The 72,089-nt window shown below is 39.0% G+C and overlaps 1 protein-coding gene across 2 annotated transcripts; it reads right to left on the bottom strand.

The window, feature by feature from the left end:
* Positions 1 to 30,979: 30,979 nt before the first annotated feature.
* Positions 30,980 to 54,969, bottom strand: ICOS (inducible T cell costimulator). 2 transcript variants are annotated; one of them, XM_008999272.5, is made up of 5 exons: positions 54,841 to 54,969; positions 36,528 to 36,863; positions 35,728 to 35,834; positions 34,619 to 34,703; positions 30,980 to 32,982 (listed from the first exon to the last, which is right to left on the bottom strand). In XM_008999272.5, exons 1-5 carry the CDS (start codon positions 54,896 to 54,898, stop codon positions 32,969 to 32,971), a joined length of 600 nt encoding a protein of 199 aa, XP_008997520.3. In that variant the 5' UTR covers positions 54,899 to 54,969; the 3' UTR covers positions 30,980 to 32,968. The 2 variants fall into 2 exon arrangements, with proteins under 2 accessions (XP_008997520.3, XP_078185264.1); XM_078329138.1 differs by lacking the exon at positions 30,980 to 32,982 and having other exon boundaries at positions 34,423 to 34,703.
* Between the last annotated feature and the right edge of the window lie 17,120 nt (positions 54,970 to 72,089).

Below are 72,089 nucleotides of genomic sequence, written 5' to 3'. Positions count from 1 at the left end.
TTCCTCGAGGCTGTTCCATACCTGATCTCAAAACTATCCACCTTCTCAACACCTTTGCTTCAGTCACTTGGAGAGGAAAAACACCAAGACACATCTCTTGACAATTAATTATTCCATTTTGGGGGTGCCTAGTACATGTAAAAACTAAACTAGACTTAATCTACAGGTGACCTAATGCAAATTACTAAACACTCTAAGCTTTCGTTTCCCTATCTGAAGAATGGAGACAGTCATCATACCCGTGATATAGGGCGGTTTTAGATACTAAGAGAGATAATGAATATCAAGGGCTTGGTAATGTCTAACACAAAAGTGATCAGCCAATGTTAGCAGTTGTTCTGGTCATGGTGGCCATTAGACAGCGAGCAATACAAAGATACCTCAGACATATTCCTCCCACCCCAGGGAGCTTGCAAGATACTTGGGGTGATGAGACATAAGCATGTAATAAGATGATAACATGAGAAGTATCCTAATAAATATGAGATGATATTATTTGTTGGATGAGTGAAAGACAGATTACTGTGGGCAAAATATAACCTGGGAAGACTTCAGGGGAGGTTGATGGAGAAATAACTAGCTGGACCTTGACTGATCAGTTGCACTTAGGTAGTGAGGAGAGCTTTCCAGAGAGTGGAGATGGCAAATAGAAACACACAGAGATGGCAATGTGCAAGTGTCTAGAAGATCACCAGTGACAGGTTAAGTGGCTAATTCATGTCAGTGCAGGTTGGAGCCAGACTGTGACTGGCACTGAGTGTAAATGTACACTGTAGACATTTGAGGGTTTAAGCCACAAAGCAGTGGAAGCTCCACATGGTAGTAGTATAGGAAGTGGGCTGAAGAGGGAGAGACTACAACAGAAAGCAAATACATTGTTGCAATAGACTCAATTAAGGGGAGTGCAGAAACCTGGGTGACTGTCTAGAGGTGGAAAAGGAAGCCATATCTAATAGAGGAAGGGGGGTGAGGGTGTTATGCAAGAAGAAGCAGGGTACAGAATTCTCCAAGGTTTTAATAACAGGAAGCAGAGAGAAGGGGCTATATAGTATCATTAATAAAATAGGAAAATTGTTTATTCAGTTATTTGCTCAATAACATTAACTCTGCACTTTTTACCCCCATGTCCTGCGCCGGGTTTTGGGATCCAGAGATGAACACAATAGTCTGTGTCTTCCAAAAAATAACAATCTAGTCAGCAGGAGTAACTATCTTGGGGAACAAAGATGAGTATTTACTCATAAGTTAATATATCTGAAAAAAAAGTAAATGTCACCTAGAGGACTCCTTACCCTACCCCACCTGAAACGAACTTTAAAGATGAGAAAATGAAGTCCCAACGCAGTAAGTGGTTACCAAAATTCACACCTCCTGCTACTGTCAGCCCAGAAGATGGGCCCATAATTCCTGATGTCATAGCATGCCACCATCTTTCTCTGTTTTGACACTCGATCATGCATTGCCTGTGACATCGTTCACAGAGTATCAAATAAAGGAATGGCAGTCTATGGCAAACTGCAAACCGTAAGAGAAGATAAACTGTGGCTGACTCACTTCTCGTGTGCTGGTGTTACCTGGCCCCCACCCAAGATTCTAAGTTTCATCCAAGGCCCATGCATCCAATATCTAAAGTGGGAATGAGGATGTCATCCACCATCCAGATGAAAGCCTGCCTCTCCTCTCTCCCTATTGCCTGTACCCAAAGATTCTTCTTTTTTTTTTTTTTTTTTTTTTTTTGTTATTCTTTTTTTTTTGGTTTTTTGGTTTTTTTTACCCAAAGATTCTTAAAGTCTTGTCACTCTGTCTCCTTGATATTGTTCGCAGTGGTCACTTCATCTGTCCCACTGCCACTATTATCTTAGTCCAGGCCCTCACCCCAGTGGTTGCCTAATTTTTAGCCTCCTCCATTCAATTCAATCTATCATTTTCACTCTGCCATAAAAGAACCAGATGTCCTTCCTCTACTTCTTCATTTAATACAAAGTTTGTTCATTGACTGCAGGATAGGGTTCAATTTCCTTAGTACAATCAGAAGTTCTTTTTCTTCCAGAAGTTTCTTGCCATTCTTTTCCAAGTACCCTATGGCCTCCACAAAAAAATTCCCACCATTATCGGAACACCTCAAATTCTTTAATCCCTGTATGCCTTGCATATGCTGTATATTTTTGCCTTTTGGTTTTTTTTTTTTGTCTCTTTTCTTACTACTTGAACTCCTACTCATCCTTCAATGCCCATCTCAAAATCATCTTTCTTAAATATAGATTTCTATTCATTGTATTTACTCATAACATACACCATGACAAAAAATAAACACAGTAATGTCATATACAGAGACATGCACCATTTAGCAAAGTTAAATATATTCGAGTTGGCAAGTTATGGGAAAATAAGATGAAGACAGGATTGATGTTAGGCCACAAAGTGTTTCTCATACAATCTTACACATTTGTTGGCCTTTCACAGTTCTTCACTTAAGACTCTGGGAACTTTATGTGTTTATGTGTCTTACTCCTCATGGACTGTGAGTCCGTGAGGAAAAGAAACTCATCTTCACGATCTCTGTATCACCAGTTTCTCCAATAACATGTGGCACTTATTAAGCACTCAATACACAGTTACTGGATAAATGAATGGATAGGTGTAGATCATACTCATCTTTATGTCCCACATACTGAATTGCTTATATATAATGTGAGAAGTGATTAAAGGAAATTATGAAATCAGATGCAATCTCAGTACCTAGAGATTCCCCTTTTGGAATAATAGATTTTTATTTGGGAGTGCATTAAGTATCAAGAAAGAAAATTTAAAAAGAAAAGAAATGAGAAAAACCAATGAAAAAGAAAAAGGGAGTGGTCAAATTGGAAGAAGTAGTAGGGATACAGAAAAGACAGGAAGTGTGATGTTTCCACAGCTGAGAATGCTCAGGAGAGGAAAGCCCGTCTTGAGTCTAATGTGCTTGTATTCTCCATGCCAGGAATGGAGTAGGTGCTAAATAAACACTGTCATGTCAGAAGTTAGACGGAGAAACGTGAAGGTCCAAAGTCAAGAGAAGTTTGAGTGACTTCCTTGACCTCAGATTCAGTCTGGGCCTCCATATGAGCACACTTTCACATAAATTGCTATATTTACATTTCCATCAGCTTTAACTCATTTTGGCTGTCTGTTTCTCTAGACTCTAGAGCTCTCAGAAGCAACTCTTGTATCTACATTTACCCACCTTGGTTGTTCACTTTTGGGGGAATAGGCATTCTTTTCAGATTCTATTTGATTTCTGCATTTGCCTAGGCATTCCTGACTTACTCTTGCCTTAGATGTAACCCGTGGATCACCCATCCTGGGGTAGTCCCACCTTACTCTTCAAACGTGTAAACACCATCTCAGGCAGTTACACAGCTCAGAAACTCCCATCTCCTTCCCTATTCCAAACCCTGATGTGTTCTGGCCCTAACAGACTTTGAGATTAAAATGCATTTTGTCTCTTTTTGTATTTACTCAAAAAGAAGACTAGATTGGAATGAGGTGGTTTTCTCTCTCTCTCTCTCTCTCTCTCTCTCTCTCTCTCTCTCGCTTGCTCACTCTCTCTCTTTTTTTTTTTTTTTTTTTTTTGAGACAGGGTCTTGCTCTGTCACCTAGGCTGGAGTGCAGTGGTGGGATCTCAGCTCACTGCAGCCACTGCCACCCAGGTTCAAGCATTCTCTAGCCTCATCCTCCCGAGTGGCTGGGATTACAGGCATGAACCACTATCCCTGGCTACTTTTTTATACTTCTAGTAGAGATGGGGTTTCACCATGTTGGCCTCGCTGGTCTCAAACTCCTGACCTCAGGTGATCTCCTCGCCTCAGCCTCCCAAAGTGCTGGGATTACAGGTGTGAGCCACCACGCCTGGCCACATTGTTTTGTTTTGTTTTGTTTTGTTTTTTTCAATATAGCTCAACTTAAAATCATAAATTCTTACAAGACTGATAGCTGATGACAAAAGACAGTAATTACATTACAATACTCTTTATAAACTCTCTACTATGTTTTGTGAGAAATTTCATCCAAATATTTCCGATTTTGAAATTGCCACTTAAGTCCAGGAAGAATTTTGACTCCCATCTATGACTTTTTTTAAAGTATTTTTCTTTGAAACAACATGAGAGGCTTGTGTCACATATATTCTTGTTCCAGAAACCTAAGAATTGTGTGGTTAAAATTCAACATGTTCCCCACGTAGCATCGTCACAAATAAAAACTGCTTGTTTTCGTTTATAAAGTCGTTCCTTCCTATCCATTCTCACAGGGGCAATCCCCTTTACCCCATCTAAATTTCAAAGAAAAAAACATGAAAGTCACAATAAAAAATATGAATAATGGAAAAACAGGAACTCCCAAAATGAAGTAAAATCTAAACAGACTATTTCCTCCTCAGCACATTGTCACAGGGTAGAAGATGAAGATAGAAAATATCTTGTGATACGGGTGGTTTCCACAGTGACTTTTGAAAAATCTAGGAGTTTCCCAGAAATCAGAGAAGGAAATTGTGAAATGGTTAACTGTGGGGCACTCAGAAGTACAACATCATACCCCAAAAAATTTCTAAAGGTACAAGTTCATCTTGCAAACATAATCTATGGTACTTTTGTAAACACAGGGTTGTCCTCACACCCACCTGTGTGGAATAAGGAGCTAAAGGGCATGCCTTCGTCAGTGAACTAAAACAACACACACTCATATAACCCTCAAAGTTATCACCCAATAAAGATTTTAAGGAAATGCTGAAATTTAAATCCTGCAGATTGAGCTAAAGATTTTAAAATGATAGAACAGTAAAACTTTAGAGATAGACGAGACTTCAGCAACTATTTTTTTAATGAGGTGATGGGGTTCTGGCCACACTTTCCCAAAATTTGGCACTTTGGCACTTGAGAAAACAGCAGAAGTGGAAAGGCCACTCTCTGAATTTTCAGACCTTTCTCCCATGAAGCAGGTCATAAGATCCTCATTCAAGTAGTACCTCCCTATACCTAGAGAGGAAAAAAACATCCGTACCTCTGAAGACACAGGACACAGAGAAGAATCTGAACAGTCCTTGGTAAGTTCCCCAGCTTGTTACCACTAGATCAGACTCCCTTTGGCCAATCACACTTCCCCAACCACTGTCCACTGTTCACCAGACCTAAGCATAAAAATGCTCAACTTTCTTCCTTTCTTCGGGTCTTCGTTTCTGGAGATTCCCATGTCATGTAAAATTTATAATAAATACATCTACACGCTTTGTTCTTGTTAATCTTTCTTTTGTTGTGGAGGCCTCAGCCATGAGCCCACAGATGGGTGAGAAAAGAAACCCTTCTGCAGAAGAAACTGAGACCTCCAGTATGTTTGACTGGCAGTGAAATGACTGAGCGTGAGAATACATACACAGACAAAATGTGACACGTTTTACAGGTAAGAAAAGTTATGTGCAAGCCTTCAAACAAATGGGATTGGTCATAAGTGGGGTGAGATGTAGTGGCCTGACCTGTAACACCCCCAGGTTTCAGTCCAGGATCACTTACAGGGCACGCCCCACTCTCCCTCCTCGAATACAGAGAGGTTGCAGGATTTGAAGCGGGTAATACATAGAAACAGGAAAGTTCACACCTAGTAATAACTGTGGGAAAATGAAGAGATGTGAAGTGCAAAAGCCAAAAAGCTCATAATTATGAGAACAGAAATTGTACTAACTTTAGGCAAATTTTTAGTGAAAATTGTGTAACCACTTTGTAAACTTTTTTTCAAGCATGTAATTTAAAAACATGTCCTAGCCTTTTTTCTAAAGGTGTCATTTTACAATTCAGATTTGTCCTCTTTTTAACAGATGTATATGTATTTGATCGACTGTAACACTAAGTGCCACTTCTTTACAAGAACAAGTTATACTATGGAAAAAGTGCTTAGCAAGAGCTTCTGCTTTGTTCTTTGTGGGGGTGGCAGAGTTTCTGGATTACAGCATCAGAGCTTAGTCTTTTTAGCTCTTCTGAGCATTGTGCTCTACCTCCACTATACCTCTAAGCAAAAGTGGTTTCTAAATGGCCCCTATAGCCAGCTGTGCCTCAAGGCAGTTTTTTCTTTTTTAATTTTATTTTTCCATAAGTTACTGGGGTACAGGTGGTATTTGGTTACTTGAATAAGTTCTTTAGTGGAGATTTCTGAGATCCTGGTGCACCCATCACCCAAGCAGTATACACTGTACCGTATTTGTTGTCTTTAATCCCTCGCCCACCTCCCACTCCTCCCCCATGCCCCCAAAGTCTATTGTATCATTCTCATTCCTTTGAATCCTCATAGCTTAGATTCCACACTTCTCAAAATCATGCACAAATGGCCAACAAACATATGAAAAAATGCTCAACATCACTAATGATTAGGGAAATGCAAATCAAACCCAGTGCAATACCACCTTACTCCTGCAAGAATAGCCATAATCAAAGAATCAAAACACAGTAGATAATGGTGTGGATGCAGCGATCAGGAAATATGTCTGCACTGCTGGTGGGAAGGTAAACTAGTACAGCCGCTATAAAAACAAAGTGTGGAGATTCTTTAAAAAGCTAAAAGTAAAACTACCATTTGACCCAGCAATCCCACTACTGAGTATCTACCCAGAGGAAAAGAAGTTATTATTCAAAGCACTTTTTAAGGGTGCAGCAGGGAGAGCTTGGGTTGAATAGGGTGCTTGAAATTGTAATATTTAGTGCCTCGAGGCACCAGTGTATGCACTTGATGATGAAGATAATTGCAAAAGGGGAAAACCCAAGTGACTTCAAGTAAGCCTATATTCAAAAGTTTCAAAAGTCAGGCTGGTAGGTTCTTTTGCGTGTTGAGCTTGACTTACTGCCCCACCCCTTCCTTTACCAACAGTGCATTCAAAAGAGAGAAATTAAAATTGTCTTTTGGAAATCATATAAAGGAAAGAAATTGGGTCCATTTGGTCCAAAGAAGAGAAGATGGAGAAGAGGTTTGCTAACCATCTTCCAGGATGAAACATGACGTCATGCAAGGGTTAGTGGATCTGTCCTAGCAGGCCCTCAGTAATAGTTGCATGAATTATTTTCATTAACAGCAAAAAGAAATTCATTTAAATTTCGACAAATAAGAAATATATTCTAGTGAGAACTACTGAAAACCCACAGAAAATACCCATCTCTGAGAATGAAGTAGAAGGCAGGAGACTGGATGATATTTCTTCTTGAGGTCATAATATATTTGAGTACATCAAAGTTCATCTCACATATAATTGTTTTTGTGGTATCTCTAGGACTATTTCAAAGGAAAGTTATTGTATTTGTCTATGTGTTCCCAAGTTCTTATCAATATATTTCACACAAGGAAGAGAAAAAAGCTTTCTGTGGTTACAAGCATCTCTTACTGACCCTATGGGCACCTGAGGATCGTGGAGGTGGAACCAGAAGCCTAAGAGAGGGAGAAAAGGAAAGATGAGAGTGCTCAGGATCAAAAAGGGCCTTGGCACCAAGGAAACAAATGACACCTAAATCAAAGCAGAAATCAGGGACTCCATTTTCACCATAAGAGGAATAAGGTCTGCAGAGAATATTAATTACAAAGTGTGCAGTGAAGACAGAAGCTGCAACCCTGATCGGGCTATAACAGGCCAACCAAGCCCAAGTTAGTAGAACTCCTGCCTGCTCTCCATCCCAAGTCAAGACAGAAAACGTTAACTTTTAGGGTTTTCTTACGACATTGGCAAACAATATATATTTTCCAAACTTTTCCTCTTTCCCTGAAGCTACCAGACTGTCTAAAACTTAGAAACAGCAGGCCAGGTGCAGTGGCTCGCGCCTGTAATCCCAGCACTTTGAGAGGCTGAGGCAGGTGGATCACCTAAAGTCTGGAGTTTGAGACCAGCCTGACCAACTTGGAGAAACCCCATCTATTAAAAATACCAAAAAATTAGCCAGGTCTGGTGGCGAATACCTGTAATCCCAGCTACTGGGGAGACCGAGGCAGAATTGCTTGAACCCAGGAGGCAGAGTTTGCAATGAGCCGAGATGGCACCATTACACTCCAGCCTGGGCAACAAGAGCAAAACTCCATCTGAAAAAGAGAGAGAGAGAGATAGATGACATCTGATGAAAATGTTCCACTATCAACTCTCTAGAAGACCACCAGAAAAACCTGTTAACCAAGAAAAGCTAAGTTTATTAAACTTGTTGAAGTAAGGGAGAACAGTCTCAAAATAAACAATCAAGGCAGGTTATCTACAGAGTTCTGGAGTCTGGTTGGGTGACTTTAAGGTAGGTAGCACAAGGCAGAAAGCTAGTTGGGACTGGGGAGAGTGTGTGACCAAATAAATTGATACGGTGGACACAGGGAGGCAGGGCATCATGCTGTTCTTGCTGGGCAAGCTGTCAGAAGTATGCCACTGAGCTGGCGTTACAGGTTGGATTATCCATGAAGCCTGCTTGGGGAAACTTAGTATTCAGGATGGTTGTTAGGAAGCACCTTTGAGATCACACCTGTGGAACAGACAGGGAGGAAGCCACATTGATCAGAGGGAGAATTCAAGCTGTGACGCAGCCTTCACAATGCAGCTTCACTCCACATTGCCCAGAGAGAGAAGTCAAGCTATGGTGCAGTCTTAATCAGTGCCTACCCCACCCCAGGGAGCTCCGGATTTAAAACAACCCATTGGAAATGCCCTACACTGGGCCATGCTATAGGACATAGGCTGCGCCTGAAAGGAAGTGCCCTGAGTAAAGCAGCTTTCTGCAGCTAAGCAACCCCTGAGCGAAATGACGAATAAAGGCTTTCTCCCAGCAGCATTCCCAGCAGAGAGGGCAGAAGTCTCTCCCTGAAGAGGGATCTGGGCAGGGTGGTCCACAATCTCATCAACCATGAGCATGCATTTCCTAAAAAAGCAGCTATTAGTGTTGCTTGGTCTCAGCATTGTTTAGCAGAGGAATTGGAAACTGTATCTGGTCCTATTATTGTTTAACACAGGGACAAGGAATTAGGACAGTTTCAGTTTGCAAAACAAGTTGAGCTTTTCTCCTCCACACATCTCAATTTATCTGGAACTCAGAGAAAGAGGTACCCTACCTTTCTATCAATTGCAGTTTGCATCCCACTCATCCTCACTCACATTTCTCCATTTACATACTCCTTTATCCTATGCATATTCCATTACCCCTCACCACTGATAACCTCTTCTCTACCTAGAAATTTCCTCAAGTGCAATGAAATTTTTTGATATGATTTATTTTGATTCATAAATCTCTACATAGTCACTCACCTTCTTTTTACCATCAAATGTCTTTACTTAAAAAGCCCCCCTGTCCCCCCAAAAAATAGATAGTTCTTACTCGTCCCACTTCTCTCATCAACTAACTCTTCCAGTTCTAACTTTGCTCTTTCATTGAAACTAGCATCTGGTAAGTCACCAATAATCTACCTTAAAACATATAGGATTTGCTTATCCTGACCATCTTCTCCTTAAAACGCACTCTTTGCTTCTTGTCTTCTGCAGGCTTCCTTCTGCCTTTAAGACAATTATTTTAAGTCATGTTCATTGTCTCTTCTTCATTATCTCTCAGATATGAAGATGATTCCCGTTTCTGTCTTCTCCACTCCAGCTATACTTACCTAGTTAATGTTTTCTACTCATGCACACAACCCTGCCATCTGAATAACATATCCCTGCCATTCAATATCCAGTGGCCAGGAAGAACTCTGTAAGTGGTCCATTTGTCAGGATCTCAAATTTGTCATTTCTAAAAATAGACACGTCAAGAATTCAAGACTACACTTATTGTACTTTCTATCTATATCCCTAGGTATACCCCTATTTTAACAGAATATACTTCTACATTGATCAGGGTTCAGTCAGAAAAATGAAAACCATACCACTTACTTCAATAGGAAGAATTTAATATGAGGAATAAGTTAAACAGGCATTAGGGGATTGAAAGGGCAAAACAAAAGAAACAGCGAGGTAAATAGTGACTGCAGCAAGCAGCTACCACTCCCGGGGCTGGTAGTGCAGCGGGTAGAGGTCAGGGATATCAGGACCTAGAATCGTGGATCTGGGGAGAGGGCACTGCCCAGTTGGTGCTGGTGCCTCAGAAGCTCAGAGGAGGAAACTTGTGATGCTGAGACACAAACCTCTGAGGAAAGAGTGCCAACCAGCTGGTGTTTCTGAGGCAGCTTGATCACAGCTGCATTTCAGGAATGTGAGAACCAACTGGAAATCAAAATGCATTGTGGCGTCCAAGTGCAAAAATCATTGTTGTGATCCTGACAAAAACAGCAAGCAAAACAGGAAGAACTGTGCCCGTTCTCCCTGCTCCAGACCTCACAGGAAGCAGCTGGCCAAACAGAAACATGGTCTGCAGAGTTTCAGCCACAGCATCCCAGGGCAGGGACAAGAGAGTGAATTTAGAACTCACAGGCAATAATTTAATAACCAGCACTGGTACCGTAACCCCCTAAACCAGGGGTCAGTAAATCATAGCCAGTAGGCCAGATGCTCAAGTTTTATTGACACACAGCCTTGTCATTTGTTTCTGCATTGTCTACTGGGGCTTTCAAGCTACAATGGTAGCATTGAATAATTGCCATAGTGATTGTATGGCTCCCAAAACCTAAAATACATATATCTGCCCTTTACAGAAAAAGTTTGCTTACTCTTGTTTTAAACTGCCAAGGCTGAGTGACTTTATTATTTTTGACAACTATACTTCCTTCATCCTCAACAGAGAATCATCTGACAACTTCTATTGGTTACTCCTCTACAATATTATCATCCTTTCTTGCCGTTATTTCCTCAGTGTCTTCTCTCCTAATGACGATCTCCTTTCACCTGTCCTTAGTCAATTTACATCCTGCTGTCAGATTATTCTTTGGAAAACTCATGTCTGGAAATGTTTCTGCCCTGTTGCAACACCTCCAATGCTCCCTCCATTTGATTACAAAAAATTAAATCTAAAGCCTTGACCATTGTTTGTTTGCAAACTACATGTCCTGGCTCTTGGCCCACCCCTGTCATGCATTCAAGTCCCTGGTCTCCAACAAACCCTACTCCCGATTTTTGTGATTTTACACTGATTCCTCTGGTTCAAAATAATCCAAAAAATAACTCTTCTACTCCCTACATGAGTTAAAACCAATTGAGAAATAGACTATCAATGGGAGACATAAAAATGAAATCAAAATTTTAGATATAACACTATAAAGGCTAGTAATATTTTTATTAGTTATTAAAAACAAGAGCAATATTATTATTGTTACAGATAAGTTTTACTAGTTATAACATGAATACATCTGTATTGAAAAGCAATTTGACACTTTCATTAGCTTTGTCCTAAGAATGCAACAACTATATGAAAATCACCATCAGTTTAATCTTGACAAATGTATACCTATACATTTCAATAGGTAGATAGAAGTTGGCCCTGGGGCCCCTGTGAATATACCTCAAGCCTCTCTAGTTATGTGTGCAGCAAGCAGAATATAGACAGGGATCACAACATGGGGCAATCAGTGTGTTCCAGACACCTGAAGTATTAATACATATATATGCATTAATACTAAAAAATTACTATAGTAATTTGTCTAGAGGAAATAATGGATGGTGAGTATGGGTCCTTAAGACAATCTGAATCTCTTTATAATGCCACATTCCCATTTGAAGTTCATGGAAAAGTTCTAAGCAAAGAAAGTTTGGCTTCATCATTTAGGTGGTTGAGGGGCTGTTTTCCCAGGTGAAAATATATACATATATCTGTCCTTCACATTTTGAGAGCTCCAACACATTCCCCTTTCTAGGATTTTAAATATAATACTATAAAGGCTGATATGTGGTTCTGTGTCCCCAACCAAATCTAATTTTGAATAATTGTACTCCCATAATTCCCACACATTGTGGGAGGGACCTGGTGGGAGATAATTGAATCATGGGGGTAGGTCTTTCCTGTGCTGTTCTCATGACAGTGAATAAGTCTCACAGATCTGATGGCTTTATAAGGCAAAGTTTTCCTGCACAAGCTTTCTTTGCCTGCTGCTATCTATGTAAGATGTGACTTGCTCCTCCTTGCCTTCTGCCATGATTGTGAAGCTTCCCCAGCCACATGGAACTGTACGTCCAATTAAACCTCTTTCTTCTGTAAATTGCCCAGTCTCAGGAATGTCTTTATCATCAGTGTGAAAACAGATTAATACAGTGGCTAATTTGTACAGTAAAAAGTGTATACTGATACTCTCTACTATACTACCTCCCATTCATACTCTAGTGAGATCTATGGAAAGCTCATGGAAGAGAAAAACTTGGATCTAAAAAATCCAACACTATCCAGGATCTCTGCCTCACAATGATAGAAAAAATAATGGACATTTACATCCCAGTGCTTGGAATTTGTAATAGACCAGTTCCATCAAACAGATAAATGTGAACTGATGGATGTCCCCTCCTGGTCAAAGACAAGGGCAGGCTGGGCGCAGTGGCTCATGCCTGTAATTCCAGCATTTTGGGAGGCTGAGATGGGCAGATCAAGAGGTCAGGAGATCAAGACCATCCTGGCCAACATGGTGAAACCCTGTCTCTACTAAAAACACTAAAAATTAGCCAGGCGTGGTAGTGCATGCCTGTAATCCCAGCTACCCAGGAGGCTGAGGCAGAAGAATTGCTTGAAGCTTGGAGGTAGAGGTTGCAGTGAGCCAAGATAGCACCATTGCATTACAGCCTGGGCGAAAGAGTGAGACTCCATCTCAAGAAAAAAAACGTGTGTTAGCTAAGGATTCTCCAATTAAAAAAAAAAAAAACAGCCTCTTTTTCAAGCTGGAACCATGGAGAACATAAAAGAGAAGAAGAAGAAGGTTTCTGCTGTGCCAGAAACCCTTAAGAAAAAGCAAAGGAATTTTGCAGAGCTGAAGATCAAGAGCCTGAGAAAGATGTTTGCCCAAAAGATGCTTCAAAAGGCAAGGAGGAGGAAGCTTATCTGTGAAAAAATGAACTGCTATTATAAGTAATACAGGCAGATGTACAGAACTGTAATTCAAATGGCAAGGATGGCAAGGAAAGCTGGCAACTTCTGTGTACCTGCAGAACCCAAATTGGCAATTGTCATTAGGATCAGAGGTATCAGTGGTGTGAGCCCAAAGATCTCACTCACAAGTAGGTGTTAAACAATGAGAACACATGGACACAGGGAGGGGAACATCACATACTGGGGTCTGTTGCAGGGTAGGGGATGTTGCAGCTTCTTCGCCTTCATCAAATCTTCAATGGAACTTTTGTGAAGCTCAACAAGGCTTCAATTAACATGCTGAGGATTGTAGAGCCATATATTGCATTTGGGTACCTAAATCTGAAGTCAGTAAATGAACTAATCTACAAACGTGGTTATGGCAAAATCAAAAAGAAGCGAATTGCTTTGACAGATAACGCTTTGATTGCTCGATCTCTTGGCTGGTCAGTTAATAAACAGTACCTGCTCTCAAATTGAAAAAATAAAAGATTGATGGGGAGGGGGAAGTTCCCAAATCATTTCCCCTTTTTTTCCTCTTACCCTTTGGAATTAACCTTGAAGTGTATCAGTGGAGAATGTGACTCTCCTCTGCAAGGGAGGAGACCAGCTATTCATCAAAACAGTCCTATTCTCACCTTGATGGGCTGCTTCTTCAAAACTACCTACTGCTTATTTGGTCTCCTCCTGTGACTACTGATGAGAAACATAAAATTGCTCCCAGGCAGTACATTAATTAGATTAACTCCACAGCTGCACTGTATCTAGAGCTGAGGGATTTCTCCCTCTTCTATTTCCCATCCCAACTCTGCTCCCCAATATAGCTCACCAGAGGTTATGCAAGATGATTAAATGGCAACACTAATACATTCCACTAATAAATTTCTAACAACGTAAAGATTCCCAAAATTTGCACATAAACTCCCTCACATTGTAAAATTCCCAGAAGAAATGGAAGTCCGAAGATTAAATTCTCTTGCAAGTTAAAGTCCAAATAATCTAATGTGCAAAAGCATTAATGTTCTTAATTCTTTCTCCCCAAGTTATCGTTCTACTTAGGCTCAGCTAAAGGGCTCAGGCTTAGATAGCTGGTAGAATCTAGATTCCTTCAAACACTACTGCCTTGGATTTTAGCACTATACCCATAAAATTTAGAAATCAAACAAATCCCAGCCCTTAAAGAGATCTCAGGCAAAACTGTTTTCTGAACACAATGCTTAGTCTAGACCCACATTAATGTGGCCAAGGACCATGGCAGTGAATCAGTAGTACTATAGGAAAAAGGGTAGTCAGAGAGAAGGAAACATCTACTTCATGTTTGTTGGCTGTATATCTTTTGTGAAGTGTATATATACCAATTGGCATCTTCAAATCTTGTGCCTATTTTTAATTGGGATGTTTTTCTTCTAATTATTTAATCTTCTGGGTACAAGTCCCTTGTAAGATATAGGTATTAACAATATTGTCTACCAGTCTATGACGTGTCCTTTCATTTTCTTAATAGTATGTTTGAAGAAGAAAAAGTCCAGTTTATAAAGTCTAAAGTATAATTTTTACCATAATTTATATTTTGGTCTCCTTCCTAAGATATCTTTAAGTTGTGAAATTTTGTCTTATGCTTCCTTGTAGGAGATTTATAGTTTTGATTATTTTATTTAAGTTTATAATCCATTTTGAGTTTTGTTGTTGTTGTTGTTGTTGTTGTTTGAGATGGAGTCTTACTTTGTCGCCCAGGATGGAGTACACCAGCTGGATCTCAGCTCACTGCAACCTCCACCTGGGTTCAAGCAGTTCTCCTGTCTCAGCCCCCCAAGTAGCTGGGAATACAGGCGTGTGCCACCATGCCCAGCTAATATTTTGTATTTTTAGTAGTGATGGGGTTTCACCATGTTGACCAGGATGGTCTTGAACTCCTGACCTCAGGTAATCCGCCCACCTTGGCCTCCCAAAGTGCTAAGATTACAGGTGTGAGCCACTGCTCCTGGCCTTGAGTTAATTTTTGAGTATGGTGTGAGATATGGGGCAAAGTTCAATTTTTCCAAACAGCCAATTATTAAAGAGCTATTTGCATATAAACTCCCTCACATTTTACTATTCCCAGAAAAAATTAAACTCCACCTCTCAGCCCCCTGCTGAATTTTGCTTGCCCCAATCTTAAAAATCAATTGACTGTGTATGTGTGATATGTCAATCCCCACGTGTATCTTTATGCCAATGTCATACTTTCTTGAATTACTATAGCTTTCAGGAAGCCTTAAAGCAAATAACATAAATCTACCAACTTTCCTTTTTACTTTTTTATTTCCATTTATTCTATTTCCTTTGCATTTTCATATAAATCTTAGAAACATCTGGTGAATTTATACTAAAAATCCTGCTGGGATTTTGATTGGCATTTTGTTGACTCAATTGGCATCTTCCAATTAATTAGCATGGCTTAGATCTCCCAATTTATTCAAGTTTTCTTTAATTTATCTTTTTGTAGTTTTCAGTGTTTTTTTTTTCATTTTTTAAATTTTTTCATTATACTTTAAGTTCTGGGGTACATGTGCAGATAGTGCAGGATTGTTACGTAGGTATACACATGCCATAGTGGTTTGCTGCCTCCAAAACCCCATCACCTACATTAGGTATTTCTCCTAATATTATCCCTCCCCAATCTTCCCACACCCTGCTATCCCTCCCCTGGCCTCCCACCCCCAATGGACCCCAGTATGTAATGTTCCTCTCCATGTGTCCATGTGTTTTCATTGTTCAACACCCACCTGTGAGTGAGAACATGTGGTGTTTGGTTTTCTGTTCTTGTGTCAGTTTGCTGAGTATGATGGTTTCCAGATTCATCCATGTCCCTACAAAGGACAACCATCTGATCTTTGACAAACCTGACAAAAACAAGCAATGGGGAAAGAATACCCTGTTTAATAAATGGTATTGGGAAAACTGGCTAGCAATGTGCAGAAAGCTGAAACTGGACCCCTTCCTTATACCTTATGCAAAGATTAACTCCAGATGGATTAAAGATTTAAACATAAGACCTAACACCATAAAAAACCTAGAAGAAAACCTAGGCAACACCATTCAGGATATAGGCATAGGCAAGTACTTCACAACTAAAACACCAAAAGCAATGGCACCAAAAGCCAAAATAGACAAATGGGAGCTAATTAAACTTAAGAGCTTCAGTGTGTTTTTTTTAGTTTTCAGTGCACAGGCCTTTCACATCTTTTGCTAATTTTATTCTATGCATTTTTATTCCACTTTAAATTGAATCGTTTTTTAATTTATTTTCCAACTGTTTGTTTTGTGGTGCTATATAATGTGGTGCTATATTGATGTTTGTATATTAACATTTTATTCTGCAACCTTGCTAAACTACTAGTTCTTAAAGCTTTTTATAGATTCCTTATGAATTTCTACATACATGATAATTTAGTCTGGGTATAAAGACAGATTTTATTCTTCATTTCTAATCTGCATGTATTTTACTTCTTTCTCTTGTGTTTTGCACTAATAAGGACTTTCAGTACAATGTTAAAAAGAAGTGGTGATAGCAGACATCCTTACCTTCTTCCTAAGAAAGAAAGTATGATGCTATCCACGAGATTTTCTCAAATGACCTTTATCAAGTTGAGGAAGTATTTTTCTATTTCTAGTTTGCTGAGAGTTTGTCAAATGCTTTTGCTGTATATATGATTATCACATATTTTTCTCCTTTATTTTATTAATATGGTGAGGCACGTTAATTGATTTTTGAATGTTAAACCAACTTTGCATTCCTGGGATAAAATCAACTTGGTTACAATGCATTATTCTTTTTATGTATTGCTGGATTAATTTGCTAGGTTTTGTTAAGGATTTTCGCCACCATATTCAAGAGAGATATTGGTCTACAGTTTTGTTCTTGTAATGTCTCTGTCCAGAGTAATACTATCCTCATAAAATGAGAAGTGTTCTATTCTCCTCTAATTTTCTGAAAGAGTTTTTGTAGGATTAATGTTATATCTTCCTTAAATGGTAGATTGCACCAGCCAAGCCATCTGGATACAGAGTTTTCATTGTGAAAAGTTTTTAATTACAATTTCAACATTTTAATTAATATGAGGATTTTTAGGTTTTCTTGAGTCACTTTTGGTAATTTGTGTCTTTCAAGGGATTTATCTATTTCATCTGTGTTATCAAATTTATTGCCATAATGTTTTTCGTAACATACCTGTGATGGTTAATACTGAGTGTCAACTTGATTAGATTGAAGAGTGCAAAGTATTGACCTTGGATGTGTCTGTGAGGGTGTTGCCAAAGGAGATTAACATTTGAGTCAGTGGGCTGGGAAATGCAGATGCACACTTAATCTTGGTGGGCACCATCTAATCAGCTGTCAGCAAAGCTAGAATATAAAACAGGCAGAAAAACATAAAAAGCCTAGACTGGCTTAGCCTCTCAGCCTACCTCTTTCTCCTGTGCTGAATGCTTCCTGTCCTTGAATATCAGTCTCCAAGTTCTTCAGCTTTGAATCTCAGACTAACTTCTTTGCTCCTCAGCTTGCAAATGACCTATTGTGGGATTTTGTGATCGTGTGAGTTAATACTACTTAATAAATGCCTATATATATGTATATATATATATATATATATATATATATATATCCTATTAGTTCTGTCCCTCTAGAGAACCCTGACTAATACAATACCCTTATTTTATTTTATTTTATTTTACTTTATTTATTTATTTATTTATTTTGGTGTCTGAAGGATCTATGCAATGTCCCTCTTTTCATACCCTGTTTTGGTTAAGTTTGTCTTCTTGCCTTTTTCTTGACAAGTGAGCATAAATAAATAGCTTTTTCTTTTCTTTCTATTTTTGACTCTTTGCAATTTCATTAATTTTATTTTTATTTCCTTTTTTCTGGATTACTTTGGATTCAGTTTGTTCCTCTTTCTAGCTTCTTAAGATAGAAGTTTGTATTACTGATTTTCAGACATTTATTCTTTTCTAAATGAATCATTTAGAACTGTAAAATTCCCATTATGCACCACAGTGTATGCCACAGATTGTGATATGTTGTATTTTCATTTTCACTTAGTTCAAAATACTTTATAACTTCCCTGTAGTTTCTTCTTTGACTTATGAGTTATTTATAAATGAACTGTTTAATTTCCAAATATTTGCAATTTTCCACAGCCTATGCTGGGAGGGATAGGGGACTGGGAAGTGCCCCTGACAAGCAAACCACGAGCTCACAGTTATTATCAGATGCAGATTCTTCCCATGTTTGTTTCTTCCTTTGCTTATTTTCTGCAAGAAGAATTGCCCAACCTCTTCATGCATCAGTACTGAAAGCTGCTATTCACTTCCATTCCTTTCATTTGTTTATTATTTATTTATTTATTATTTTTATTTATTTATTTTTTGAGAGGGAGTCTCACTCTGTCACTCAGACTGGAGTGCAGTGGCACGATCACGAATCACTGTAATCTCCACCTCCTGAGTTCAAACTATTCTCTTGCCTCAGCTTCCTGTGTAGCTGGGATTATAGGCATATGCCACCATACCCAGCTAATTTTTTGTATTTTTAGTAGTAATGAGGTTTCATCATGTTGGCCAGGCTGGTCTCAAACCCCTGATCTCAGGTGATATGCCCAACTCAGCCTCCCAAAGTGCTGGGATTACAGCGTGAACTGTGCCTGGCCATCCTTTTCATTTGTTTATTAATAAAATGTATCAGCCTTTGATGGGCAAAACTTAGTTAGGGTCTCTGAAACTTAATGTCACAGTCACTGCTTATGAAGTTATTCTATTTGTTAAGAATTGAGGGCAAGTCATCTGGCACTGCCTCTTCAGACCTAGCACTAAGATTTTGAAGCAAGACTGTCACACACTAATGTATTCTGGCACTAGAGAGCTGGATTATTCAAGGTTCTTTAGAGGGACGGGATTACTAGGATAGATGTATATATGAAGAGTAGTTTATCAAGGAGTATTGACTCACACCATCACAAGGTGAAGTCCCACAATAGGCCACCTGCAAGCTGAGGAGAAAGGAAGCCAGTCCAAGTCCGAAAACCTCAAAAGGAGGGAAGCAGACAGTTTGCAACCTTCAGTCTGCGGCCAAAGGCCTGAAAGCCCCTGGCAAACCACTGATGTAGGTCCAAGGGTCAAAAAGCTGAAGAACTTGGAGTTCGATGGTAGAGGCCAGGAAGCATTCAGCACAGAGAAAGATGGAACCCAGAAGACTTAGCCAGTCTAGTCCTCCCACATTTCTCTGTCTGCTTTTATCCTAGTCCTGCTGGCAGCTGATTAGATGGTTCCCAGACCGAGGGTGGGTCTGTGTCTCCCAGTCCACTAATTCAAATGTTAATCTCCTTTGGCAGCACCCTCACAGACACACCCAGGAACAATAGTTTGCATCCTTCAATCCGATCAAGTTGACACTCTCCTGATAGTATTAACTATCACAGGAGCTTCATTGCTGTATTAGTTTCCTGTTGCTGCTTAACAAATTACCATAAATTTGGCTAAAAACAACATGGATTTATTCACTTCTAGTTCTAGAGGCAGAAGGCAGAAGTCAGAAATAGGTCTCACTGGGCTAAAATTAAGGTGTCAGCAGAGCTGCATTTCTTCTGGAGGCTCCAGGGGTCAATCCATTTCCTTGCTTTCTCTGACATTGTCTGCATTCATTCCTTGCCTCATAGCCCCCTTCCAATAATCACATCCCTCCAACCCCTGCTTCCAACATGACATCTACTACGTTGACTCTCCTCCTTCCCTTTTTCCCTTATAAGGACCCCTGTGATTACACTGGGCCCACTCAGATAATCCAGGTCAACTTCAAGATCCTTAACTTAATCACATCTGTAAGGTCCTTTTGCTATGTAAGGTAACATACTCACAGGTTCCAGAGATTAGAAAGTGGACCTCTCTAGGGCAGCATTATTTTACCTAAAGCAGCTGTCTTTGTTGTTTAAAGTCCTGATCTGCAGCTGGTAAGACCTAAGAAACATGGTAAAAGCAATAAATATTGATTCACCTACTTGTTCCTATAATGATGGAATTCTTAATTCCATCTTATATGAAATATACCAACTTGCATCTGAAAAATTAAAAATCAGGTGAAGCTTCTAGAATTTGCTAAGGTCCCCAACAAAAGCTGCAAATATGCAAACTTACAAACTCTAAGAGTGTACATATACTTGCTCCAGTTAACTGTTCTGACAGACTGGAAGAGCTCTCCTGACCCAAGTTCCCAAAACTTCCCAATCAAAGATCTCAACTTTCATGGATTGTCTTGCTCTAAAAATGGCCCAATGGCTACCTGCCATTTGGTTAAGGAAGAGTAAGTAATAATGGGTCAAAGGCTGGGAACCTTACTCTAACAGAGTTCCCTACTCATTAAAATATGAGGAAAGTGAAATAATTATGCCTTTTTTTTTGAAGAGTCTCACTCTGTTGCCCAGTGGCCAATCTCAGCCCACTGTAACCTCCACCACCGAGGTTCAAACAATTCTCCTGCCTCAGGTTCCAGAGTAGCTGGGATTACAGGCACCCACCACCATGCCCAGCTAGTTTTTATATTTTTAGTAGAGACAGGGTTTCACCATGTTGGCCAGGCTGTTCTCAAACTCCTGACCTCAAGTGATCCACCTTCCTCAGCCTCCCAAAGTGCTAGGATTAGAGGTGTGAGCCACTGTGCCCAGCCAATTATCCCTTCTTACTCTCCTCCACCTGGAATGCCCCTCCAACAGATGTACATCCTGATACAGCCCTATTTCCATCTGTCAAAGTCTTAAGCTTTAAGTTTCAATTCACATATAGCTTATTAATTAAAGATTTCTACCTCTCTTGTATCTCCCAGCCTGTCAATACTATATAACAATTTTCACTTGGCTTAGGGTCTTACTATGTTCATTATTGTCTCTTTTATCTCTATAAAATTATAGTTCCCTGAAGGCATTAATCAGGACTTGCACTGACTTTGCCAGACAAAGCAAAAAAAAAAAAATCTTTATTTCACAGTGATGGGGACCCATTGACACCAACGGTAGGGCAGGCTTCTGGCTAAGTGAGGTAACTGGGTCTTTTCTTAACATGGGTTTAAACTGTGCTGATGCTTTTATTCCCCATGGAATCTAGTAGAGTGCCTTGCACACAGTAGACTTATTTTTTTCCCTTGAACAAATAAGAAAATGCCAGGTAAAAGTAAGGAAGAAAAGTTTGTCATGTGGAGGAAAGTTTATTTTGTGTTGCTCTACAATAAGAATTAGAATCAAAGAGCAATATCACAAGGAAACTGGCTCCTGCTCAACATACTGAGGAGCTTTTCAATATCTGGAGTTGTTGTAAAGCAGAATGAGTCCCCACATGAGAGGAAGTTCTCTGACACTAACTGCACTCAAGCAAGAGCTGAGGGACCCTCCTTCAGAATTTCTACAAACACAATTCTGACATTGACTAGGAGGTCGGACTAGACTCAACGACATATAGCTTTCCTTGCTCTCTGAATATTTATTGACAGTCACCTGTCCTAGATTCATGTTGTCCATTTGTGTTTCATACATTTATTGCCTCAAGCCTGGTCTGCCCCAAACTGCATTGACTGGTCCCTGACTTCTCTGCATTTATTCACACACATCTAACTTTCTTCTTCCACATTTTTTAGTTACCCAGACTGACTCAGAATATTTCAACAACGGGTGAACTATAAGCAATAGACATGAAGCAACAGCCATCAAGAAATAGTAAAGCAGAAGTAATTATGCCATGAGAAAACCTGTTATGCATTTTCACCTGAACAAGGAGCCCATCCTAACCAGGAACCATACCTGGTTAGGTATGATGGGCCATACCGCAATTTGTGGTTAGGTAGGCAGATTTTACCTGCTGGAGTCGCAGTGTCTGAGTAAAATACGGATTCTGATAAGGTTGAAGTAGGGCTTTGGAACTTTATTGACTGACAAAAACTACTTCTCCTACTTAGAATGCTTATCAGAAGAAACCTTAGGTGAGTTCAAGAGCTGGCACAGTTTTCCTTCTTGAGTGATGATGATAATAGCACAACTCTCGGGTTTTAGCCAAAACTGAGTAGTAGAGCTACAAACAAACTAAAACGATTAAGCAGGAGAAAAGGATAGGGTCTGGGTCCCAGAACTCAGGGATCTAGTCCTCGTTCCCATGAACCCTTTCACCGAAGCAACAGTTGTTGGTCAGAGCTTCTCATGTGTGACAAGAATCTGGAGCCTGAAGGGGGTTACAGCAGTGTCTCTTGTGTCAGGGCAGAGTGAGGAGTTGAGAGAACATAGGTGTTGGAGAGAAGACAGGCCTGGAGGTGAAGCAAGTCTTTGAGAAGAGGGAGAAGATTCTCCCACTGTTGGCTCTCGTTCACTTGCTGACCACCCAGAATCTTTCCCCAGCCTTCCGCTGTGGGTAGAGGAAGATGGGAAATAAGAGAGGAGAGTGAATATTTTGGGAGTGAACAAAAGGCACGTGAAGTCAGATTGCATAGAATAAAGCAAGTGAAGAAAGAGATATGCAAGAGTTTCTGCTCTGCTTCTGACACTGACTAGGGATATACCCACAGGTAAATCATTGTCCTTCTAGAAACTATCTGTGATGTTGGACTGAGGAGCCTTGGAAAGTCTGTGGTTGGGGTCCTCTGTTCTGCTGAGCTTTATAAATACTTTTCCTTGTGATCAGATTTAATGTCTCAAATCTTGGCTTCTTCACATATAACTGATTATTCTAGACAGTTGAAAATCTGGACAGTCAAATTTTGTAACATTTTGCTTGAAATCCAGAATTCAACATAACCATTTCTTTAGGGTGAAAGAGTAGAGTTGGAGAAGAGTGGAAAGGCATTTTGATTATTTTACATTACTCATTCTAAACTCACCTACCAATAGGATTGACTCTCAAAATCGTGTTTGGGAAATGTTAGGTGAACTCAAGCTTCAACTGGAAGGTGGGCAGTGGTTCTCATGTTTCTCATGCTCATTCACTTGGGTTTCTTTACTTGAAAAGAGGAGTGCTTCCCAGAAATAGCCATTTTTGTTGACTGTTGCTAGGAAATAAATTAAGACACCATAACATTTAATGTGTACCATGGGATGGAAGAAATTAGAAGGTAGCCATCCTGATTTCCGTTAGAGGGGAAACTCTGACCCTAAAGGATTTAATTTAGTCTAGCCTACTTCCCATTTTAATAAAGTGAAAAAGCATTAGATGCTAATGCCAACTTCTTTTAGGATTTTGGAAATCTTGCCAGACAAAGCAAAAAAAAAATAAACCCTTTATTTCACAGTGATGGGGACCCAATGATACCAGGGGCAGGACAGGCTCGTGGCTGAGTGAGGCAATTGGGTCTTTCCTCAATATGAGTTTAGACAGTATTGATGCTCAAGTACAGTTTGTTCTTCAGGCCAGAGTGCCTACTTTGATTGACTCACTAGCAAAGAAACAAATAGGGCTGCAGCTCCTTTTGGTGGAAGTAATGAAAAGGAATCTAGAATAGAAGGAGTTGAGTTCACCATTACCCCCAGGACTAATGCCCACACCCCCTGTCCTCCTCAGCACCTGCATTACTAAGAGTAATGAGCTTCAGCTGCCCAGTGAGCTGGAGTCTAAAGCTCTGCTCATGACTGTCAGACTCAGGTTTGGCATATGGCCCACCGGACAAATAAAGAACCTAAAAACTCTAGAAATGGGAACTTTCTCAAGGAGGTGCATGGAGATTCAGAACGAGAGGCTCAGAGAAAAAGGTGGAGAATCCTAAACATAGAAACCCAGATTGGGAGTAGAAGGAAGGTTGCATAGGGAATTCTCCATCCCCACCCCACTCAAAGCTTCTGTTTCTCGGTGACTTTCTCATGAAATTCAGGGTGTAATGTAGTAGATAATTTTATTTGCTAGAAATCAAATACAGGGTGAGAAGTGCAATACTTCCCAAGATGGTCTGGTAAAATGATTGTGTACATTACGAGCATGAACATGTGGGGAAGGTGGCAAGAAGACATTTAGAGGATGCCTTGTGGTCAGGAGATTGTGGTAGGCTGAATGAGGGCCCCCAAAATATATGAAGATCCTGCAAATAATCGTATATGGTCTAAGGGACTTTGCAGATGTAATTAGTTAAGGATTGTGAAATGGAATTATCTTGGATTAGTTGATAAATGTAATCACATATGCTCTTATAAAAAGGATAGCAGAGGGGGAGAGAGCAACGTGACTATAGCAGCAGGGATCAGAGTAATGTGACCAAAACCAAGGAATGTTGGCAGTTACAACAATGTGGGAAACACAAGAAAATGTATTCTTCCCTGGAGCCTCCAGAAGGACCGGCCCTGCCAATACTCTGATTCTAGCCCAGTGGAATTAATTTGAGACTTCTGGCCTTCAGAACTGTAAGAAAATAAATTTGCACTGTCTTAAGCCACCAACTTAAGGTAATTTGTTACAACAACCCTAGACAAACAATACAGGATGATGTAAATGAGGAAGGGAGAAAGCATACTATTTATTCTGTTAGCTGCTTCAATTAGGAAAATGTGGGAAAGACATAGAAGAGATGTGCAGACTGCTGAGATAAAGGCTTTAGGAGAAGTCAAAGAAAGAGGTATTGTCTCAGGGCTACATCCAAGTATGTAGAGGTATTGATAATGAGAAGAAAGGTTTTTGAATGAAATTTTTCAGCTGGGCATAGTGATGTATGCCTCTAATCCCAGCACTCTGGGAGGCTGAGGCAGGAGGATCACTAGAGGCCAGGAGTTCAAGACCAGCCTGTGCAACATAGCAAAACTCCATCTCTAGAAAAAGATTTCAAAAACTGACCAGGCATGGTGGGATGTGTCTGTGGTCCTAACTACTCTGGAGGCTGAGATGGGAGGATCACTTGAGCTCAGGAGTTCAAGGCTGCAAGTGAGCTGTGATCATGCCACTTCACTTAAGCCTGTGCAGCAGAGCAAGATTCTGTCTCTATTTTAAAAATAAATAAAAGAAAGAAAGTTTTTTTTTCGTTTTTCTGTGCTTTCAAAATGAAACTCATACACATTTTGGCCTGTGCTCAAAAGACTAGGAAAAGATAGGCTTTTCAGTTTCAATGTATTTCTGATGGACCATCATTTCTTTGAATGTAACTCCAAGTAAACTCAGAGGTACCTGAATTTTATACCACGGATTTTGTGCTAATTTATGTGCCATTTTGGAATTCAGCCTCAAAAGGGCATTTTTATCATGACTCCAAATAATTGTAAACATGATGGAAAACAGTGTCATATTCATTAGGGATCAGCTGTAATTGTTTTGTATTATCATCACAAAACCATAAAGACAGAACAGAAAGAGACCATATTAAGGAGAAATCATATTTTAGAATTCTGTATTTTTGTCACAAAATCATATTTATATGCTATTATACTATCTATTAACACTGAGGATTAAAACTTCTCCCATATGAGGCCAGAACTTAGTTTTTAACCCTGACTCATGAAGACTCTTTCTTAAGGAGAAAAGAGGTCAGTGGCGACATACATGGTTTAGTTGAAGGCTTTGGCCAACTCCATTCTCAGAGACTAGATTCCCAGTGAATGTGCCTGACCACAACTTCTAGCTTCTTGAAAATGAAGAAATTTATAGCAAGCACTATGAAAGAACTTAGGGGAGAAAGGATGACTTTTAGCCATGATTAAGGCATGTCCCTGAAATGACACAAGAATGGGTAGATTTGGAAAGACTAAAAGAGTGAGAGGATGGGTATTAGGAATTATTGGCAGATTTGATGACAACCTGTCTCACTGCCTCAGAAATATGGCAAGGCTGTAAAGAGTTTAATAAATGGTGTTGGGAAAACTGGGCTAGCCATGTGCAGAAAACCGAAACTGGACCACTTTCTAACACATCACCCTAAAATTAACTCCAGATGGATTAAAGACTTAAACATAAGACCTAACACCATAAAAATCCTAGAAGAAAACCTAGGCAAAACCATTCAGGACATAGGCATAGGCAAGTGCTTCATGACCAAAACACCAAAAGCATTGGCAACAAAAGCCAAAATAGAAAATGGGACCTAATTGAACTCCAGAGCTTCTGCACAGCAAAAGAAACAATCGTTAGAGTGAACCGGCAACTAAGAGAATGGGAAAAAATTTTTGCAATCTACCCATCTGACAAAGGGCTAATATCCAGAATCTACAAAGAACTAAAACAAATTTACAAGAAAAAACAAACAAACCCATTCAAAAGTGGATGAAGGACATGAACAGACACTTTTCAAAAGAAGACATATGTGACGCCAATAAACATACAAAAAAATGCTCATCATCACTGGTCATTAATGTAAATCAAAACCACACTGAGATACCATCTCATGCCAGTTAGAATGGCAATCATTAAAAAATCTGGGCCAGGCACGGTGGCTCATGCCTGTAATCCCAGCACTCTGGGAGGCTGAGGCAGGTGGATCACGAGGTCAATAGATCAAGACCATCCTGGTCGACATGGTGAAACCCCGTCTCTACTAAAAATAAAAAAAATTAGCTGGGCATGGTGATGCGTGCCTGTAGTCCCAGCTACTCAGGAGGCTGAGGGAGGAGAATTGCCTGAACTCAGGAGGCAGAGGTTGCGGTGAGCCGAGATCACACCATTGCACTCCAGCCTGGGTAACAAGAGCAAAACTCCATCTCAAAAAAAAAAAAAAAAAAAAAAAAAATCTGGAGACAACAGATGCTGGAGAGGATATGGAGAAATAGGAACACTTTTACACTGCTGGTGGGAGTGCAAATTAGTTCAACCATTGTGGAAGACAGTGTGGTGATTCCTCAAGGACCTAGAAATAGAAATTCCATTTGACCCAGCAATCCCATTACTGAGTATATATCCCAAGGATTATAAATTGATCTAGTATAAAGACATATGCACACATATGTTCATTGCAGCACTGTTTACAATAGCAAAGACCTGGAACCAACCCAAATGCCCATCAATGATAGACTGGACAAGGAAAATGTGTCACATATACACCATGGAATACTATGCTGTCATAAAAAATGATGAGTTTGTGTCTCATAGGCGGGTGTTGAACAATGAGAACACATGGACATAGGAAGGGGAGCATCACACACTGGGGTCTGTTGGAGGGGAATAAGGGAGAGACAGTAGTGGGTAGGGAGGTTGGGGAGGGATAACATGGGGAGAAATGCCAGATACAGGTGATGAGGGGATGGAGGCAGCAAACCACATTGCCATGTATGTACCTATGCAACAATGCTACTTGTTCTGCACATGTACTCCAGAATCTAAAGTGCAATTATCTATATATATATATATATATATATATATATATATACACACACACACACAATTATGTATTTATACACACACACACACACACACAAATAAATAAACAAATTAAAAATAAAACCAGTACCCTTATACAAAGTCTGGGATGGAACAAAAACCTACCAAGAGTTTTGCCTAGGCCTTTCCTGGGCCTTAAAGCATGACAAAGTAACAAAGGAATTCTTAAGATGACACACTTAGGATTAAACAAGTTTATTTAGGGTCTCAAGGAAATCCCCAACCCTTCCATGATTTAGCAGGAAACAAGGTAAGCGTAATCAACCCAGAACCTGGACCTATTTACATTCAGTAAATTTCCCGAGGCTCCAGAGGAAGGTCTTCAGGACTCAGACCCTAGTTATAGACTAAAAGAAGTTAATCACTAACGTCCTTAGATAAGTGCACACTTACACGTAGACATATAGGTTAGAAGATATATAAGCTCTGGAAAACTTTGTAATTTTGAGTTGCTCTGGTGATAATTTCCAGGCCTTCTCCCTGTAACTGGATGGAGGAATAAAAACTCTCTTCCTCCCCATGTCTTCCTCTGCATCTCCTTATTGGGCCACAAGAAATAGCAGCCCAACCCTCGGTTTGGTCCAGGAACCATACTACGGTATACAAAATGTTTATACTACTGTATATATTCCTTCATATTTTTCCTATGTATTCTTGATATATGTATGTACTTTTATAAAATAGAATCATACTACACATGTATTTTACAAGGTTTTACTTTTTGTATTATATAAATCTCTATATATAAATTTACATCAAATTTTAAAGCCCAAACAAAATGGCATATTAAGAAGTTGTGACACTATGAAATATGTATTTGTTCTTTATCCCTGCTTATTGACATATAGCTACTAAAATCCTTATAATCTCAAAAAAATGATTCATACACTGAATTCATAAGCACTAATCAGCAAGGTAGAGGGAATACGACATTGCATAAAGTGAAAAACCCCAAAGCATAGCTGGCCTTTTTATGGAAAAGACTTGGAGAATTCACCCTCTTTCTCATTTTACTGAGAACACAGACCCTGGAGGAGGAGATTACATGTTGATATTAATACATTCATCCTCGTAGAAAATTCCAGATTCCTCAGTTCCTCATTTTCATCAAACAAAGCTTGATTAGAAACTATGCTGAGTATAGCCTGTCTTCTGTGGTGCCAAGAGAAATCTTATTCACCAAGCAAAAAGGAAAACGATGGAGTGAGCTGGAAGTAGAAGAGGACCTAGAGCACACAAAGCAAACATGGTCCCCTCTTGTGAAGAATGTGGACTTAATGAAGAAAAAGATGCAATAAGACAGAGAACGTTAGTTGTCAGAATTCAAGCTGAGACTCCACCAGAAGGTGAGGCCGTGGAAGGATTCCAGGTCCCAGGATCCTGATATAGAAACGGGATGGAACAGAAGGAGCAGACCATATTTTGGTGCAATTCAGTCAGATTCTCCACAGAAATATGTAGTAGTTTAAAAAATTAAGTGAAGAGGGCTAATGAAGGGATTGTGCCAAAAGTGTGGAAGAAGTCGAGGGATAAACAAGGAAGAACAAAGCACCAGGGAACTGTGGAAAACACTTTATTTCCCCAGGGCTTGGAGGGGCAAAGATTAGGTGTCTTAGTTTGAGCTCTTCTAGAAACAGGCACTGAGACAAGAAGTCCAGGGTGAAAAGTTTATATGGCAGGTGAAGAAAATGCCAGTAGAGACGTGGGAAAGTGAGACAGAGAAGGAACATATACCAGTAATGTGTATCTAGCCAGTGATCACGGTAGGCAATGGAACTTACCACCACAGCATACTGTGAGAGGCGGTGCAAAGCACAGGCCATAGGATCATCCACCCTAGCCCAGAAATCCACTATGACCCTGAGCAGGCCCAGGCATGGTATGGAAGGCATCCTCAAGGAGGAATGACCCAGCCTGGGGTGTTGGAGCCCCAACAGGGTGAAAAGGGCATCCGTGGTGTGGGAGAGCTCAGCATGGGTAGACGCAGACCCACCTGGGCAAAATGGGCAACAGGAACAGGTGGCCTGGAATGAGAAGCCAGAGCAGAGGCAGAGAGAGGGGGGAACCACATGGGGAAGGAGTGAGGAAGAACATGGGAGGTGGGTTTCATGGTAGGGGATTGATCAAATAATACATGTAGTAAGGATCTAAAACTGAGGTTTCTCACTGTCAGAAGAAGGATAAATGAAAGAAAGGGGTAAGTATAGAATGCATCACCATGTAGTGCTGTATTGGAATTAATGGCTTGGGTGTGAACTCACAGATTTCTAGGTAAGATAGATAAGTAGATAGATAGATAGATGATAGATAGAGATAGATAGATAGATAGATAGATAGATAGATAGATAGATAGATAGATAGATAGATAGGTATAGATAGACTAATGTGTATGCGGATGCATACATGTATACACATTTACATCTACTTATTATATATAAATATATATTTGTAGTCATACATACACATAGGCACACACATTTACATCTACATTTATATTTATATACATATTTATCTATCTATCTGGATAGATCTATATCCCTAGCTCTGTCCACTGATGGGACATAGAAGCAGTGAGATCCCAGTAGCAACGAGCAGAACTAACACCTGGATCTTGGCTTCTAAAACCATCTCTCAAAGAAACCAGGGTTCTTGGAGAACCAGCTGATTCCAGCACTAGGACAGTGAAAGCTCAAGCTGAGGCCAGACTAGCTCGTTCTGCCAGAAGCAAAAGATTGCTGAAAGAACACTGGGGACATGGCAGAAGGACACAAGACCCAGTTGGAATGGGCTCCCGCTGGCCAAGGATGGGGCAGTTTCAGTATCAAAACAGAATAATGGTAGTAACAAATTTTGATCTATTGAATAAAATAGGATGCCATGATGCCATACAGATATAAATGAACAAATGAAGAAATTGAAATTTTCACAAGGAACAGATTTACAAAGTTTCAAAGCACTTTCCTGTAAAATATTTATTAAAATATAAAGGGAGCAAGAGTTATTTTGCAGTGGAGAAGCTTGACACACACCACCTTAGTCAAGTGATTAAAATGAACATTATCAGTAATGAACAAATCAAAACTGTGAGCGGCCGACGGGATGCAATTAAAAGAGTGCATTATCATTTCTGTGCGATTTCTGCCAAAGACGAAGAACCTGATTTTAATCATGAAGAAACATCAGACTGACCCAAACGAGGGATGTTCTACAAAACGACTGTTTTCATCTTCAAAAGTGTCAAGGCCATGAAGTCTACATTGAGACTGTCACTGCAGAGACATATCAACTAAATGCACAGGGCCAGTGTTGAAGGTGCTCTGCGGATGGGATGGTAGTAATGTATCTGAAAGCTATATTGTCGTTAGGAAGGGCAGGCTTCTTGTTTGTAAAAAAGTACCATTCAGAGATGACGTTAGATCAGAAACTTACTCAGGAAAAGAACCATCCTTTTGCTGTGCTTCCAACTGTTTTATGTTTATAGCTATTTCAACATTTAAAAAGAAAATGAAAAATGCAACCATTCCAAGCAATGTAACTATTTTCAAGTACAATATCAAATTTTTACATGATAGCTAAGGTAATCAACTCCCTGCTCCCCCTAAAAAAACACAGTGAGATATTTCCAGTTGCTGAATATCAAAATGTTTATTCTTTTGCTTCTTACTACTGCTGAAAATCTCTTTGATAAGTGGCTCCTCCTAAAACCAGATTTGACATCACAGAAATTTTGTCCTTTAATAATTCATTTTGAAATGTCCCATGCTGGGGATGAGGATGTGTCAAGGCACAGCTTGGACAACCAGGCCAGGTGGGCCACCATGAAGGCTGTCCTCCCCACACTCCACCCCCAACACAGAAAGCTGCAAACAACTCAGGGAACACCTGTGCAAAGCCAGCCAGGTTGTCCAAGTCAGCTGAAAACAGAACACCATACTAGATTCAAATTACAAGTTCAGTACTGTACTGTACACATCCAGCATTACACATGCTTAAAATAATATAAGTATGCATAATGACACATCGGGTCTCACTTGTAAGCTATCAGCAGGCAGCTACAAAATGTTAAACTACAACATAATCCCAATTTACCTAAAGACACAAATGTTGTGGCATACACACTGGCTGCTTCAGAAGCCTTGGGCATGCAGACAGGAAGTAGAGAAAATATTCCAGCTAAGCATAATCACATTACATGTATTTAAGACTCTTTCTAGCCAAATCATATTCTAAAGAAGACTACCTTGAAGGGCCAGGGCCATTTTCGGGCTGGGTGGTTTTTAGGAAAGGGAATTGTGCCCTGACACATATGTGTGCTTCACAGATCCTGGAGTTTTGAATGCAGGCAGACCCACTGTGATTCCCAGGGTGACGTCAGCCTCTGGGAAGAAGAAAACCTAGTGGCCCCTGGCTCAGGGGAGTCTCTCAACCCTGTAATTCCACCCAGGTCTGGAGGGCTGCTACAGGCTCATGGGGACCATTTTGACCTGTCAAGCCCAGAGGCAGCACAGGTATAGTCTGACAGCAACCTACAGTAACTACAGCTTTCAGGCTAAATGAATAATCCACTCTACCCCAGGAGAATGCTTGCCCATTAAAGATGATTTTGTTTGCAATTTTAATATGTTCTACAAAAATAGCTAAACTCGTCATTAATAGCACCATGAAAACATAGATAATGGTAGAAAATAGGATAATAAAATAAAGTTGCTTTCAATTCCAGGCAATGTTTCATACCACTAACATGAACAAAGTTAACCATTTTAACTGAATTTGAGAAAATAGCATGTCTTTCTGGAACAAAAATATTCTTGTAGGGAGAATGTAGGCAAATATATTCATTATGAATTTTATATGCATATGTGTGTATATATGTGTGCATAGATACATAAAACCTCTGAGCAGTGAGGAAATAATGTAAGACATAGCTCTCTATTGAGAGTGGCTGGTAGGCTGTCAAGCAGTCATGTAGAAGTATTTTTAAAAAGAAAATTGAGGACACAAGAAAGCATCTAAAGTCTTGGTAAAATGGTCAACAGGTTCAGCAACTGAAGGAGTACTGCATATGTACTAATGTACAGTTCACATCAACATCTCAGAAATAAAATAGCTCCAGTTCTGAAGCATCTCCCTTGACTATCTGATGAAAAGAGGAATTCTCATCCCTATAGAAAGAATAGGTAGTATGATAGTGAAATGGGGACAGATGCTGGTCCTTGGCTGCTCATTTGCTTTGCAGATTCAGTACCCCTGGCATCTTTAAAACACTGTTTTGGTGAATGTGTTTGTTTTTCTGGCTGGTGCACTGCTAGGGGCAGATGTGGAGACAGGGATTCCACTCCCAGTGAGATCTATTTGTTGAGCACACAGGAGCTGGGCTTTCTCTAAAGCTGGTTGCAAGCGGGTGATTGTTTTGAGAGGACTGAGCAGTACCAAGGCAGTCTGTTAAAATTCTCGTTGACTGATACAGTCACTCGTCCAGATTGAACAAAACACCAGCAGAAGATGTATGTAGTTAAATTAAGTCAGACTCTCCACGGTCCAGGAAATGAGAGAATCTTGCGCTTCAAGTTGTGGAAAACTGGCCAACATGGTTCATCCCTGGGTACCAGAGTTTCAGATTATAGGGTCACATCTGTAACAAAAATTTAGCATAAATTCTCTAAATGCTCTCCATGTGCAAGAAGCTTTCACCTTTACATTGTCTTTCATAAACATGTATACATACACACACACACACACACACACACACACACACACCGTGTAAACTCGTCTTTATGCTTCAAGACCCAGCACCAGTTCCCCATTTCCCAAGAAAGCTCTCAACTCCTATAGCAGACATTACCTGAACTCATCACTTTGAAACTGTCCACCTCTGATTTCAGCTGCTGCTGGGATGGACAGGTCTGCATGCACTGACTGTTCTAGCACAACACCCCACTGCATTTCTCTGTTTTTCTGCCTCCAGACTATCTCGTGAAGACTCAGCACAGCTCAGAGATGAGGAAAAGCTAATGCCCCCTGCAGGCAACCCCAAATCAGTAGGGATGGAGCCAGTGGTTATCATCCTTCAGTAAAATAATCCTGGGAGGCATCTGTACACTTCTCAGAGATCCAGTGATGTCAGGCCTCTTTGGCCTGGAGCTGAGACCTTGATAATAATGTACCCTTCATTTGCTTCTCCTCGTTGGCTGTCTCACTCTCCCTGCCCCCTCACCCCTTCTTCCTGAGATCAGTTCCCAAAGAAACTACTTGCACCCAAGTCCTTATCTCAGGTTCTGCTTGTGGGGATCCAAACAGACAAAACACATTAAGCAAATATTGAGAGATCATGTATTTTTTCAACAGCAAAGTAATGAAACACAAGCTCTTTGCAAGTGTCAAAGCTATGGTATTAACTCTGTAGGGAACCAAAGGAGTCAATGAACACTTTGGGCATCAATTTCTGTCACCTAAAAAAATGAGATGTGAACACCAAGGGCCTTTTGAGCTCCCATCCAATGCTGTAATTCCATGATAACGCAAGCTATGGGTTCCCTTTAAACAGTCCATAGCCACTGAGGGGTGGAAAAATAAAGTGGCTTCTGTCTCATTATATACCACACATCATTCCAACCTCAAGGGGTATACATGAATTTTCCACAATGGAAGCTTCAAACTTTCTGGGTGCTCCTCAAACTTGGCAACTTTCAGTTTTCTAACTCTTAACAGAAAAGGTCAAAGTCCCACGTTACTGAGACTTCTGAAGCCATCCAACTTCTCTAAACTTGCACACTTTTTACATCAAAATAACCAAATATTTTCATCAATTTCTCCTTCTTCCCTCTAGCAGCACCAGCATAAATATCTCTTCTTACTCTCAGTCCAAAATTACCATACATCTGTCCAAATCTCAGTCCAAATTCCCTGGAATACCTCACTCAGTAACTCACACTTAACTGATATTCAATAAATGCTCATCGAATGGCCGAATAAACCCTTCAACAAGAAACACTTAGAATCATCCCAACTTTTGAAATATAATTGGAAAATTGTCTTGATACAATGTTAACTTATGAACTTTTTGTGTGTTTAGTTTCAGTAGTGGCTTACAAACCTATTGCTTGTTTGTTTTCAACATACAAGCAAGTGAAAAATCCAGATTTTCACAGAAAATACTATAAGTAGACCTTGGAGATGTTTTCCTTTCCTTTAAAATAAAAAAAAATTAACATTCCAGGCTTACTGTGAAGAAACCTCTTCCCTACCCAAACCCCCAAATAGAGTTATACCTGTGAGTTTAGATTTTTTGGCTGTGTTCACTGCTGCCATGAACATGTATTCACTATTAGGGTCGTGCACACTGGATGAATACTTCTGAAAGAAAAAGCCAGAAACATGGTGTGTCATCTTCTCTTCCCCATCTCTTTGTTTTTTAACTGTTTTCTATTCTTTGTTGAAGTCGTATGTGACAAAAATATGAAAATGTAACTTCGGTTCCTGGCTTTAGGCTAATTAGGAAATAATAGGAAAAGGGCTTTACTTAAAAGAGCTTTCTACTGAACTTTCTTCCTCATTTTTGCCTTTATTGTTTCTTTCCCTGTAAACTTAGATCATGGGCCCCATCTCATTCTCTTCCTTCTTTATCTCTCTTTTCAAATTCCAGCCTGCCACAGATATACACTGGCCAATGACCACACCGTGGATATAATTGAGTACCAGCATACCCACGTAATATGCAGAATGGTGTCAGTTCTTTCACTGAGAACTTGTAATGTGAGAAACCAAAAAGAATATCCCTCAGCACAGGGAGATTTTTGTTAATATCATTGTTGTTTATCTTTCTAAATAGCTCTTCACTGGTTTTCTTTCAAAGCAAGGAGTCTAATAACTTACCATGTCAAGAAGTTGTCAATTTCCTTCTAAGCTACAATTGACACTTTAGATGGTTTTCTTGCTGACTATTTTTAACTTACCAGCTAAGCAAAACTTACAACTAATTGTTTCATCTCTGTTCTGCCTCTTAGGAAGCTTTGATTCATACCTGCAGCTTACACATAATAATTTTTTTAAAATCAGAGGCATCTATTTTATGTTTTAACCTTCCTCCTGGCCTTTAGTCTTCTCTTGGTCTCAATTTCCTCATCTAGTTTGAACAATAATAATAATAATATAACTCTCTGTAAGCCATCAAGTCAAGTCCTCTTTGGAATGTGTGGGTTATAAAACAAATAAATAAACTTCTGTTCCAAGCGATTAATTAGTAAGTATGTCTTGGGGGAAGGAATTATCTGTCTGTTGGTCAAATTACTCCGACAAGAGATATGTGTACTTTTGATGAGTAAATAATCACTGATGTACAACAGTAAAGCGGATACAAAGAAAGATGGAAATTGCTCACCTTTTTTGTAAACCAACAAATAAGTATGCATACAAAAATGCAGACTACCACAAAAGCTGCACATCCTATGGGTAACCAGAACTTCAGGTGGCAACAAAGTTGTGATTCTGGATTGGAAAAAAGGTATGTTAATGAAAAATTCTGAGAAGCAAATCTCCTCTTTCAATGCTGAACCACAAGTTCTCTTACCAAATTTAAAAGAGCTGTTTAATCAAATGAAACTTTTTATTATAATCATGAAATCCAGTAAGTGGGCAAGTTATTAGACTAACGTCATCTCAGCATTATGGCAGGGATCCAGGAACAAAAACTTAAAAGACAATGCACACAGGTGTTTACAAATGTGGTTAATAGAAAGGGCTTTTCTGCCAATATTTTTATAAAAGAGGTAGTAGTAAAAGTAACATTATAAAACTATGACTTTCAATCATCACACTTCACTCCACAAACACAGTGCAAAACCAAACCTTAAATCTTAGGTGAACAGAGATAATAGTCATTATTAAGTCATAATTAATCTTTTTTTCCTGATTTTTAATGGCATATGTGTTTAAAAGGCAATAGGCTCTATTTCTGACTTAGCAGTCTATGGGATTAAATTGCATATTGCTGAATAATACTAATTATTCTTCATCGTAAATCATCACCTGTATATCTTCACTATAAATGACTGCCATCAATTGCATCTAAGTGAACAACAACACAAAAGATCCTTATTTGTCCCATTGTTTTCATTAGTGAGAAAAGTTGTCAAAACATATGTATATACTCAAGTTTGGAAGATGAAAGCAATGTCTTACCATAAATATGCAAATATTCTCCCTTAAGAGTCACTTTAAAAGGAGGAGGATCAAAAATGGAGAGGCTGCAGAAGTAATAGTTGGCATGAGAACGGTCCAAGTTATATAGAAAAAAGGAGACACTGTTGTTGGATAGCTGAGGATGGCAGAATTTCTGGCTGTTAATGGACACTGTGTTACCACTTCCCTTTGTCTTAGTGAAATCACAGAGTATTTGCTCCCCTTTCAGCAACTCTATTTTAAATTGCTGGACAATGTCAGGATATTTGCATAAAATTTGTACACCTCCGTTGTGAAATGTAAACATCTCATAATCAGCAGAACCATTGATTTCTCCTGGATAAAAAGAAAGAAAACAAAGCAAAAGTGATGTTTTATAAATATGTTGCCCTAATAATTATATTTTAACATAGAAGTAATTTATTCTATGCACAAAGTCACCTCTGTTGCACCAGCATAAACAGCTTCACTTTCTCCCTCCACCCCTCAAGAAAGAACATAAGGTAAAACTATGTCCTAGAGAAAAAATCCTAACCAGAAATTCGCTTGTCATATGTGAATATAGAATATACTGAATATTAAATAATATATTTACATAGTATGAATCAAACAGGTATGGTCCCTGTCCTTTGGTAGCTTTCATATTGGAGGCGGATGGTAAAAGAATAAATACGTAGTAATGCACCATAATTTGTGATAGGAATGGAGTAGTATTTGAATAAAGGTGGTAAGGTCAGGTGGGTTATAATTTTGATTATAGAATCAGAAAATGTCACTTTAAGGAAATGAGTTTTAAAATTGGAATTAAAAGATGAGTAGCACTTAGCCAAACAGAGAGATATGGGAAAAAAACTTCATTTATTAGTAGGTATGTCTTGCAGGGAAGGAATTGTCTGCCTGTTGGTCAATACTCTGACAAGAGCCATGTGTACTTTTGATGAGTAAATAATCACTGATGTACATCAGTTAAGCAGATACAAGGGAAGATAGAAATCGCTCACTTTGCAAAAGTACAAAGTAGTTTAAAAATGAATAATTGTATACATATGTGTGATTATATGTATATTAAAATATATGTATTATACATATATTACAGTATATAGAAAGTGCATGTGTAGATATATGCATACAATTGTATACATATACGTACATATATACACACATATATCCTCCTGCTAGAGAGTAAAAGAACAGACTAATCATTTTCAAATGATAGAAATGTATTTTCTCTGAACATAATCCACTGAGAAGTGAATCAAGGCCTGAAAATAAAGATAAGCCCCAGGTTTTTGTTTACTTTTTCTCTCTCTTCTTTTTCTTTTTAGAGAAAAAGTTTCACTCTATTACCCAGGCTTCAGTGCAGTGGCATGATCATAGCTCATTGTAGCCACTACCTCCTGGGCTCAAGGGACCTTCCTGCCTCAGCCTCCCAAGAAGCTGGGAATACAGGTGTGCACCACCATACCTGGCTAATTTTGAAAAAGAAATTTTTTAGAGACATATCTCACTATGTTGCCCAGGCTGATCTTGAACATCTGGCCTCAAGTAATCCTCCTGCCTCAGCCTCTTAAAGCACTGGAATTATAGATGTGAACCACCATACCCAGCCCCACATTTTCATTTTCTGAAATCATTTTAAGCTTATAGGAAGCCAAGGTTGTTTTTGAAAGTTACATAGGAATCACAGAAGGAAAAAAATAAAATTGCCTTGCCCTGGTGATTGCAGACTCTGAATTATTAGACTATAAATTCAAACTGCTCATTGCCTTCCCTTTCATTTTGTTTTATTTTCGTTTTTAGTATAGCAAATTTTCATGCTGAAACTGTTTGGGAAAATTATTAGCATGCTGGTTTTTTTCCTGAGTTTTGAAATCTTGGTCTTTGTTTCTGAGAAAACTAGATAACAAGTGTAAAAAATGTTTAAGAAAAAAAATTACCTAGACCTACAGTGAGATAGAAATACTACTTGTATACTTTTGCTCTTTATCTTTCAAAAACATACTTATTATTTGTCACAAACATGTTATTTTGTGTTCTGCTATTGTCATTTTATGTCATAAAGATTTCATTTCTTACATAGTCATCATAATTATCCTTTTTAATGACTATATTTTGGGCCATAATGTTAATCTATTATAATTTGTTAAAACTAAAATACTAATGTTGGAAATTGGGGTTATTTTCAGCGTTTTGCTTTTATGTAAATATTTTGACATTTGGTCAAAATGTTTAAAAGTTATAATACTATGTATTGCCATTTTGCTCTCTAAAATTTATATCAGGATTAGCATTATGCAGGAGGAGCTATTTCTCACACCTCTGCTTACACTGGTTGCCTTAATTTTATTTAAGATTCACAATTACTTATTTTCTTAACATCCCTAAGCTTCAATCTATAGTTCCCCTATAGATCTTCAATTTGGGTGATTTGATTGTGAAAATAAGCACAAGTGTTCTAGTCTTCAGTTATAGCAGTGCCTATTATTCAAATTAATTCTCACACCAGAACAACCAAAAATGTTGAACAAATGTCCAAAAATACGATTAAAAACATTAAAAGAGTGACACAAAGGAGAAGAAATTACCAGGTTAAATTTGAAGAGACAAGCAAAGCTTGGAAGCCAAAGAGACAAGCAAAGCTTGGAAGCCAAAGAGACAAGCAAAGCTTGGAAACCTCTTTTACTCTGAAAGCATTTGCTGTTCTTTGAAATTTAAACTTTTGTTTTTGTCTCAACTCCCAGAATCTGCAGAGTGCGGGATCTAGCAGAAAACCATCTCCCCAGTAAACTGGGATCCCAAAGAGTTACATTCTTGGAGCACAGCTAAACCAGAAATAAACCAGACCTCATTCAGAGTAGATGGTCCAGAAAAATCTTCTGGACTTCAATGGTCTAGAAGACCTCAATCCTTGAATTTTCTTTAAGATAATTTGCATTTTATTACCCCTCAGCTTTTGGAAGTAAAAATGCAAACTATTACAAGAAGAAAAGGTTTACATCCCCTCTCTGTGATACAGGGAGGGGAGCATCACACACTGGAGTCTGTTGGGGGGGATTATGCGGAGGGAGGGGAGGGAAGTTGGGGAGGGATAACATGGGGAGAAATGCCAGATATAGATGATAGCAGGGGAATGGAGGCAGCAAACCACATTGTCATGTATGTACCTACGGAACAATCCTGCATGATCTGCACATGTATCCCAGAACCTAAACTGCAATAAAATATTAAAAAATAAAAAAAAAGAAAAGAAAAGGTTTACATCCTAGGCCTCAAAAACTTCCTACAAATAATATGTACCTTCAGTGACAAACACATCATAAAAGTGAGACCTAGAAAACAAGGTAACAATAGAAACAGCAAACTATAAAAACAAACCCACAATTTATATATTTGAATTATCACGTCCCCAAAACAAAATAATTAAACTTATTATGTTTAAGCAAATAAAAGAAAAATTTGTAATAATATCTGCAGTACACAGGAAAATTAAGGTCGACTAATTAAAAAAAACCAACAAGAATTGGCAAAAAAAAAAATACACTAACTGAAGTTTAAAACTCAATTGATAGGTTTAATATATATTAGACAGAGCTAAAGAGAAAAATTGGTGAACCAGTACATAGGTTGGAAAAATTAGTTAGAACCCAGTCACACTCCACAGATTCAAGAATCCCAACAATTCACAAGCATATTTTTTTTAAGTGTGCACATCTAGACATATCTTAGTGAAAATCCTCAAAGCAGCTAGAAATAAGAGATTGATTACCTTCTAAGAAGCAACTATTAGACTGTTTCAACATTAACAATGAAAACCCTGATACAGTGGAATTATAACTTATATCTCCAATGTGCTTTAAAAAAAATCTGCTAATATAGAGCACATTGTCTAGAAAGATAGCAAAGGTATATGTAAGTCAAAACTTTTCTAAGTAAAGTATACGTGTTGAAATTTCAAAATAGAAAAAAATATAATCTGAATTAGTATCACAAAATTCAGCCTAATGGTTTTCTCCGAAGAGGGAGAAAGATTTGGAATCGGGAAGGAACAGGAGTGCTGACAGTCACTATGTATTTCTATGAGAGTGAGGTAGTATGCTTTAGCGTTATTCGTTAAATCGTACATTTATGTTTTTTTCACTTTTCTGTATGGATGTTGTATTTTATAATAAGTATTTTTAAAGTATACAGAAGGAAAATACTACTTGCTTTATTTTAAAAACCAGAGGGAACAATGTAAACAAAAGGCAAAGGAAAAAAAACTGTTGGCATGAGAACAGATGCAGTCTACATTAGATTAGAATGTAGGGTATTTTGCTTAGGGCCTTTACGTTGCCCCACTGTTGCTTTGATGCTTATGTCTCTACCATCTGCTACAGAAGATAAAATCAGTGAATTGGTTCTCAGTTACTTTAGAAATGTTCACAACAAATTTCCCAGAGACTGTAGAATGGCAGCAAGTAAACCACAAAAATCTTGGAGCAAAAGTGTCTGTGGCCACTGTGTATACACAGACATAGATGCATTGTCTTGTACTTCTGAAGATGATTTTGTCAGCAGGGTTTTCCCCCATTGAGCCCACACTGTAGCAAACAGAAGAGGACATTAATAGTTGGCGGTACAGTGTGGCAGAAGTGCATTGCAGTGGCTCCCCAGGAGACCAGAAGCAAATTCTGGCTCTACCACTTACAAGGCTCTGTGGCTAGGATACGCCTATGGAATTCAGTCTCCTCATCTGTGAAATAAGGAAGTGATACAAAAACATCTTAATGTTCTTTCTAACACTTGCTTTCTCTGGAATCAGGATCAGATAAAACTACAAACAACTGAGAGAGCTAATTCTTTGCTATTGGGTGAGTCCTCCAAAGGGAAAACAACATTCCTGTTAACCACTTTTTGTCTCAATATCATAATGGGCTATTCCAGAAATTCAGAATAAATTAAAATGAAGGAGACAATCTTTCTTGCCCACAAAAGTATGTACTTAGGACTAGGAAAGCTGTGCCTCAATTTTTCTTGAACGTCACATTGAGTGTGTGTGCCACTGACATCAGCTGAAGATTTCAAAGTGTCATTTCTATTGGAAACTCTTTTTTTTTTTTTTTTTGAGATGGAGTCTTGCTCTGTCGCCAGGGTGGAGTGTGATGGCACAATCTCAGTTCACTGCAACCTCCGCCTCCCAGGTTCAAGCTATTCTCCTACCTCAGCCTCCCAAGTAGCTGGGACTACAGGCGTGCACCACCACGCCAAACTAATTTTTGTATTTTTAGTAGAGACGGGGTTTCATCATGTTGGCCAGGATGGTCTCAATCTCTTGACCTCCGGATCTGCCCACCTCAGCCTCCCAAAGTGCTTGGATACAGGTGTGAGCCACTGCAACTGGCCTGGACATTCCTAATTATTCATTTTATTATTTTTAACTTAAAAACCGCCTGGACAACGTTTTTATTATGAAATGTAGTGATCAGAAGGCTGACTTAGGTTTCCACATATCCAGTGTTTACACTTTCCATCTGGAAAACCACGTGGCAGCTCTAAGCCTACAGTTTGAATGTTTTCAACTATAGCATTTAATTAATTACTTCATATTTACTTTGCCAGATATAGAACAGACATGCTTGCTATAGCTTGAATGTTTGTCCCCTCTGACACTCATATTGAAAATTAATCCCCACTGTAATAGAATTGGGAGGTGGGGCCTTTAAGAGATGATTGGCAGAACCCTCATGAATAGCTTAATTCAATTCATGGGCTAATGGGTTAACAGATTAATAGGTTATCACAAGAGTGGGTTAGTTATCAGGAGAGTTAGTATGTTATAAACAGCTAGATTGGCTGTCTCTCAAGAACCTCCTCATCATGTAATCCTCTGCACTGCCTTGGGACTTTGATGAGTGTCCCCACCAGCAAGAAGGCCCTCACCAGATTTTTACCCTAGACTTCAGCCTAGACCAGAGCCCTAGACCCCTAGACTTAGGCTCCAGCCTCTAGAACTGTAAGAAATACATTTGTTTTCTTTATAAATTATTCAGTCTCAGGTATTCAGTGATGGCAACAGAAAATGGACTAAGACAATGCTCAAATGACAAATTACAAAGTCTTCTTAGCCTTTGGTAACATTTGAAAAATAGTATTAAAGGAGACAGTCCCTTATAAGCATGAGTAAACCATGTAATGAATTTAAGGCAAATCTGAATACGTTAGTTTCTCATAACGGCAAAGGCACCTAGGATCCTTTCTCCATCCTTCTTGGATGTTCTTATCTCCAAGTCTAACACTCAACCTGGAGTGCTGGTATGATCGCACCACTTTTATAGACAATGTCTGTTCTGATTGGTCGGGTGTCAAATCTATTTGGTCAATTCTGTTGCTATACCAGTAGTTAAAAATTCCGAGTGTTCCCCTTATTACCAATCTCTCTCTTCTTGTTTTCTTCCTTTCTCTCATGTTTGCCTTTTCTTCCCATACCACCTTTAATATAAACTCTTCTCCAAAATATCCTCTCTCACACTATCTTTGCTATGCTTCTCACACTCCCTAACATGCCATTTCCATTGCCAATAAATTCTCATCAACACTGTTCATATTTCAGGCATCCTATAAGTACCCTCAGCTTTACACTTTTGTTTCCTATAACATGATTCACCTTCTTCTCAGCATCATACACAGTCAGACCCGGTGATCTCTTTTGTGTATATACAGACAACTGAGAGCTCAGACAGATTAAATTATTTTCCCAAGGTCACACAGCTTCCTGGGTGCGTGAAAGATTTTGGTTCAATCCACAGTCAAAGTGTCACTAGCAACAATCAACCAAAGTATAATAGAAGCAGGCAACCACATGAAGCTAGACAGTGGTCCCTAACAATGGAGTCCTACAGGACCACTGCTAAAATCTGTATGCAGGAAGAATGCCTGATATCTGGCACCTCTGTTTTATGTCCAGCAGAATTTATCTGCTTCTTCTCCATCTCAGCCTCAACTGGTCCAAACCATTGTCATCTCTCTCTGGGACTACAAGAGCTTCCTAACTACAAGAGCTTCTGCTTTTACTCTTGCCCATTTATAATTCATTCTCCACAGAGAAGCCAGAATGACCTTCTTTCATACATGATCCAATAGAGTCATTCTTTGGCTTTTAAAACCTCCAGGGTTTCTCATTTCACTTACAGTAAAATTAAGTCCTTACCCTGGTTTTCCATGACTTATGTGACCTGTACTACCCCTCCCCATTTTATACCAGTCACACACTACGCCACAGTCACACTGCCCTTCTTTCTGCTCCTCGAACACACAAAGCTGGTTCCCAGGGCTTTTAATTTGTCATTTTTCCACCTAGAGCATTCTCTCTGATCTTCACAGGGCTGCTTCTTTGTCATCGTTCAAGAGTAATGACACTTCAGTGACCATTGGCCACCCAACATAAAAAGTACATCCAAGTCATTTGCTAGTATATTAACTGAGATAAAGCATTTTTACTGTCTGAAATTATCTGGTTTATCTGATTGTTTTCTTCTTTATTGTCTGGCTAGTCCACTCTAATGTAAGATTTAAAATCAGGGATCTTGTTGGTCTTATTCACTTCTCCATCCCAAGTATACACAATAATACCTGGTATGTTGTAAGTTGCAATCAACATTTATTGAATGGATAAAAGCATGGTTGGATGGGTGAACAAATGAATATGTAGATGGTGACATTTTAAATCTGAGGAGATGAAGCATAGGATTTATAATATAAGAACCAAACGGGCTTCTAGAAATGACAAGTTAAATCTTTTACTTTGCACTTTACGTTTGCACTTATCAAATTAAACTGGAGCCAGAAAAGGTGAATACCTTGCCCAGGATTACATAGCTCATAGCTGGGACATGACCCCAGAGTTAGCTATGCCATGTTGCTTTTCTTCTGGAAACAAGTACATGAAGATATACAATCATGCATACAAGACACTACCCCAACATGTCATGTTCTAATAAAAATTATATGAGCTTTAAAGAAAAACTTTCTTTACCTACAAATATCTGCTGGGCTCATAAATATTTATTTAGATAGTGGATGATTCTCTTGGTCTTATATGTCTACAGAGGGCAGGACAACTTTGTTCCATTCAAGTGAGCAACAAACCTGGTTGCTAACTTGGATCTCCCAAAATGCAGTCATTAAATTTGCCCAATACATGGCCAGGACAAGAACCCCTGGACCAGTGGTTTTTCTAATATACCAAGATGTTTTGTAAACACAGCATGTTAGTGATCTGTGATATAAACATCATCTTATATCTTTTAGCACTTAATATGTTACTAAAAACACAAAAAGTAATGTGGTCTTGGATTCTAGCGATGAGTCTTAAAATCTGAATATTAAACATAAGGTTTTGTTTTTCTACCATATCTGTTTACTTTTTATTGGAAATCCTAGACTATAATCAGTCTAGAGAACAGATACTATATTTTCTCGGTCACATAGAGTACTGCACTGAACAGGGTATATTCTTCCCAAGAGAGGCTCAAGCCTGTTAACTGCTAACAATAATTTTTAAAATATTACTGTTAATAACACTAATGTTCTCCAGAGTAAAATAAAAATCTTTATATTAAGTGATTTCTTTAGGTTTTCAAAATTTATAAAGCATAAGAACATTTTCATCTTCTTTTGAGGGATCATTAAGAAAATTTCTGAAAAAAAGGCCATTCATCTTAAAATTGCACTATAGTTCACGAGTTCATTATTTGCAAGTTGATGCTTTTAATATCTGAACTACTTCATTTCTCCAGTAGAAGACGCTCTTGCCCAGACCCATCCTGCTAGGACTCTTTGCCAGCAGTTGTATTGTTCCTGGTTGAAAATCCTCTGGAGGAAACATTTCAAGAACCCACTCAGCACAGAGCGTGCAAGATATTAGCAGTATAATTTTATTTTCTTTAACTCAGACATCTAACCACAAACCTCCGCAAAGGTCTCAGAGTGATGGAAAGATAAGATCTCCTGAGTCCGTAATCATTAATAGTGCTTACTAAACACATTTTCTATAATCAAACCATGATAAGCATTAGCTTAGCACAAGACGTGAATGTATCACAAGAGGCAAAGGTCTAAACATTGCAATGTTAATTTCAAGTTGTCAATCATATTAGGTTTTAGTTACATTTGATCTTTTACTAAGAAAATCTGGCATTTAAAACAAAATGTGCTTCCTACCACTTTTCTCACCTTTTAAAAAAGCAATGTCATGTCTTATGAGTCTACTAACTAAAACTTTTAGAATCCTAGTTAGTAGATTTTTACATATGCATCACTTCCAAACTTACATTACTATTCAAAGCACCCATAATCTAAAGAAGTGACTAAAGCAAGGAAGGTGGGGATGATAGGCAAGATAAATCCAAACTAATCTAAATGCCTAACATTTGGAGGAAAAAAAGCAAAAAAAAAAAAAAAAAAAAATAGGAAGAAAAGCAAAGAGAAAAAGTGAAAAGAGTACTCATGAACACACACACAATGTGTGCATTGTTTTTACTCTCCAAGGAACTCTACAGGGGTACAAAACAACCCTTTGGTTCTCTAAGTGTATATAATAAGAAAAATGAAAGATTGATTTTATCCTAGTTAAAACTGATTTCTTCACAAAAACGAAAAAAATCCCAGCAGCTGTATTATAAAACTTCATAGCAATATTCACAAAGTAATTAATTTGCCAACAAGTTACTTTGTTAGTTACTTCATTGCCATTGATTCAAAATTGTTGTACTAGAGAAATCACATGAGATTAAATGAACCCAACTCTCTTCCATAGAGTGGGAGGGAGAGAGGAATTTATCCACACCTCTTAATCTCCACAATGATTCCCAATGCTCAGCTACTGTGCAAAACTCCTTGGGCACATGGACAGGGTGTTCGCTGACTGAACTGAGTTGCACCTGTGACTCCAGTTCTCATGTCTACCCCCAGGAGCCCACATTTTATCTCCAGCCCAAACTTTCAATTTCTTGCTTCCAAATTCCTTTCAACATCACTGTCTGGATATACCCTAACATATCAAGTATAACCTTTCCAAACTGAGCTCAGTACAGTCATGCACTGAAGAAATGACATTTCAGTCAACAATGGACTGTATATATGATGGTGGTCCCATAAGATTATAATATTGCAATTTTTAATGTCCCTTTTCTGTATTTAGTGACACAAAGATTTACCATTGTGCTACCATTGCCTGCAATACTCAGTACAGTAACATGCTGTACAGGTTTGTAGCCTAGAAGCAATAGGTTACTCCACATAGCCTAGGTAGTGCAGTAGGCTCTACCACCTAGTAGACCACCGTGTTAGTATGCTCAATGATGTTCACACAATAAAATCACTAAGGACACACTTCTCAGAATGTATTCCCAAATGGCACATGACTATATTCATTCACTAAACCCAAACCCTGTCTTTTCAGGAAGTCACTAGTCTGACCCTAGGAAACTCTTCCTCATTTCTTCCTCTTTCTGATTTTCATCATCCAATTTGTCACCAAGTCCAGTTGACCCCAGCTCATGAATGTCTCTTAAATTCAATTATTTTTCTCCATTTCCATTGCCAATCCACACCTTTTTCATGTCTTCCCTTATCTGTGGATGCATCCTCTTAACTGGCCTTCTCAACACTAATCTCTCTCTCTCCTCCCTTATAAGGCATATAATCTTGGGAGTTCTAGAGCCCCACATACCACCAGATCCTCTCTGTACTACTACAACTGATGCCTCTGGAAAGTGCCACCTCCCAGCAGGAGGCCAACCAGCACAAAAATAGAGCATTAAACCACCAAAGCTAAGGACCCTCATGGAGTCCATTGCATCCTCCACCACCTCCATCAGAACAGGCACTGGTATCCATGACCGAGAGACCCATAGATGGTTCACATCACAGGACTCTGTGCAGACAACCCCCAGTGCCAGCCCAGAGCTGGGTAGACTTGCTGGGTGGCTAGACCCAGAGGAAAGACAACAATCACTGTGGTTCAGCTCACAGGAAGCCATATCCATAGGAAAAGGGGGAGACTACTATATCAAGGGAACACCCAATGGGACAAAAAAAATCTGAACAACAGCCTTCAGCCCTAGACCTTCTCTCTGACAGAGTCTACCCAAATTAGAAAGAACGAGAAAACCAACTCTGGTAATATGACAAAACAAGGCTCTTCAACAACCCCCAAAAAATCACACTAGTTCACCAGCAAGGGGTCCAAACCAAGAATAAATCCCTGCTTTACCCGAAAAAGAATTCAGGAGGTTGGTTATTAAGTTAATCAGGGAGGGACGAGAGAAAGGTGAAGCCCAAAGCAAGGAAATCCAAAAAATGATACAAGAAGTGAAGGGAGAAATATTCAAGGAAATAGATAACTTAAAGAAAAACCAATCAAAAATTCAGGAAATTTTGGACACACTTTTAGAAATGTGAAATGCTCTGGCAAGTCTCAGCAATAGAATTGAAGAAGTAGAAGAAAGAAATTCAGAGCTCGAAGACAAGGTCTTCGAATTAATCTAATCAAACAAAGGCAAAAAAAAGAAAATAATAATTTGACACCAGAGTCCACACACTCACCTAATCTCTTCATCTAATAATATAGTCCAACCCCCTCAATGTACAGAAACTAAAGCATGGGAGCTAAAGAGATTTGCTGAGAAACAAAAACACAAAAAGAAGCTTTTAATGTTAATCTAGACATAAAAATGAATTTCAGGTTATTTATTTTCCTTCTCAGTATACTGGATATATTATCACCACTAACACTTAAAGTAGGATTCATATTGGTGCCACATATGTGTTCTGTGATTGAAAGGGTTATTATACATCAAAAAATTATTTTAAAGTGACTTAGATGTGAAATTACATTGTACATAACTCACTCATTTCCCTAGACATTTTCATTCATCAACCATCCTGTATTAAGCTGTGCTATCATTGTACCTGGGTTCTTGCTCTGATTAAGTCTAAATTCTTAATGATTTTCCCATCACTTATCTGCCTGTAGAAATGTACAGAAATGGATTCACATATAGAAGAAACTTTCATCATAATTAAATAAGTGCAATAGACACAACTATGAGATTTTTGCATTAGATAGTGCGAAATAAACAGAACTTTAATTGTGAGTGCAGTAGAGAGTTTGTTGTTGTTTTTGCATGAACAGATTTTTTTATGCAAAGTCCTAGGAAAACATAAACACAGGCTGTAAAAAAAATCTATTTATCAAATTCAAAAAAGTTACTTTTAAATGATCATTAATTGCTTATTGAAAGTGCTGTGCCTGTGTGCACATGGCTCAAATAAACAGATCCTAACAGCACTACTGGTCAACTAGATGGAAATTCCTGAGTCTGTCACCCTACTTGGGGACAACCTGTTTCTATTTTTCCTCAAGCAAAGTAGATGCAAGCATCATTATGTTCTACATGACCCAGAAGGAAGTTCATATCCCCAGTTTCGGACTCTTTAAACTTGCCAATATTTGTGTATTCTGATCAACCTTACAGGACAAACTAGTGGGAAAAACAAATCATTTTTTGACTAACAGTTTTAAAGTGTGTGACATATCTCCTGCATACTTAAGTTCTACTTTCCAAAATGTAATTGTGAAGTTTTATAAGAAGGTTGCAAATGCCAAGTTTCTTGTTTCGCTTGGAATGACCCAAAAGTGCCATTTGACAGACGTAGTACTGAGGTGCCGTTTACAGAGAAAATGTGACCTTTTCACTAGTTATTACAAGCTACAAATGATTTTAAAACACATTTTTACAAATTTGCAAAGCCCAGTAAGTCATTTTTCATATAAAACTCAATGTCCTTAGAGTAGGGAAGCAGTATATGTTGTAGATTTTGCTGTTTACAGCTGTGAATACCAGGATAAAATTTTTTGAGCCAAATAATGCTATTATTCTTACAGTGAGTAAAGATAAGAATTTCAGTCCGCACTACATGCCTTTGTTTCTACCAAGAAATGGGAATATGCTACTAGTACTTTAAAACTGAAATACCCATTTCATCTGAAGGAGTTGTGGTTAACAAGCAACAGCAAGTTGTGAAAGCCATTTTTCTCACAAATGATGAAAAAATAAGCAACTCAAGAACTTACACGAGAATAAGAGACATTACTAGAAAGAGTGGGGGGAAAAGGATAAGGTTTGATTAAACAAATACTAGGAAAAAATGACTGCAATGAAGAATGAAGCTTTAGTCTACAGATTGAAAAGACTCACCCAGTCTTAAAAAAAAATTAGCAGAAACACACAGAGAGAGAGAGAAACAGAGGGAGAGGGTTAGACATATCCTGGCGGAATTCCTGAATTCCAATATTGAAGTAAATAGCTTTCAAGATTACAAAATCCTGGAGTTGTTTTTTTTTTTTAATTACTTACAAAGGAATGAGAATTAGACTAGCATGAAATTCTTCACCCGCAACCCTAGAAGGCAGCAGACAGTGGAGGAGTATCCGCAACCCCCTAAGAGGAAAGGCTGCCATCCAGGATTCCTATTCCCAGAAAAGATATCAGTCACCCATCAAGGTAAAAGGAAGACACCCTTACCTGTGTTGGAATTCAGAGAGTTAGGGGTACTTAACAAAAATAAGAGAAGTCTTCTGATCATTAGATCAGAACAGAGATCACAAGACAGGAGCAGATGTCCAGAATGATGCTGTCACTGAAAGTATGTGATAAAAGTGTTAAGAAAGCATTCTTGAAACAGAAGAGAAATGCTGTAAGAGGAAACCTAGCAATGATCTGCAGCTATAAGTTTTAAATTATTTCCACAAAACCCACATATGGAGCAGGGTGCACTTTCTGGAGGCAGTGCAAGAGTAGGAAACAAAGAACATTCTTAAGACCCACTCAAAGAAAATATCACAGTATTTTGAGGATGGGGACTAGGCACAACAGACAAAGGCACTGCCATTATTTTCATACAGTGATAAATAAGTACACATTCAATTAAGATTCTTTGAACATGATAATTACTTAGCAAATTAAGAACTGTAGTTGACCTTCCAAATTAACCAGAGGCAAAGACGAGAGTCAAAAGAAATTTCATCACACTAACAAAAATAAAAGAGAAAAAGAGGATACCATAAAGGAAAATGAGTAGTAATTAAGCATAGAAATAAAATCAAGTCGAGGCTTATGCTGAGTGGAAATGGCCTGAATTCATCTATTAAAAGAAAAAGTTGGTAACTGAGATTTTTTAATTTAATCTATCAAGAACACTGGACGGGGGCGCTGCCAGGAGATGACATTTACTCAGAGTCCTGGAGATGCTAAGAGGGGCTCCAAGATCAGCCATCTTCACAAACTTCTCTCAGACACTGGAAACACCAAGGGGCTCTTTTCCCCAGTGGATCTTAGGAATCACTAATGGAATGCCTCCATAACAAAGCAAGGCTCAAACTGGCCTTGAGGGCTATCCTCCCAGCTTCCTCACAGAACACATCATAAGACAGGCATGTTTATTAGACACCCTCTGCCATCAGCTCTTCCCACTCTGGCCTATTATCCACACTGCTTTTAAAGTGGTCTTTCTAAAACCAGAATTCATCCCATCACTCACATGGTCCCTGCTGCCTGTAAAGTCTACAAAGAGGGTTTCCAAAATGCAGTTAGACGTTCACATTTTTCCTAGATATTTTTACAATTAAAAGCGTCCTATTGTTCCAAATTCATTAAAGGAACAAGACTTTGTTAAATTCCACATTAAGATCTATCAAAGACTGGAAATCACCAAGATTCCCTTCCTTCTTAATTCATAACCAAATAACAAAGATGATCAGAATCATTGAGATTTATGTTAATCTCCACTACTTCAACACAGTTTAGAAAGAATGTAGATGTTGGGGTCACATTGGACTTATAATTTTGGTTCTGCCACCAATTACTCTGTAACAAATCACTTAGCCTTTCCTGGCTGGAAGTTCTTCAAACATTGACGGAAGGTAAGAATGTCTACATGCCTACATCTTCATGGCATGAGAAAGCCTATGTAAACTGGGAGGATTGAAAATACAACAAAAAGAACAAGCAAGTGCTTAGTTGACTTCAGTTTGGCTCTTTTTGTTTAGAGCTTTTAAATGGCAGTTGCTGGATGCATGCATTGAGGTGATATTTTGAATAGGATAATTGTTAGCAGATGTATCATTACCACTTAACCAGTAATGCCTCAGCTTTACCACATGTCAAACAGCATGCCACATCGCATGGTTTTCTTTATAATGAGCGTGAACATCAGTTGTTTTCATTTAGAATCTATGATGAATATTATTCCAGAATATAAATTATTCATCAGCTTAACCTGGCAACTTGAAATAATCCTACCTAAGGCTGGATGTAACCTTCCACAGAACTGACATCAATGCTACTCTAATTCCCCTGGGCACAATAGCACAACCAGAACTGCCCAAATGGGTTTGGCCTAGTGGAATGATTTTTACCAACAGAAACAAACCCTTCCACGAGTGGTACATATGTTCTTGGAAGAAAATCCAAAATCTTGAACATAGAACACATGGTCTGAATGGTCTGCCCTCTGCTTTCCTTTCCAGCCTTGTCTTAGACCAACTTGCACCAGTGGTCATCTTGGACCAATATTGGCAAGACCAGCTCCCAATATATCAACGTGGTTTATATATTGTGAGAGTTTAAGAACTCTCAAAGTGATTGAGTGGTTGGTGAAAAAGAAAGAGAGACAAAGAAAAACTTTTCTTTAAAGCTGGGCCCAGGGGAGACACCCTGTGGATATAGAGCCACTCTGTGGATATCTGACATTCCTCTGAAAACCTCAGTTTTTTACTGTGCTTTTTCCATAAGGGAGGGGGAGCAAGGTTATGCAAAGTTTCAATGATAATTATACAAAAAATACACTTGCAAAAACTGATGCGCAAAAATCACAACGTGGTTGTAAAAGCAGAACAATATAAAGATAACCTTCAGTGTGTCAGCATAGAAATCATACACCTTAGCAAGAATATAGGTTAAATATAAACTTATGATTATCAGCAAAAACATATTGGGCTCACAGCTACAGGGGGAACAGGATCTGATACAGGACAAGCAGCCTGACCACCAAAGCTGCAAGAGGAGGGGGCCTCCATGCAAGACTGGAGGAGCAGTGGGAGAAGAAAGACTTTTACATCCTTATCTCAACCACAGAGACAGACGCCCCTCATGCGTCCATTTATAGGCTCCCCATGAGGGTTGCATTCGCTTTCCAGGGCCCTAATCAATATGCCTTTGCTGGGAAAGGAATCCAGGTAATAAACCTCTCCATTACTCATCCGTTTATAGGTTCTCTGCAATGAGAAGTCTATTATGTGCTGTCATCTCTCTCCAGCAGTCAAGCTATGTGGTTAGTCCCTTCACAGAGTTCCTGTTTTTACCAGAACAGATCATTAGAGCCAAAGTTACAAGGTGCAGCTCAGCAGAGCCAAAGTTACAAGCTATATCTCAGTAGAACCAAAGTTACAAGTTACATCTCAGCATTTCACATTATCCTTCATTTTCTTAAACATAATCAACACAACAAGTAACAAACATCACAAAGCAAGTAACTCATTTCAGGGGAACTAAATTCTAAGAGAATTTACAGGTTAAAAATCAACAATTTCTTCCTGTTATTTCAGATAGCTTGGGTTTTGCCAATTCTTCCAGAAGCTTGGGGTTACTCAGTCACCACAGAGGGATTCAAAGTATTCCCAGCAGACCAAGGTCAACCTCTCACCCCTTGTGCTCAGACACACCTGTCTGCCTTCTATTCCCTGACCTTACCTCATCCCCTCCTGCCACAGGCTTTTTGCACTTGTTCTTTCCATGGTATGGAATGTTCTTCCCCATTTTCATACCGTTCTCCCTATTGATTCCTATTTGTCCTTAAAATCTCCACTCAAGTGCCACTTGCACAGGAAAGACTTCAATGAACCCTGTTCCTCAGCTCCACCTCCACACCCACCCAATCTAGTCAAGCTCCTTGTTACATTCCCTCATAGGATGGAGTTTTGCTTGTCATTATAATTGATCTATTGGATTATTTGATTGATCTCTCTCTCTCTCTCTCTCTACAATGCAGTTACCTTCTGAAGAACAGGGGTTGACCTGGTTTTGCTCATCCTTTTACATCCACCATCTGGCACAGTACCCCCTGCCAGGCAAGTGCTCGGTGCTACATGAGTAAATGGATGAATGAAGAATGAATACCGATTCCAAAGCTGTTCTTGTCATTCATGCCGTTAAGGGACTTCATGAGATTCTAGAAAAGGCATAAACCAGCAAGTAGCCCAGAACTGTCCTTGGACTCAGTCCTCAGTCCTCAGTCCTCTTTACTTAACAGCACTTAACTCACTTTGAACCAGCACAAGATGAAACATTTGATCAGTTCGATTTTGGTTTTTTTAATTTTTTGTAAACACAGTAAAGTCTATTTTTTTTTAACCACTGAAAAATGTAGCCCTAGATAGGATCATATCTACTAAAAGTTCTGCCTTCACTTTCGGTTTATTTAATTACTTAAGTTATTTAATATAACTTCACTTTCCTTTTATCAACCTCAAAAATAGGGCTCAGGGTTAAAGAGAAAACAAAAGTAGTATAAATTATACACAGTAAAAAGCAGCTGAACCATATTGACTTACATTGTATGTAGTATTATTTAAATTGTCCATATAGAGTGTGCTGTATACCATTCAAGAGAAAGAATCAGGGACTCAAGAATGATTTTTTTAAGGCCTATGAGGCTAGGAAGTATTTTTACATTATCCTCTCCTCCTTGGCTTTTTAGGGTGAACTCTGATGCTTAGTGTCAACAAAAACTCTACAGTACCTTTAACATTTCAGATAACAGATCATCCAGGTAAGATTAAAATCAAAATCCTTCTTTTCAAAGCCTTTCCATTTTATTTTCTACCACAGAAAGAATTCCCAGCCCAAATGCCAGAGCTACTTAATTTTCATTCTGTTGACACAAGTCATTTTGCCTTTCATCTCTCTCTAAGAACAGTAAGCCACTCTGCTATTTTATCCACTGACAGGTAACTCCAAGCAGGTAATTTAAAATTTTAATGGTCTGATGAACCTTTTTTTCATCTCAAGACACAGTATCAAAGGCAGGAATGCAAACTCAATGCCATCCACAGTGACATGAGTGACATGGTGCCCTTGGCCATATACTCGGGCTGTTCTGAAACTATTCCTACTTTCAAAAACCAAAACCACCTTCTTTTGGTGTGAAATTTCTCTACCTTTGATTTTTCTTAATGTTTACTTGAATTATAAGAAACATTCAATAGGCCACTTACCTGTTAGAACTTTAGTTTGCAAGCAGAAGAGAAAGAAATACCAGAGGTCTGACTTCATGTTTGCCAGAAACAGATGAGAGCCCGTGTTCAATGTTCAGTGTTCAGAGTTCAGTGTTCAATGCTGATAGTGAGTTCAGGTTCTCAGTTGTTTGCTATTTGCTAGAAAGGAAGTGGGTTTTCTGGGAGTTTATGTAGTGTCACACCTACCATCAAATCAAGGGGTGTCTCTTCTTTGATGCCAATGGCTATATGGAAGGCATTATTGCTTATGAGAGTTAAACAATGCAGGAATTATTGATGATTTTGAAGACAGAGAAAAACTACCCTTATTCTGGTTCCCACAAAAAAAGTTAAAGGGATCATGCCTGTATTTTTCAGAACCACCCGACTTCTCTGAATCAATAGTTATTGGGGATAACAGGACCTAAAAACACCCACATGATGAATAAAACATATATTTTGACACATTTCTGTCTTATGCTAGGTGCTCCAGAGATAAGAAAGACTTTCAAATAGGGCAAGAAACAAACAACATTATTATAGAAATTGAAGTGAAAAGATCTAAAAGAAGAGCATCACAGGAAGCTGAGGGATATTCATGTGACATTAATTGTAGATTGCAATGTTTCAAATGATGGGATCAGTTTTAAACTAACTTAAACCCTGCTGCTCATTTTATAGCAGAGTCTGTAGGACCCAGGGGTTCTGCACCTAGGGCTCAGGTGAGAGCAAGAACATTTAAAAGCTTTCTGTGGTCTCTCTATCCCTGCAAGGAGTAAAGTAGACAGTAACATCAGTAACAATAATAATTACATAAATAGCTATATGTATATATACTTAAATGTTTTATATGAAATAATACATCTTAATGCAAAATGTGTAAAATTAAATATAAAATGTTTTATATATAAAATATACTATGAATATAGCTAATGTTACATTTATATTATGCTTTACATGTATGTAAATGGCTGTTTGTATATATTTATATTATTATTACAGTTTATACATATATATTAATTCATTTAATCTTCTTAATCATCCCAGTGGTGACCACTAATCTCCCATCTTACAGATGAGGAAAACTGAGGCACAGAGAGGTAAAGAACCTGGCCCAAGTCACATAGCAAGCATCAGTGCTAGGATCTGGAGAAAGAAGAAACAAACAAAATTATTACAGAAACTGAAGTGAAAAGAGCTGAAAGAAGAATATCATAGGAATCTGAGAAATGACATGTATGTGGCATTCATTGTAGATCGCAGTGTTTCAAAGGATGGGGTCAGTTAAACTAACTTAAACCCTGCTCCTCATGTTACAGCAGAGTTTGTAGAAGCCAGGGAGTTCTCACCTAGGGCTCAGGTGGAAGCAAGAAGGTTTTAAAGCCTCCTGTGGTCTCTCTATCCCTGCAGGGAGGTAAAGAGTCCTTTATCTCCTGGCTCCAGAATCCTCACTCTTAACCAAAGCAGATAGAACCACCCATACCAAGGCCTGCTGAACTCTCCATCCAGAGGTTTGAATGGGCTTCCAGGATCCTAGATCCAGGATGTACTTCCCTTAGCCTGCAGAGATGACATCCAGATGAGAAGCTGAAATCAGCTGGCCAGGGAAACCAAGGTGTGAGTCCAAAAGGTTCAGGTTCTGAAACAGATTCCAGGTTTGGGGCTTTAGGCCAGCCCCTAGGAATACCAGACCACAACCAAGAGGTCTGAAAGGCAAGGAGGAGGCTGACTCTGCAGGGATCCCCAGCTGCTGAGGCTTCCCTCTGTAGGCTTCCTGGGTCTCAGTAGTGTGTATGAAGGAAGCTGTTGGAAGGAATGAGCTAGCTTGAGCAGTAGAGCCTGGGCCACCAGGACCCCTGGGACTTTGCTAGCTCAATCTCCTCCCCTTTCACTGTACTCCCTGGTAGCATCATGAGAGAGCCCCACTGGCACAGTGCTGGAGTCCTTTTCCATCACACAGGCAGGCAGTGGAGAACAATTGCCTTCTTCCGAGTTGAGGCCTTGTTCTGAAACTGGGGATGGGAAGCTCTAACTTCACTTGAGAAAAGCTATCATAAGTTCTAGCGCTCAGGACTGCTGAACCAAGAAAAACATGGTTCAGAAAAAAATGAACAAGCAATGAGGACACAGTGTGTGCCAGCCACCAGGCTCCATGTGCATTAAGGGAGAGTCTGTAACTAATCCCATTTCATAGATGAGGAAACCGAGTTAGAGAGATTCAGGCATTTGTCTAGGTCACAAAGCTGATGAGCAATGGAGCCTGTTCAAATCCGGACAGTGAAACTTTAGATTCTAAACTCTTACCTAACCCACCACACTCACATGCTTATCCTCATGTAGTTGGGTAGAAATTGCTGGCAGCATTACTTTTTTTGGTCTCATATTTTCATGGTGGAAGGACACTTAGGTCCTAGAGAAAATTCTAAGATAACTTGAATGCAAAAAAAGATGTCCTGGTCAATTGGAGGTGTAATGTTTCTACCTCAATGGGAGAAAAGTTGCACAAGTTATGGTTAAATTCAGCTTCAGTTCAACTGGATATATGCGGTTTTCTTTGATATAAATCTGTTTGCTTTTTCCCAACCCTCTCGCTTCTTAGTTTGTTCGATACTGGGTGGTAAACTGATCCGAGAGTGGAGCAGAGCTCACCTCTATGTAAATGGTGTTTTATGTCAAAGTCCCATTTCAATGATCCTTCCCGTCCCTTGCCTTCTCAAAAATCTTGGTTAAGAATATAAGTACTTGTGGTTTTAAATATTCAGAACTGCTTTCACGTGCCTGGAAAATTAACTGGGCAAAAATTTCCATTCACCTCACAGGAAGTGCTTTTTGTTTGCTTTTAATTTTTTTTCATTCCATGACTTAAGAGGGTTTTGATTTGTGTATGCAGATGCTTGGGGTGAGGGTGGGGCATGGAAAGTTGGTTACATTAAAAGTGTTTATTATTTCTTGCCTACTGGGCACCAGAGTTCATAATGCAGCATGCTTGCTTTTCTGAAGGGCTGCAGGTGAATGTCTTTCTTTCACTTTGCTTGGAACTTACTGGAAGCAACATTTGCCTGAGTAGAGGAGCTCAGACACCAGCACGATTGAGTCCAAGCAATAAGGTTATAAAGCACCCCAAAAATATCTATGCTTCACCTAAGCTTGGTTTGCTATTCTGAAAGAGACAAGCATCAAAACTGAGAGGTCCTTCCTAATCACAACTGCTTCTCCTCCTACCTTGCCTATACTGTTGAGTGGTACCACCAACCAGACTTCTCCCTTTTCCTGATGATTCACTGATAACCCAATTATTCTATTCCTTAACTGTCTCTCAGGTATTTTTAACTTCTTGCTTGCCAGGGTCACCAACTTAGACTAGGCCTCTCTCATTTCTATTCCCACTCTTGTCCCATTTCAATCCGTCCTCATGCTACAACGAAACTAATCTTTGTAAACTGTAAATCGAATTCATCTATGCACCTACCCGTCTCAGAGTCCTCCACTGGCTTCCGCTCTTAGATAAGGCCCACACCCCTTACAAGACTCCTCGTGAAGGGCAGTTTGGCCTCATCTCTTGCCACATTTATTCTTTCTTCCTTCTGTACTGAATGTTTCCATTACATTGAATGACATGAAGTTCTCCAAATTCCTCAAACTAACTCTTCCTTCTACTGCCAGGAGCCATCGTTTTGTCCATACTTCGCCTCCTCCCCACCCTTGCCTACCTCCTTTGGCAGATATTCCACCATCCTTCAGGCTTTTGCTTCAATACCCATCAATTTATCAAAGAAATCTTCCCCAACCAATGTCATTCACTCCCAACCACCCTCATAACTAGGGTCCATTTGGTGGCTTTTCTGCATCTTCCCAATGCTCCTCTGTACCCGCCCCCCCTTCCTAGAAATCGTTATGTTACCAGTGGAAGGTATCCAAGTTACCAGCAGAAAATCCATACAAGTCTGCAGCAACTTCAATCCTTGCCTCATCAGAAAAAAGAATTCAACTGAGAAGCATAAGGCAGAAAAAGAGACAGAGGTAAGTTTCAGAGCAGGAATATAAGTTTATTTTAAAAAGCTTTAGAACAGAAAAAAAGGAATGTATGCTTGGAAGAGGCCCAAGGTCAAGTGCAACGTTGATTTTAGGATGTTATAGGCTAACCCCTTTCATGTGGTTCCTCCCTTAAGGTGGGCTGCCTGCATGTGCAGTGCCATCCTTAACCTTTGGAGGTGAGCACATGCGGTGTGTTTAGGAAACAGTATGCATTCCCATCTGAGGCTCTCTTCCCTTTTCTGGTGCTGTGCCCCCACAAAGGTCATACTCTGCCATTTTGCCTCTTAAGGTGCATGTCCAGGAAGTCGCTTCTACCTGGTACCTATATTCAATTAACACTTGAGTGCAACAGGTGTGGACTATCAGGAAATGATCACTCCCTGGCACCAGCAGCCAATTTATCACTTTTAGAGAGGCAATGTGATAATTGCTGAACCATCACCTGGCATTCCTATGGGTCGGGGAAGAGCTGTCTCCTGCCTGATTCATGCCCGTCTAACTACCTGTAACAATGTAACAATTATACCACTGTAATAACCTGTTTGCTTTCTGACAGATTCTACTAAACTGCAAGAAACATAAGAACAAAAACTGAAGATGCCTTCTTTGCAAGTATATTTGCAATGCTTTATAGCTATTTATTGAATGAACGAGTGTTTGAAGAATCCTTGACTATTGGGGGAACCACATGACCTTGGGAATGCTCACCAATGACAATTTTTCTTTTTTTTTTTTCTTAATAGTACTTTAAGTTCTGGGATACCTGTGCAGAATGTGCAGTTTACATAGGTATACACATGCCATGGTGGTTTGCTGCACACATCAACCCATCATCTGTTTTAGGTATTTCTCCTAATGCTATCCCTACCCTAGCCTCCCACCCCCTCAACAGGACCCAGTAGAAAATTATCAAGATGTGTTTGTATTTCACATTGAAATTAATTGAATAAATACACATTCATCATCCTGATTCATCTTTCTGATCACTTGCCCATCTCTAATCATAAAACAAAATTACATTCCATTTTGACAGCCAAATATTTTCTCATTTAAAGTTATTAATTAATCCATAAAGTCCAGAAAACTAATTATGTATTTCCATGAGAGGCAAAAAAAAAAATCAGCCTGAGATATGACTACCAAATCATATGATTGATATTTTTTAACAAATATACGGCAATTTATTCATGTTGGCCTTCATTCCAATGATAGTATCATTGCTCAAAACATCAGTAAGGCACTGCTCTGAATCCCATTCCTTCCAGCCTCTTCAGAGTTCAGGATGCCTTAGTTCTGTCTTTGGCCCCTGAATCACCATTCTATGGTTCTGTATTAGTCTGTTCTCATGCTGCTATGAAGAAATATCTGAGACTGGATAATTTACACACATAAGAGTTTCAACATACTGTTCCCCATGGTTAGGGAGACCTCAGGAAACTTACAATCATGGCAGAAGGCACCTCTTCATAGGGCAAGAGGAGAGAGTCTGAATGCCAGCAGGGAAAATGCCAGATGCTTATGAAACCATCAGATCTTGTGAGAACTCACTCATTGTCATGAGAACAGCATGGGGGAAACCACCTTCATGATTCAATTACCTCCCATCAGATCCCTCCCATGACACATGGGAATTCTGGGGATTACAATTCCAGATGAGATTTGAGTGGGGATACAACCAAACCATACTGCCAAACCTGTCCCTGGCCCCTCCCAAATCTCATGTCCTCATATTTCAAAACACCATCACGTCTTCCCAACAGTCCCCCAAAGTCTTAACTCATTCCAGCATTAACACAGAAGTCCAAGTCCAAATTCTCATCTGAAACAAGGCAAGTCCCTTCCACCTATGAGCCTGTAAAATTATAAGCAAGCTACTTACTTCCTACATACAAAGGGAGTGTTATGGTTTGGCTGTGTCCCCACCCAAATCTCACCTTGAATTGTAATAATTCCCATGTGTCAAGGGCAAGGCCAGGTGGAGATAATTTAATCATGGGGGTGGTTTCCCCCATACCGTTCTCATGGTAGTAAATAAGTCTCATGAGATCTGATGGTTTTGTAAATAGGACTTCCCCTGCATAAGCCCTCCTGTCACCATGTAAGACATGCCTTCACTTATTCTTTGCCTTCTGCCATGATTGTGAGGCCTCCTCAGCCATGTGGAACCATGAGTCCATTAAACCTTTTTTCCTTTATATATTACCCAGTCTTGGGTATGTCTTTATTAGCAGTGTGAGAACAGACTAATATATGGGGTACAGGCATTGGGTAAATATGCCCATTCCAAATGGGAGGAATTGGCCAACGTGAAGGGGCTACAGGCCCCATGCAAGTCCCAAATCCAATAAGGCAGTCATTAAACCTTGAAGTTCCTAAATGATCTCCTTTGACTCCATGTCTCACATCCAGGACATGCTGATGCAAGAGGTGGGCTTATAAAACCATCAGATCTCATGAAAATTCACTCACTATCATGAGAACAGCATGGGGGAAACTACCTCCATGATTCAATTACCTCCAACTGGGTCCCTCCCATGACACATGGGATGATGGGATTACAATCCAAGATGAGATTTTCATGGGGCACAGCCAAACCATATCAAGTTCCTTCCTACAGTTTATAACCAGTCAGAATCTCTCCAATCATTCACACACACACACACACACACACACACACACACACTCTTACTCAGACTCTGCAAATCCTGCCATCTACTTTTCTCTTCTTTCTTAGTAAATAGAAGTCTATACTCCATCTCTACTCTTTATTCCTCCTAGTTGTTCCTCAATTCACTGTAGACTGGTTTCTGCCTCTATCATTCCACTGAAGCTGTTTTTCCTAAGCTCGCCATCAGCTCTACACTGCAAAACTCCAATGAACACTCTCTATTCTTACCATCCTTGACCTCTCTGAATTGTGTGATGCTATACTTCAGGTTTGATGTTACACTCACTTTATCTTGAAATGGTACTACCCATTCCTGACTGAGGTATCAGAACTAAGAACTATTCTGTTCATTGTAGGTTAATTTGCATGCTTCTACTCTAATTTATTCTGAATTAAATTTAAAGTCTAACTCTGAAGGAAACCTTATCCTCCTAATTTCAAACAACACCTCATTGAAGCCCCGTATGATCCCCAGAAAAGGTCAGAATCATTACTCTCCTTTTGTTCTATTCCATGTCTCAGACCCCTCTCTCCTCTTGGGCTCCTTTGCTGGTTCTCTCATTCCTCTCTCCCCTGGAATGTTGATGTTTCCCAGATCTCGAGCTTCGGTTCTCTGATTTACTCATTCTATGTACTCCTCCTGAGTGCTCAAGCAGATGATGCCATTTGTGAATTTAAAAATTTATTAGGCTAAAATATTGACACCACTTTTCTGGTGTGGCTGTTAACGCTATTCAAGCATTTTGAGCCATAATAGCATAATTGAAAGAAGTATATAATGATTCCCCCAAAATCTACAACTCCAAAGATTCACAAACTTATATGCACACAGGGCTAGGTAGATAGAACAAATGAATCACATGGACCAAGCATATGGCAGTAAGGAGCAGTGGACAGTGAGGCCTCAAGGACAGCATGCAGGAGGTGCCACCAAGCAGTTCTAGCTAAGGAATATGAATCCATTGTAACCATCTCTTCTGATTTTTTCCAAAGACACATGAAATTCTAGTTCTTGTGGGAAATATCCCCATTTATAAATTTTGGAGCTTATTCAATAGATTTAAAATACACTGTGAGCCAACATTATGGGGAAAAAAAAAACACATCTAAAGATCCAGTTTGGCCTCTGGACTATTGATTTTTAACCTCCACTTTAAAGGATGATAATCAATTGGCAGAACATACATATATATATGCACATAAAATTCAAAGGTCTTTGTTTTAGACCTGACTCTGTCTTTTACCAACTGTGTGGCCTGGAGAAAGATGCCTGACCTCTCTGAGCGAAAGTTCACTTATTTGTAATCACAGAAACTCCTTGTGAGGACCAAAAGGTAAAGTATATGAAAGCTCTTAAAAACTATTACATGATACTAAAAGTACAGTTATTATGACTTTACATATTCATTACTCTTTAATCATTATTTGATATTTTTTAAATACCTTATTATTTTTGAATTCATCCCAAATTTTTATACATAGGATTAAGGCTGGAGACCCTCTTTTAGAAAATCCTGAAGATAGTAACATTGGGCTTCTTTGAGTGGCTATTCAGAGTAAGATTTTACAATTTTAATAACCTCTTCCCAGTAATGGATGTATTTTTAGGATATAAAATGATAACTTCAACTATGAAATTTATTCCATTTCAAAACTTCTCTTTTTCTTTCTTTGCAAGCACCTTAAATAGCAAAAACAACCTGTTCTCCAAATTCAACTGAAAGTCTAAATGTCCTTCACCCAAGGAGCTTAGATAGGCTGTAACACTATACTGGAATTTGGTAGAAATTATAGAGATTAAGTCAGATTATATTAGGTTTCTTGGGTTATGCTTTGTGTGAATGGATGACACCTACTGGTATAAACTGAAAATCGGCCTTCTCTTTTCAAAAAGAAAAATAACTGCTTATCTCTCAGATCAAGAAGGGGAAAAAAATCATCTCCAGCAGAGTCTAACACTGTCAAAAGTGTAATCACCAGATGTACCAGCCAAAGGTTTTGTGAAATCATTAGAAAATGTTCATGACACAGTAAGTGAAAAGGCAAGCTACATCTATGATGTATATATAAGCTTAATGTTTAAAATTTTGTATAAAAATTTATAAAATATATAGAAACAAGGTATAGAAAAAGGAAAAGGATAGGCACCAGAATGTTAATTTGCTAATATGCTAAGTATAACAAATGATTATTTTTCCTTTATGTTTTCTGCACTTTTGAAACCTTCTCCTGTGTTCATGTAGCATTCTTTTTTTTTTTTTTTTTTTTTTTTTTTTGAGACGGAGTTTCGCTCTTGTTACCCAGGCTGGAGTGCCATGGCACGATCTTGGCTCACCGCAACCTCCGCCTCCTGGGTTCAGGCAATTCTCCCGCCTCAGCCTCCCGAGTAGCTGGGATTACAGGCACGCACCACCATGCCCAGCTGATTTTTTTTGTATTTTTAGTAGAGATGGGTTTTCACCATGCTGACCAGGATGGTCTCGATCTCTTGACCTCGTGATCCACCCGCCTCGGCCTCCCAAAGTGCTGGGATTACAGGCGTGAGCCACCGCGCCCGGCCTCATGTAGCATTCTTATAACAGCAATAAACAAATACTTTATATGTGTGTGATTGTTTTTCTCTTCCATGATATTTTACAAAATTACCTTATGTATAAGGAAGCAGAATACCTAAAGTACAAAGAGTGAAAGTGACAAAATAACACAATAAATTATGGCCAGGCAATGCCCTTGATGGTGGGGTTTTTAAAAAAATATCCATTTGTCATCTAATTTTTTTCCAAATGAATGTGAAGATCATGTTTAAATTTTCATAAGTTCTCCCTGTCCAGTGTTTCTTCTCTTCATATTCTACTGGAATTTTGACTCCATACAGTGCTGAGTGCCTAGACGTCTGTGTTCCTCCTTTGACATCCCAAGAGCATACCACAGCCTAGTAATTCAAAGCTTTTACAAGCCATTTTATTTTAAAAGTCAGATGAAGTTTTAACAGATGCCATATGAGTGCTATGAGAATGTACATTATGTAAAACTAATCTCATACTTTTTATCAATGTCCATCTTTATTTCTTAATCACTATATCAGATCTTAAATAGACTTTGGAGGCTTTAAGAAATTAACATGTAACAAGAATTGTCCTAGCTGGGCACAGTGGCTCATGCCTGTAACCCCAGCACTTTGGGAGGCCAAGGCAAGTCAATCACTTGAGGTCAGGAGTTTGAGACCAGCCTGGACAATAAGGTGAAACCCTGTCTCTACTAAAAATACAGAAATTAGCTGGGCATGGTGGTGAGTGCCTCTAATCCCAGTTACTCGGGAGGCTGAGGCAAGAGAATCGCTTGAATCTGGGAGGCAGAAGTTGCAGTGAACCAAGATTGCATCACTGCACTCTAGCCTGAGAGAGTGAGACAGTGAGACTCCATCTCAAGGAAGGAAGGAAGGAAGGGAGGGAGGGAGGAAGAGACAGTGAGACTCCATCTCAAGGAAGGAAGGAAGGAAGGGAGGGAGGGAGGGAGGGAGGGAGGGAGGGAGGAAGAAAAGGAGGGAGGGAGGGAGGAATTGTCCCTAGTCTTAAGTGCTGAACCACTTGAGAAGAGGGGCAGGATCTCACAGATACTAGCAGGATTTGACAGGGAATTATAGAAATGATGACTGAGATAAATAATCGTCAAAAAAAATCAAAAAGATTGAAAAGTCTACTGGAAAAGATGGAATGACAGACCACAATGCTTTGGTGATTCAGGCAGATTAAAGAGATAATAAAGAAAGAAAATATATTAACTCACATTTGTATGGGATGGTACAGTGTGCATGACACCTATACATATTATATGTGAAAAACCAGTGACTTTCAGCGAATGGATATTATCATCTGCATCTTGTTAGAATGGAAACCTGAGCCTCAAAGAGGTTAAATTGTTTGCCCAAAGTAGCTAGGCCAGGACCAGAACTCATATATACTTATTTTTAGATTAGTACTGTTCCAAGTGTCTAGGAAGAGAAAGAGAAACAAAGGTGTTAGGCTTTTGCTGAAGCTTATCCTGGAGGCTTGGTTCTATCTCAGTCTCTCTGAGTTTATATTTTCCTGTGCCTAATAAATGCAATTATAAAAACTATGAGACGCAGTTTCCCCTCTGATGACCACTGATCATTTTCCCAAATTAGAGATGCACTGAAATGTCCAGACATCTCTTATTTTACCTTTTAGCAAGTCATTTGATATAAAAATAAAAACAGTTTTGGTAGATGTGGTTATAAAGCCATGAAAATTAATGCCACACTTTATTATCCAAACACCCCACCTTAAATCTTTAGAATTATTTTACAACGGGTACACTAGATTTACTATCAAGACACTGTAAACTCAATCTGGACCTCCCGCCCAGAGGAAAAGCAGTTTTCTTATCTGGCCTATTGAATCAAAATCTCTAAGGAACACAGGTAGAGTGAGAATTGTCAGAGTGAAATTAAAGTTCATCAAAAAGAAAACTTTTTTTAGTAAAAAAAAGTAAAGACGATTATCAGGCCTGCCACACATTAAGCCATATTATAAAGTTATAACAATTCAATCATTTTAGGCTGGCATAAAGATAGATAATTCAATTGAATAGACTGTATATCCAGAACTAGGTATTTGTGTATATAAGAATTTAATGTTTGATACCATTACTGCACTGGATGGGGTTCCATTGCAGATAACAGAAACCATTCTTTCTAGTTTAACCAGAAAAGGATTTGTTACCAGATATTATAAAATATTTGGAAGGGCTGGAGGAGCAGATTCTTGGGCTTAGCTTCTAGAAATAACTACCAGCCCCCAGACTTACATGGTTTTTATCATTACCATAAAAGCTGCCATGGCCACTGTTAGAGGCTGCCATGTCTCGAATCAACTGGCTACAAGACTATCCTGCTGTGATCATTTGTGCTAGCAAAATAGATGTCTACCACTTCTCTGCCATTCATGTAATTCCAAAAGCAAGTGAGGTATTGGCACACCTGGTTGATGGAAACATAGCTGCAAGGAACACCTGGAAAGGTCATTTTCAAATTTTCAGCCTCTATAATATAGGAAGTTTCCCTTGGATATCAGAGTGGAATTTGAGCAAGTGAATTCCAGTATCTCCCAAAGAACAGAATTTCACATCAGCTAGAAGAGAAGTTATTTAATAAATGATGATAAAGCATTTGGGTAGCTATACATTTTGCTTATGTAAGTTGTCAGACTTAGTGTAACCTCTCATTAACGATTGTGTTTCCATCAATTTTACATATATTTCTGGTAGTTTTACTTCATAACTTTAAATGACCATATTATACAAATAAAAAGATTTATGACTACTAAAGCTTCATTGCGAATTATACTTTTTATTAATATAAAATCACTTGTTTTGAATTTTTCTTTGATATTATCTTCTGACCCATTTTTCTTTTTATTTGTAATTATTTATTATACTTATGTACATCTTTTTTTTTTTTTGAGACGGAGTTTCGTTCTTGTTGCCCAGGCTGGAGTGCAATGGCGCGATCTCAGCTCACTGCAACCTCCGCCTCCCGGGTTCAGGCAATTCTCCTGCCTCAGCCTCCCAAGTAGCAGGGATTACAGGCATGCGCCACCATGCCCAGCTAATTTTTTGTATTTTTAGTAGAGACGGGGTTTCACCATGTTGACCAGGATGGTCTCGATCTCTTGACCTCGTGATCCACCCGCCTCGGCCTCCCAAAGTGCTGGGATTACAGGCTTGAGCCACCGCACCCAGCCCCACATCTTTTACATATTTTGTTTTTAGTCAATTTAACGTTCAAGTGTTTTGCCTATCTATCTATGGGGTCTTAATATTTTTCAGTCAATTTGCATGAGCATTTAAAATACAACAAATATTAATCCTTTGCCTCTTTCCTGTAAGTATTGTCTTGAATGTCTTGAATTACAATCACTATATGTTATGTACAGAATTCCTTCTGTATTAAGCATTAAGTATTCGAGACAATACTTACAGGAAATAGGCAAAGGATTAATATTTGTTGTATTGGATCCTTTTGGATCCAATCTATTAACGTTTCTCTACAAGTTTTCTTTTTTATGTAGAAATTATTTCTTTCTGTTCTTTCATTTATTAATGTGAAGTTTATAATTTAACCTTTTAATTTATATGCAGTTAATTTTATTATTTTTTTTATTGCATTTTAGGTTTGGGTACATGTGCAGATCATGCAAGATAGTTGCATAGGTACACACATCGCAGTGTGTTTTGCTGCCGTCTTCCCCTTCACCCACATATGGCATTTCTCCCCAGGCTAACCCTCCCCCTTCCCCCCGCCCCACTGTCCCTCCCCTATTCCCCCCAGTAGACCCCAGTGTGTAGTACTCCCTTCCCTGTGTCCATGTGTTCTCTTTTTTCATCACCCGCCTATGAGCGAGAATATGCGGAATTTCATTTTCTGTTCCTGTGTTGGTTTGCTGAGAATGATGTTCTCCAAATTCATCCATGTCCCTACAAAGGACACAAACTCATCCTTTTTGATTGCTGCATAATATTCCATGGTGTATATGTGGCACATTTTCCCAATCCAGTCTATCGTGGATGGGCATTTGGGTTGATTCCAGGTCTTTGCTATTGTAAACAGTGCTGCAATGAACATTCGTGTGCATGTGTCCTTATAGTAGAATGATTTATAGTTTTTTGGATATATACCCAGTAATAGGATTGCTGGGTCAAATGGAATTTCTATTTCTAAGGCCTTGAGGAATCGCCACACTGTCTTCCACAATGGTTGAACTAATTTACACTCCCACCAACAGTGTAAAAGTGTTCCTATTCCTCCACATCCTCTCCAGCATCTGTTGTCTCCAGATTTTTTAATGATCGCCATTCTAACTGGCGTGAGATGGTATCTCAATGTGGTTTTGATTTGCATCTCTCTGATGACCAGTGATGATGAGCATTTTTTCATATGTTTGTTGGCCTCATGTATGTCTTCTTTTGTAAAGTGTCTGTTCATATCCTTTGCCCATTTTTGAATGGGCTTGTTTGGTTTTTTCCTGTAAATCTGTTTGAGTTCTTTGTAAATTCTGGATATCAGCCCTTTGTCAGATGGGTACACTGCAAAAATTTTTTCCCATTCTGTTGGTTGCCGATTCACTCCAGTGACTGTTTCTTTTGCCGTGCAGAAGCTTTGGAGTTTGATTAGGTCCCATTTGTCTATTTTGGCTTTTGTTGCCAATGCTTTTGGTGTTTTGGTCATGAAGTCCTTGCCTACTCCTATGTCCTGAATGGTTTTGCCTAGATTTTCCTCTAGGGTTTTTATAATGCCATGTCTTATATTTAAGTCTCTAATCCATCTGGAGTTAATTTTAGTGTAAGGTGTCAGGAAGGGGTCCAGTTTCTGCTTTCTGCACATGGCTAGCTAGTTATCCCAACACCATTTATTAAACAGGGAGTCCTTTCCCCATTGCTTGTTTTTGTCAGGTTTATAAAAGATTGTATGGTTGTAGATATGCTGTTTTGCCTCCGATGCCTCTTTTCTGTTCAATTGGTCTATATCTCTGTTTTGATACCAGTACCATGCTGTTTTGATTACTGTAGCCTTGTAGTATAGTTTGAAATCCGGTAGTGTGATGCCTCCCGCTGTGTTCTTTTTGCTTAGAATTGACTTGGCTATGCGGGCTCTCTTTTGGTTCCATATAAAGTTCATGGTGGTTTTTTCCAGTTCTGTGAAGAAAGTCAATGGTAGCTTGATGGGGATAGCATTAAATCTGTAAATTACTTTGGGCAGTATAGCCATTTTCACAATATTGATTCTTCCTAACCATGAACATGGAATGTTTCTCCATCTGTTTGTGTCCTCTCTTATTTCGTTGAGCAGTGGTTTGTAGTTTTCCTTGAAGAGGTCCCTTACGTTCCTTGTGAGTTGTATTCCAAGGTATTTTATTGTTTTTGTAGCAATTGTGAATGGCAGTTCGTTCTTGATTTGGCTTTCTTTATGTCTGTTATTGGTGTATAGGAATGCTTGTGATTTTTGCACATTTGATTTTGTATCCTGAGACTTTGCTGAAGTTGCTTATCAGTTTCAGGAGTTTTTGGGCTGAGGCGATGGGGTCTTCTAGATATACTGTCATGTCATCTGCAAATAGAGACAATTTGGCTTCCTCCTTTCCTATTTGAATATGCTTTATTTCTTTTTCTTGCCTGATTGCTCTGGCTAGAACTTCCAGTACTATATTGAATAGGAGTGGTGAAAGAGGGCATCCTTGTCTAGTGCCAGATTTCAAAGGGAATGCTTCCAGTTTTTGCCCATTTAGTATGATATTGGCTGTTGGTTTGTCGTAAATAGCTTTTATTACTTTGAGATATGTTCCATCAATACCGAGTTTATTGAGGGTTTTTAGCATAAAGGGCTGTTGAATTTTGTCAAAGGCCTTCTCTGTGTCAATTGAGATAATCATGTGGTTTTTGTTTTTGGTTCTGTTTAAGTGGTGAATTACATTTATAGACATCAATATGTTGAACCAGCCTTGCATCCCCGGGATAAATCCTACTTGATCATGATGGATAAGTTTTTTGATGTGCTGTTGCAATCGGCTTGCCAGCATTTTATTGAAGATTTTTGCATCTATGTTCATCATGGATATTGGCCAGAAGTTTTCTTTTCTTGTTGAGTCTCTGCCGGGTTTTGGTATCAGGATGTTGTTGGTCTCATAAAATGATTTGGGAAGGATTCCTTCTTTTTGGATTATTTGGAATAGTTTCAGAAGGAATGGTACCAGCTCCTCTTTGTGTGTCTGGTAGAATTTGGCTGTGAACCCATCTGGACCTGGGCTTTTTTTGTGTGGTAGGCTCTTCATTGCTGCCTCGACTTCAGACCTTGTTATTGGTCTATTCATAGTTTCAGCTTCCTCCTGGTTTAGGCTTGGGAGGACACGGGTGTCCAGGAATTTATCCATTTCTTCCAGTTTTACTAGTTTATGTGCATAGAGTTGTTTGTAATATTCTCTGATGATGGTTTGAATTTCTGTGGAATCTGTGGTGATTTCCCCTTTATCATTTTTTATTGCATCTATTTGGTTGTTCTCTCTTTTCTTTTTTATCAGTATGGCTAGTGGTCTATTTTGTTGATCTTTTCAAAAAACCAGCTCTTGGATTTATTGATTTTTTGAAGGGCTTTTTGTGTCTCTATCTCCTTCAGTTCTGCTCTGATCTTAGTTATTTCTTGCCTTCTGCTAGGTTTTGAGTTTTTTTGATCTTGCTCCTCTAGCTCTTTCAATTTTGATGATACGGTGTCAATTTTGGATCTCTCCACTCTTCTCATGTGGGCACATATTGCTATATATTTTCCTCTAGAGACTGCTTTAAATGAGTCCCAGAGATTCTGGTATGTTGCGTCTTCATTCTCATTGGTTTCGAAGAACTTCTTTATTTCTGCCTTCATTTCATTCTTTATCCATTCAACATTTAAGAACCAGTTGTTCAGTTTCCATGAAGCTGTGTGGTTCTGAGTTAGTTTCTGAATTCTTAGTTCTAACTTGATTGCACTATGGTCTGAGAGACTGTTTGTTATTATGTCAGTTGCTTTGCATTTGCTGAGGAGTGCTTGACTTCCAATTATGTGGTCAATTTTAGAGTAGGTGTGATATGGTGCTGAGAAGAATGTATATTCTGTAGATTTGCGGTGGAGAGTTCTGTAAATGTCTATCAGGTTTGCTTTTTCCAGGGAGTTCAAGTCCTGGATTTCCTTGTTAATTTTCTGTCTGGTTGATCTGTCTAATATTGACAGTGGAGTGTTAAAGTCTCCCATTAATATTGTGTGGGAGTCTAAGTCTCTTTGTAGATCATTAAGAACTTGCCTTATATATCTGGGTGCTCCTGTATTGGGTCCATATATATTTAGGATCGTTAGCTCTTCTTGTTGTATTGATCCTTTTATCATTATGTAATGACCTTCTTTGTCTCTTTTGATCTTTGTTGCTTTAAAGTCTATTTTATCAGAGACGAGAATTGCAACTCCTGCTTTTTTATGGTCTCCATTATCTTGGTAAATCTTCCTCCATCCCTTTATTTTGAGCCTTTGTGTATCCTTGCATGTGAGATGGGTTTCCTGAATACAGCACACCGATGGGTTTTAGTTTTTTATCCAATTTGCCAGACTGTGTCTTTTGATTGGTGCATTTAGCCCATTTACATTTAGGGTTAATATTGTTATGTGTGAATTTGATACTGCCATTTTGATGCTAGCTGGCTGTTTTGCCCATTAGTTGGTGCAGATTATTCTTTTTTTTTTTTTTTTTTTTTTTTTGATGCTCTTTAGCATTTGGTATGTTTTTGGAATGGCTGGTATTGGTTGTTCTTATCTATGTGTAGTGCCTCTTTCAGGAGCTCTTGTAAAGCAGGCCTGGTGGTGACAAAATCTCTGAGTACTTGCTTGTTTGCAAAGGATTTTATTTTTCCTTCACTTATGAAGCTCAGTTTGGCTGGATATGAAATTCTGGGTTGAAAGTTCTTTTCTTTAAGGATGTTGAATATTGGCCCCCACTCTCTCCTAGCTTGT

This window comes from Callithrix jacchus, chromosome 6, assembly GCF_049354715.1.
Source record: "Callithrix jacchus isolate 240 chromosome 6, calJac240_pri, whole genome shotgun sequence".
Classification (NCBI taxonomy): domain Eukaryota; kingdom Metazoa; phylum Chordata; class Mammalia; order Primates; family Cebidae; genus Callithrix; species Callithrix jacchus.
The sequence above is the reverse complement of the archived record's forward strand: the minus strand, read 5'-3'. Positions and strand labels throughout refer to the sequence as shown.

Bases quoted from the DNA above. Each gene is read 5' to 3' on its own strand.
- ICOS (XM_078329138.1), bottom strand. From the start codon at position 54,898: ATGAAGTCAGACCTCTGGTATTTCTTTCTCTTCTGCTTGCAAACTAAA. The intron at 35,835-36,527 runs GTAAGACATTGC...TTTCCAATCCAG, and splicing joins AGAATATTTGCATATTTATG to AATCACAACTTTGTTGCCAC. The intron at 34,704-35,727 runs GTGAGCAATTTC...TTTTTCTTTCAG, and splicing joins TTTGTTGGTTTACAAAAAAG to AAGTATTCATCCAGTGTGCA.